Consider the following 72,089-nt stretch of genomic DNA (forward strand, 5'->3'; position numbering starts at 1 on the left):
TACTCCTCTCTGAAGCTGCGTGCGCTCTCCCTCTTTCTTTCTTTTACGGCAGAAAAACACCACTACTCTCGCCTCTATACCGCTGTGAACGTTCAGCCCTCTTTTTCTTTCCTTATTTAACTTTTGTTTTTTTTTAAAGATGTGCTGGGCTTGAGAGGCGGACCTAGCCTATCACCCTGCACACGTTAAATGAGATCCAACGTGTCCTTGACTTCAATTTTCTTTGCAAGTCTCCGCTTGCAGAACAAAAAAAGGGGAAACTCCAACTCAGTTGACTTGACTGACTTATGGTACAAGCAACCTAAATGGCTTGTATAATCAAAGTCTTGCAATGGGGGCTCACCCTCCACTATTCACACATACATTTACTTGAATTGTGGGGGTAGACTTATGATCCATACATAGCCAAAGTTCTAATTTGACACTACCTTATATCAGTGTCTTCCGTATGTCTCTTCTTAGCCATCCAATCATCAAAACATGAATTCTTGCTTCACCATTCACCTCTCTCTCATCTTCTTCTTCTTCCTCAATTTTCTCGGCATTTGCGCTCACACTACTGAAGCTGCACCAATTTATTTATGGCATTACTGCCCAAACACCACCCTCTTCACTCCCAACTTCACCTACCAAACAAATCTCAACATCCTCCTCTCTTCCCCCTCCTCCGCTGCGGCCACTGATGTCGACGGCTTCACCGATACCACCACTAGCAAAAACCCACTTGACTACACATATGGGCTATTCCTCTGCCATGGTGACGTCCACGCCACCACTTGTGGCGACTACATAGCGAATGCGAGCAAGGAAACACTCTGTGCCTGCCCTAATGAGGAAGGCATGATCTCTTGGTAAGACAAGTGCATGTTGCATTACTCGAACTAATCAATTTTCTTCGTTGAACAAGAAAAGCCTCACCTTCGTATCATGAAGGGAAAATTACAAAAAAAAAAGTCTCAAACTATTGCACTTGTGTCAATTTAGTCCTAAACCTTTCAATTTGACCAATTTAGTTATAAACCTTTTGGCAAATTGCCAACTAAGTCCTTCCGGCCAAATTTGACCAGAAATTACTAACGTTGACGCCAGTCGTTCTACATGACATGACCCGCACTAATATGGACAATTTTTTAATTTTTCAAATTTTAATTTTTTTTTGTATTTTTGTATTTTTTTTTCCTTTTCTTTTCTTTTTTTCTTTGTGGTTGGCAACATTGGGTGAGGGCCCTCACCGGCTGCAATGACCTTGCCTTGCTGCTGGCAGGGCCGCAAAGGCCTCGAGCAAGGTCATCAAGGCCCCGCTGGCTACAAGGTGGGCGTGAAGGCCATCGCCAGATTTGGTCGAGGGCCATGAACCTTGCCACCAGTGGCCAATGAGGGTCGCTGGCAACCTTTGTGTGCCAAAATGAAACAAAAAAACAATACAAGAATAAAGAATAAAAAATTTCAATTTTTTTGTCCATATCAACGCTAACTGTGCTACGAAGGATGGCTAACGTCCACATCAACAATTTCCGATCAAAATTAGCCGAAATGACTTAATTGACAAATTGCTTAAATGTTTAAGACTAAATTGTCCAAATTGAAAGATTCAAGATTAAATTAACATAAGTATAATAGGTTTATAACTTTTTTGATAATTTTCCATATTCATGAATGTGGTCAACATCCCAAAACCAAAGGACACGACCAATGAATTGGCCAAGAGAATGGCGACCGATGGGTTCGGCAGACTTGATGGCGGTGGATTACAAGTCAAGGATGTCGATATCATAAGGTCGAAGCGATTATACACGTCCATACAGTGGACGGCCGACTTGATGGTGATGGATTGCAAGCAGCTACTGGTAATCTTCCAAGCGATAAAGCAAAATGGAGAGTCTTGCGCTTTACAAGTTCTATAATGAGACTGTCATCTACAAAGCATTGGCACCAGCGCCACAACTGACGCTGGCAGTTCAGCAAAACGACCATCTATCAAACCCAAATACTAAGTGATAACACTTGGAGATGCATAGTCTAGAAAACTCTTTAGTAATAATTCCATCATCAATTTTAAAGTGAAATCTAGTTGCACGCGAAATTTGAAATATCCTTTGATGAAGTGCTAGAGAACAAAATGCACCGAATTCCTTATGAAATGTCTACAGTATCAAAGCCAACAATAGAACAATCATTTCGTACCACAATGGTAGCAAGAGAATGGACCAAACCATGCACTTTAATTAATAACACTGATTCGGACTCCTCAACCTCCGGATCAAAGATCTATTCCACAACTTTTTGCCATACTCAACACCATCTTCCAATGCTAGTTTCTCCCTTGTCGAACTAATGAGTCCTAAAGCTCCATAACCTAGCTATATTAGAGCCAGCGATTACATATCCTTGGGAAAAAGTGAATGCAGCATAAAAATATTTTATATGGGATGATAAGTGGTCATCGCTAAGCTTAAATAGCAGCATAATGTTCTTTTACGAATCAACTAACTTCCATGTTTCGTTGAATTTTCTTTTACGAATCAACTAACTTCCATGTCTCGTTGTCTCTTACACGTGCTCGATACCATTCTTCGTCCTTTGTGTAAAGTAGATTCCCAAAGTTTACACATGGAGAGGAACTCTTTGAGATTTTTTGACAATGTCATTTCAAATTTCAAGGAGATCAGGACATAGTTGCTTTTCCTTTACGTCAAATGCCCATTTTTTAAGCAAGGCCATAAAATTTTCATGAGAAGAATGTTTTAGATTATGCATCAGATGAAAACTCAATATAAAAGTGACTTTTGAACTGCATATGAATCTAGAACTAACTCATAAGAGGCACTTCTTAATAAAATGATAGAGTTTAGCATTGGAAATCCAATGTTAAATGTGTCTAATGAAAAAAAAAATAAAGATGGGTGGTCTCCTAGAGACAAAACCATGGGGTCGGTACAAGATGGATTAAAGTGAGTAATATCTTGAGTGAATTAGAATAGAGAGTATCACAACGACCTAGAAAAAAAATCAATTTCATTTTCTTTTCCAATTAAAAAGAGTAACTCGAGTGAAATATTTTTGAAGGGTCTGATCCTTCCTTAGGCCGTGTTGCATCAAATCGTATGATTCAAATTGAATCTATCAGAAGTATTCCTCTGTTTGCAATAATTTGATGGAAAATTCAAAGCTATAAGCGTCACCAAAATTACTTCCATCCCCATCTCTCTCTGTGTCTCTCTACAACGACATCCCCGGGTTACATATGTTGACTTTTCTTCTTCCAGCCTCCCCGCGTTCGAGTCAAGGAAGAGTGCAACTGGCGCAATTGACTTTGGTCAATCAACGTCGTACGAGGACAAATGCTATTTTCCATCCTCACCGTCCATCTTACTCGTCTTTACACCCGGATATTGATGGCCCAACTAACCCCAACTCCTGTCGATTCAACGTTATTTAATGAACTTCAGGGTTCCTTGACTTTCAGGAAAATCTCACACCGGTTTGTCTTGACTTGTCTAGATCTCTTCTGACCTATCCGAAGAAACAAAAACTACCTATTGGCTTTGCATGATTTAAACTATCTATTGTATATTAATGTGCAAAATATCGGATTTTGCAATTTCAGTCAATATAAAATCACTTGAGAAATAAACAAGGAATAATAAAAAACATCAAAGATTCACGTGATTCGGTCCGAATATCGGTACTTATAACTACGGAGAGAGCCAACAACAAATAATCTACTATAATCGAATAATCAAAGCTATAATCAGTCACACGCTCGAGTATTTCTCATACTTAAATTAAGCACAAATCCAAAGTATTTACGGATATAAAACTCACGGTACAAATCACCGTGTGTTCAAGCCAAAGCAAAAGCTTTTCCGTACGGCTGAACAATAAGAGTGCATTTAGTAACTATTCTATTATAGAAAATAATTTTTATTTAGAAATAATTTTTTTTTATTTCATTCCCGGAAACAATTTCTAAGCATTTGAAGGCATTTGGGGCGTGCATGACAACCATTATGTTTCTCTGTTTCTCTATTTTTCTGTTCCCAGGAACATGTTTGGAACAGAAATTCGTTTAGTAAAGCAATTTCATTTTTCTATTTTTGGAACAAATTTCTACTCCAGAAATAGGTTTGGAATAGAAATCAGAAGTAAAATTTTTTAACTTTTCTATTTTCTAGAACATAAATGAGAAATAAAAACTCTTCTCATCACTCGCCTTCACTACTAGTCGGCCGTCCACCCACTGGTCCCACGTCGCCTCCCACCTCCGCCGGGCGTCATCCTTTGCCGCCTGCCGGCCGTCGTTCTTCATTTGTTTGTTGCCATCCTCCGCTTGCCATCTACTTTCCTTCGTCGCCCAACTCCCGCCGCTGCCGCCCGCCTCCCGCCGCTGCCTAATACCAGCCACCTCCCAACGCCGCCCACCTCCCGTCACTGCCCAACATCACCCACCTCCTGCTGCCGCCCAACATCACCCATTTCTCGCCTTCACCCACCCACTAGCTGCCTCATGTCGTCGTCCTCTGCCTCCCGTCGCCGTCGACCGCTGCCTTCCTCTACTACCCAATGCCGGCCACCTCCTGTTGCTGCCCGCCTCCCGTCTTCGGCCACCTCCCACCACCGCCTGCCATCCGCCGTCCGTCGCCTCCCACTTGCCGGCCGCTTGGGAGGGAGAAATTTTGTGTTGTTACCAAAAGAATTTCTATTTCAGAAATATAAATTTTGTGTCGTTATCAAACACATATTTTGGCTCAGAAATTCGTCTATAAAATAGAAATAGAAAAATCAATTTCTGACCAGAAATTGATTTCTGGAACAGAATGGTTATTATTCGCACCTTTGGTAACTGCCCAAAATTTCTATTTCTAGAATAGAAAAAGAACATAAATGCATTGGATAACTACGCAAAATTTCTTTTTAATAGTAATATTTGAATTTTTTTTAATATTTCTTTCTTTTTTTCCTTTTTTTTCTTTTCTTTTTTTCATCTTCTCCTTCCTTGGCCCATGGCTAGGTCGCTGGCGCTGGCGACCACAAGGGCTGGACCCTCGTTGCCACCCTCGCCCTTGCCGGCAAGAATCACGACTCCCTCGCCGGCCCTAGCCTGTGGCCGATGGCCGTTGATCGGCCACAAGCTAGGAAAAATGAAGAAGACCGGCCACGAAGAAGAAAAAGAAGAAAAAATTTCTTTTCCATTTATGATTCTTGTTCCCAAAATCATGAATGAACTTGTTATTTTTTATTTTTTATTTTGTTCCAAAATTGATTTTAGGAACAAATTTTGTGTCCGGGAACAAAAAGGGTGCGCATGGTAACGGTTCTGGTTCTGTCAATAACTAGTTTTCTATTCCCAGAAACAATTTTGGAATAGAAACCCGTTTGCTAACGTAATACCATTTTTCTATTTCTGAGACAACTTTTCATTCCAGAACTGATTATGGACAAGAAATCAAAACAAAAAAAGTTGATTTTGTGACATTCCGAATTTCGACCCATTTTTGGGATTTATAAAACGTATATTTCATCAGTATGCTTATAATAAAATCTCGTCCGAAACTGATCACTCTTGGGTTATTTTAAATTTAAGATTTCGCTAAAATCATAGTCGATCGAATTTGGCCGTTTTTTAGAGCCCGAACTTGGATGTCGAATTTCTCGGAGTTTCGTGACGAATTTAATTGGACAGTGTCAATATTAATGTGGCCAGCCTCGAGATTGCCCGGAATTAGTGAAAAGAGAAATTTGGATCGGGTGCGAATTTTGATTAGTAGACCTCCCTCTGGATTTATTTTATTTAGCATCTTTTGGCCTTTTCTTAATTTATAATTTGGGTTTTTCGTGACTGTTAGATCAGTCAACAAGTTTGAACGTGGGCCGTTGGATCGCACTCATTAGTTGACTTTTTCCTCTCTCTCTCTCCACCCTCTGCCCATGCAGACCTCTCTCTCTCCTCCTTTTTCTCCTTTTCTTCTTCTTCTTCTCTTCTTTTCCTTCGTCTTCGCCACGCTGCTGCTCCTGCTTCCTCCTTGTTGCTCACCGTCGACCGCTGCTCGCCATCCACCTTGCGTCGCCGCTCGCTCGACCAGCCACCACCACCACCGTCACCGCCGTTCAACCACCGCACGTCGTCACTGTCGTCACCAGCTCGTCTAACAGCACACCGCCGCGAGTCTCGCCAGCCAACTTACTGTTCGCCTGCTCGCTCGCCTAACGCCATCGCCGTCGCCGCCAGCTCGCCCAACCTGTCGCCGCTGCTCGCCTGCTCGCTTGCCAGCATGTCGTTGCCGTCGCCGCCCAGCAGCCGCTCGTCGCCGTCGCCGTGTTGCCCAGCTCACCCGCGTGCCTGGCCGAGCTCGTCGCCGTCGCCCTATCGACCCAGTCGCCAGCCAATTCGCTCGCCAGCCAGCCTAACCACTCGCCTAGCTCGTTCGCCAGCCATCCCAGCCACACGCTTGCACGCTCACCCGTGGCCCAGCCGCTCGCCTGGCCACTACCCTTGCCTACGCCAAGTGCCTAGCCGCTTGTCGCCGTCGCCCAGCTCGCCCGTCGCCTTAGCCTAGCCGCTCGCCCTCTCACTAGCCACTCGCCCGTCGTCATTGTCCACCCATCATCCGCTCGCCCGCTCGCTTGCCGAGTCGTTGCCTGACCGCTCGCTCGACCACTAGCCCGTTCGCCTGGCCGCTTGCCTTGCCATGGCCAAGCGCCTCACCCGTGGCCAAGGACCGTGCCAAGGGCCGTGCCAAGGGCTGTGCCGAGGCCTTGCTTGTTGGCCAACCGTTGTGCCGACCGCCGCGTCGAGCCCGACGCCGCTTTAAACGTCAATTTTGCTCCCCTTGCTTGGTTTCCCTTGGGCTTAGAACTTAGGTAAGTGACTCCCTAAACCTTACCTAGTACTTTGGATATTATTAGACTTGTTTAGGGATTGATTAGTATTGAATTAGTGGCTAAGTTAGGGGTAAAATTGAGGTTTGAATGTGGCCGGTTGGTAGATTAAATTGTGATGATGTTGGGGCTTAATTAGTGGCTGATTATGGTGGGTTCAATGGATATTTTGTTGTGGTATTTGTGGGTGAAATTGGGTGCTTGACTGTGGCCGGCTTGAACGTCGGATTGGTGAGCTTATGATTGGAATTTGGATGTTATGATGTGCTAAAATTGATAATGGTGTAAGTTTGGTGATTTGTGTTGTGGCATATGTGCTTGAGAAATGTCCTGAGGCGTGGTTACGCGGGACTAAGCTCTGATTGATCGGAGGGTTGCCAACCTGAGGCGTGGTTATGCGGGTGTGGCGAGAAAGGCAAGAAAAGACCTGAGGCGTGTTTACGCGGGTCATTGGAAAGAAAGTTAAGCCTGAGACGTGTTGACGCGGGCTGTGAGAAAGGACCTAAGGCATGTTTACGCAGGTCGAGAGAAATGTCCTGAGGCGTGGTTACGCGGGACTGAGCCCAGATTGATCGGAGGGCTAAGCTTGAGACGTGTTGACGCGGGCTGTGAGAATGGACTTGAGGCGTGTTGACACGGGTCGTGGTTAGTTGGTTGGATACGCGTGCGAAATATGTTTGGTTGGATTGGCTGAATGCAAGTATGTATAGTGTTCAAGTGATTGTGATATGTTCTCGAGCTATTATTGCATTATCGTGATTTGACTATTGTGCAGAGTTGGCATATGATTTGATGGCGAGGTAAGTACATTTATGTGGATTTCTATATGTTGTTTGTTAGACTGCATGTTGAGACTTGTCTGGATATGCATTGGCTTATGTGGGGTTTAGGTTGTCTGCTTATTGAGATTTATTCTCATTGTATTATAACAAACCATTTTAGATCCCCAACCCCGACCTTGACCATGCCGCCTCGGCATTTTGGGGTCCCCGTGTATACTGCGCACGATGAGACCGAGTACCATGTATGTCCACAACAGACTTATATTAGGCACTTTACTATAGTATAGGCAAATGTGGGCTTAGAGGACTTGCAGCATCACACTTACTTGGTGTGGTTCTATCGTGACGGGTTGGAGACGATCGGCCCAATCCGTGATTTTAAGGGACAACAGCATGGAGGCGAGGATGCTGTGGATTGGGAGCCCGTAGACAAGTATGCTCCTGATGGCTAAGTCCTGGACCCCGAAGATCCTCTGGAGAACCCTAGTCCTGAGCCTGAACCTATAGTACCTGAGCCCGTGCCAGAACCTGTGGATCCCGAGCTAGAAGAGCAATTTGAGGAGTCCGAACCAGAAGAAGAACCTGAAGAGGAACCCATGGAGTTTGATCCTGAAGAGGAACCCATGGAGTTGGAGCCCGAGGAGGAGACGATGGTGTCGAAGCCCAAAGAGGAGTCAATAGAGATTAACTCAGATACGGATTCCGAGTCTGCAGGGTCTGATTCAGATTGGGCGTCGTAGGGGTGTTTGGTGCTAGGCTTAAAATCTTTTGTTGTAAAGCGCTTTTTGTGTAGTTAGTTTAACCTACCCGATCACTTGTTCCTTTTTTATGATGATGGTGGATTTTAACCCTAGGAGCTTAATGTCTGATTGTTTGGCCAAATGTTGTAAGTGACTGCTTTCTATTGTTATGCAATTATTGTTTCGTGTTATTACTATCCCTTTGTCATTGTTAATTGTCTAGGTGCTTAAATTTCGCTTCCGCTTATGTAAGTCTTTGGATGTTTCGTTTGGGTCGGCAACACGTCCTGGAACGTCGAAGGGGTGTCGCGAGCCCGTTGGGGTTCGGGGCGTGACAGATTTTATGTTTCTAAACCAAAAATCAGAACCATTTCTAAAAGAACCTATTTCTCACTTCAAAACACATCTCTTCCTAAATTTGGCCCCGGTTTGACCTGGTCAGACCGATCCAAACCGGTTTAGTCCGCTTCATTCTCGGCAGGAAAATAAATAAATTTAGAAAATTTAGAAAAATAAAAAATTTCGTAAAAAAAATTAGAAAATTCGGAAAAGTATTAAAAATCTCAATATTTTTTTTCATAAATTCCATAATAATTCCAGAAAAATTCATAAAAATTTCTAGAAAATAAAAAAAGTCAGATTTCGAGGAAATAGGAAATTTTTTTGAGGTTCACAAAATAGCTTAAAATACTTGTGGCCACCCACTTTGAGTGAAATTTAAACTGTTTGAGGTGCCCAAAAAAATCAAAAAATAAAAAACTTCAAAACTTCATAGAATGGCTTAAAATACCTGTAGCCACCAACTTTGAGTGAAATTTAAATTTTTTGAGATGCCCAAAAAAATCACAAAATAAAAATTTTCAAAACTTCACAGAATGGCTTAGAATACCTGTAGCCATCCACTTTGAGTGAAATTTAAATTTTTTGAGGTGTCAAAAAAATCAAAAATCAAAAATTTCAAAACTTCACAGAATGGCTTAAAATACCTGTGGCCACTCATTTTTAGTGAAATTTAAATTTTTGGGTAAATTTCATTCAAAGTGGGTGGCCACATGTATTCTAAACCATTCTGTGAAGTTTTGAAATTTTTTATTTCTTGATTTTTTTGGGCATCTCAAAAAATTTAAATTTCACTCAAAGTGGGTGGCCAAAGGTATTCTAAGCCATTCTTTGAAGTTTTAAAATTTTTTATTTTTTGATTTTTTTGGGCACATCAAAAAAATTTAATTTCACTCAAAGTGGGTGGCCAAAGGTATTCTAAATCATTCTGTGAAGTTTTGAAATTTTTTATTTTTTGATTTTTTTGGACACCTCAAAAAATTTAAATTTCACTCAAAATGAGTGGCCACATGTATTCTAAAGCCATTCTATGAAGTTTTGAAATTTTTTTATATTTTTATTTTTTCATTTTTTAAAAAAATTCAACATATTTCCTATTTTCGCTAAATCCGACTATTTTTTATTTTCTGGAAATTTTCAATTTTTATGGATTTTCTTTTTTTTTAGATTTTTAGGAATTTTCCTGATTTTCTTATTTTTTTATTCCATTTCTAAAAAAATGGATTTTTGTTCCGGGAAATAGAAATTTGTGTTGTTATCAAACGGGTTTTTGTTTCAAGAAATAGAAATTTTATGTTGTTATCAAATGGGTTTTTTTTTCCAGAAATAGAAAATTTTAGTCGTTATCAAACGGGTTTCTTTTCTTAGAAACTCGTCCTAGAAACAGAAATAGAAAAAAACTATTTCTGTTTCAGGAATTCCTTCTGAAACATAAATAGAATTTTTCTATTTATGTTTCAAGAATTCATTCTGAAACAGAATAGTTATCATTCGCACCCAAAATTTACCAAACGAATTTATGTTCTTTTTTGTTCCCAAGAACAAAAAAATAGAAACGGGTACTGTTTGGTCGGTTAGGGGCTGTTTGGTCGCTCAGTAGCATAAACAATTATACGATATCTGCTAAACTTTCGGTTATAGGCATACCTATTGCCTGATCAAAATCCCACCTTGATCCTCCATGGTTCCCCTCGTCGCCAGGAAGTCCATCTACAGAGTTCAAAATAGCTCTCAATTAGTTGGGTTCTCGGCTTACCAAAGTGACCTTTGATTCTCATTCAAGAACTAACTAAATTAAAATTGACTGGACCGTGACACTTGAGTGATTGACCAGCCATCGCAAAAGGCGTTTTCTACTAGAAACCTGACGAGTTCCAGTCAGGAGGGGGTGGGACCGATCCTCCGCATCAGAAATCATCTTAGACCGTTGCTTTCTATTTATTTAATGAATTTATTAAATACGAGGGGTCTACAAACTACACATCCATCATAAAGTTATAGAAGACTTTTCGATGGGAGTTATATAATTTTCAAGGAATTTATTAAATTCCTGCACTGAAATAATTTTACAGGCGTGGAAGCATTGGAGAGCCGGCATGCCACTTGAAGTGTTAGATTCGTTCATTGGCGACTCATTTTCAATAGATGAAGTGCTTAGATGCCTCCACATTGGTTTACTAGGTGTTCAGGAAAATCGAGCTGATAGACCCACCATGGCAAGCATAGTCCTTATGTTCAGCAGCCACTCTGTTAAGCTTCCACGGCCTCGACAACCGGCCTTCTTCCTCCAAAGAAGCATGGAAAGACAGTTGAAAAAACTCAAGTCAGATGAATCCACCGGTAGGTCTATGCCGTGGTCCATCAATGAAATGTCAGTTACTGAAGTGCACCCTCAGTGAATCGGTATGTGAGTGAAAGTCCTTCATGACAGTCTCACAGAGAGTTTGAGATCTTTGGCCTTCCACAGGGATCATTAATGAACAATCAACAAGCACCTAAAGGCTGCTAGTTGCCATGGGATCGTGCGCATGAAGTACATAGTGGCTTCTCCTATTAAGGAACAAACACGACTACACTGAATTATCAGGTTCATCGCTTGTATAAAGGATATTTGTACTCACCGCTAGATGATTAACACGATTACAAATGTTGGCTTTGAAACTGAATTCTGTTGCATGTCGCACTTATTGGCGAACAGTCTAGTAATGTGCTGCTATCTAGCCATAGTAACGTCAAGTGCATTCGTTATTTCCGTTTAGTCATAACAAGAAAATAAGACGGCGAGTACATGAGGACAGGATTATTCATATAAAAACATGATTATTCATAGACGCAGAGCCGTGATATCTACTTCGCACAAGCATAATTCCCTAGATCAACATGACTTTGGGATACACTAGCATTGATTTGGGTAAATTGTAATGTTGTGCAAAATCCAAAATCTATAATGATAGGATAACAGCTGAAAAAATATTCATGTCCTAGAATAATTTTAGCGGAGTAATGTATTATCTCTAAGCCTATTCTAACATTTGTTTCTGTCCTTGAGAGTGTGGAGCAATTAATATTATATTAGTTAGTTCACAGGCTTCACATCTCATTGGTTTAAACTTTGAGTGGAGGTGAATCCAAGTGGACGTGTCATTGATAGGCTTGGATGTCGCCTCTCTCTAGATGATTGCTCCGTATATTTAGAGAAAGAGCCTAGTGGGAACAAGGAAAAACTTATCAGCTTTCTCTCTCTCTCTCTCTTTTCTTGCTGGAAATTTTCCACAAATTCAAATTGATTGTTCTCTCAATAAAAGTTCACATCAAACTCCTCATTTTGTCAATATCATTTATCTTTTATCTTTCGCTTGTCTAACATTTTATAAACTCGAAAAGGAATTAAAACGCGTCAATTAGAAAAGAGCACCCAATATCTAGAATCACCAAAAGTTGTGTATTTACAAATTCGCCACCTTGATCCTCCATGGTTTGCTCATCGCCAGAGAGTCCATCTACAACTTCCAAAATCGCTCTCAATCAAGTTGGGTTCTCTGCGTACAAGTGGTCTTAGATTTTTTGCTTCTATTTATCTAATTAATTAATTAAAATACGTGGGGTCTAGAAACTACACACCCGTCATAAAGTTGTAGAAGACTTTTCGATGGAGTCATGGCGTGCAAGTTCATGGAACCTGTAGGATGGAGAAACTTTTGGGACGACAATTCGAACGTTGTTGTTCCTATAATTCTGTGCCGATCCTGCTAAGCCAATACAATCATCAATCCAACCATGAAATCTTGCTTCGCCGTCTCCCTCTCTCTTTCCTTCTTCGTCATCAGAATTTTCAGTACTGAACTTAAAGCTATTTACGTTGGTCATAATTGCTCAAACACCGCCCTCTTCACTCCCAACTCCACTTACGAGTCAAACCTCGAGACCCTCCTTTCTTCCCTCTCCACCGCCGCCATCAACAGCTCCAATGGCTTCGACAGCGCCGCCGCCGGCCGAAGCCCTCCGGACCGGGCCTACGGGCTGTTCCTCTGCCGCGGCGACCTTAGCCCCAGAATGTGCGGTGACTGCGTGGCCACTGGAAAAGTGGAGATCCTCCAAAAATGCCCCAACCAGCGAGTCTCCGTAATCTGGTACGCTGAGTGCATGTTGCGGTACTCGAACCAGCCCATCTTCTCGGTCATGGAGCGAGAGCCGTATGCGAATGCGTCTAACACCGAGAATGCCATCGACTCAACTCGGTTCGCGCAGCTCCTGGGAGAAAAGCTGAATGACGTCGCCACGAGGGCTTCGGCTGGCGGATCAGCGAAGACGGTTGCGGTGGCACAGGCGGACTTCACGAACTCGAAGAAGTTGTACACACTCGCGCAATGCACTCCGGACTTGACAGCTTCAGACTGTGACACGTGCCTCCAGTTCGGGATCAGCAATCTGGTTCAGGAGAAGCAAGGTGGGAAGGTGGTCACTCCGAGCTGCAACGTGAGGTACGAGTTATACGCCTTTTACTACGCCAGCCTCCTGCCGGAGCCAGTGCCTCCGCCTCCCGCTCCGATAACCGGACGTAAAGGTACATTTGTGTTTTTATTGCTTGTCTTCCTCCGTGCAACTCTCCTTTTTATTAGATCGAAGACTGTGGATTTAGTCCAGGGGGCCAAAATAATAACTCAAACTCTATATAAAAAATATTTTGCACAAGTGGCTATATACATCATTGATTTGAGAGAGCAAGTAGTTATAATCCGTAAATTAAGAGTGGATTAAACCACTTGTATAAATTTTCTTTTACACCTATGCTTTAGTTTTACTTAAATTTCTCCAACAATAATAACCTATGAACTTTTGTCGATCCATGGATAATGATGCTCCCACAAACGTCGCATAGTGACTTGAATAAGCGCGTTATAGCTCAAATTGTGATAAATTTGGTGAATTTTGATTGGATCATTTAGTTTGTAGTATTTATATTGTGAATTTAAATTCGAGGGCTTTCAATAGAGTCTAAACGAATTTTCCATGTTGCACCGAAGAATAGTCTTACTTCTGTTCGTGTTTGTCTTCTCTTCTCTTTATTTCTAGCATAATTACTTTTCAAGTTAACGTATGTTTTTTTGTCTCTAACTCTTTTCGACGTAACAATGTTACCTATCCACCAAGTTAGTGTTTAATGATATGGGAATATCTAAAAATACACTAAGAAAAGCAACCTAAAAAATGTTTGCACGTTGGCGCATGTTGCTATTTTTTTCGTAAACACTTAGAATGATATTAATTTTTATCAATCTAAAACAAACAAAATTTATCTGACATTTTAATTTTTTTACTTAGTTTAATCAACAGTTTGATTTAATTAAATTTCATCTTTTAAATTTTCGCAATGAGAAATGTAATTGTGATTTCATTTTGGCAAATCTTCGATGAGGGCTTTTTTTTATCGAGTAATCTCATTATTTATATGTAAAAGACAAATGATAAGAAATAGTTTAACGGTGATATGCACAACAAAAATAAAAATTTGTAAAATTTTGACTGTGTTAATGAAAGTTGGTCATGATCAAATTTTTCTGGATTCTATCATGGTAATATTCACTTATTAAAATCTATATGGTCACACATGGTAATACCACTTGTTTTTATCGATAAAGACATGTTCTATATTGTGGAATAATGCACTTTTTTTTCCTTAGTTATTTTGAACTTGTTTCTTGTTGGATTTAAGTTTATTTATATATTTATTTAGGGTAAGAGAAGGGGACAAAGCCGAGTTTTACACCATCACTTTTCTAATAAAATCTGATCCAGTCTGATAGCAACCTATCCATTCTTTGATACTCGAAGTGGACTGTGTAAAATCTCGGGTGTCCTTATAACTTGTTGATTTCTCTAATAATTCATGTTAGAGCTAACAATATAATCTAGAGGGGGTGAATAAATTGCTTGAAAACTCAAGAAACTTGTCCATGACTTAAAAGCTGTTGGGAGTTCATAGGAGCCGTTGCCAAGGTTCAAGCTGCCCGACAGTCTGTTTTCATTGGCAAAAGCATGGTTTCCCCAAAATAGAATCCGCTGGTATTTTTATGTCAGCTGTTCATTCTAACTTACGACCAAAACAATCAACTCTACTCTGACTAATCTGTAGTCCTCTTGCTACAGATTCCTAGCTTGTCAACGGCTATAATCGATCATCCTTAAGATGAATGGATTATTAGCACATTCTAGGAGTTGATATTTGCATGATATGTTGCCCCTCAGCACTTGACAATGGCACGTGCTCTCGTCATTAGTCCATTGGTGTTCAACATATTTCTTTCAAAATGACTTGCGATCTCTTATCCAATGGTCTTCCTAAGCATATCAGTATCCAGAGGCTTTACTTGGATGACCACCTAATCTTGATAGCTCCAAGTCGTTACGAAATACTTGCTATATCAGACTTATTTTGCTCTTGTTAAGGTTATCATCCTTGTAAATGTCCTTAATTGAACTAAACGGAGATCAACGATATTATCACAGCCTTCCTGAAATTATCACCACTTAATCAGAATAAACATCTGCATTTATCTAGTAAGTATTAAACTGCAAGATCCATTAAAATACCATATAGAGTTTTCCCGACAATATTGTTACCTTGTGTTTGATATTAAACTGCAAGATCCATTAACTACTGCACTATTTCACAATATTTGGTATCAAAGTTAAAGTTAGGATTTCTAAAATTGATTTAAGAGTTTTGTATGATCATTGTCTGGAATACTATATATATGATTATGTACGGAGCAAGAGGCGAGATTGAGGAGCTCATCAGAAGTTACAATTTTGGGTTGTGGAGCATTAAGATATGTGCCATGTTAACAATCCAAAGTTTGGTGAAGCCGTTGGACGGTAAGGATAAGTTACCAGAAACGATGAAAGGGATCGATAACATAGAGTTGATGGGGAAGTGGAAGAGCATAATCTTGTTTGATGTGTCAAATGAGGTGTTGATGAGGTGGTCAAAGAGAAGGATTGATGTTTCAATTCCAGGTGGCTGAAGGTACATCAATCAGAGCCCATTTGGATGAGTTTAACAAATTCATGATGGACTTGAAGAACAACAATAAAGCCTTTCTCGATGAGAAATAAGGCATGATGTTATTAGCATCTCCACCAAAACTTCACTAATACCCTTCTAAGGGGGCTCACTACGATTTACATGAAGATACAAAGTCCACCTTGTTTCTATGAAGTGGCAAAAGAAGTGGCGAAAAAGATGATTTCACGCAAGATACGATGTGACATCCTGAAATTTGTCAATTTGGGATTTATGAAATGAGTGGTTTTATGAACGTACTTGTAGATAGGTCTCGCTCGGAACTGATCATTCCTGGGATACTAACCGTTAGGGAAGGGCTAATTAGGGATTTACATTCGTGCGACTAAAGAAATTCGATCGTGAACTGACTTTCGACCATAGAATCGTCGAGGTGACATTTTGAGCCAATGTAGGCCGATCTTAGGATAGTTATGGGCCGGTTTGTCATTGTCATACGAGTGGATCACGGGTGATTCCGTTTGACCACGATGTGAGTTGACGAACGATCCAGAACCTATACCAAACGATCGCGCCCGTCGGAACTAGCGATCGATCCTCACGATTACATTGACAACCGAGGTCGTCACGATCCGAATGAACTTGCAGGTGACTTGATTTAGTATCAGTCATTGGTCGAATATGCGAATTTTCCCAAAAGCCGCCCGTTAGTATGAGACACGCTCAAGTTACGTTATATAAAATTCAGTTCTTAATTAGAGACCAAATTAGACATCAAAAATTTAGGAAGCCACTACAGGACATTTGGACGACGTTGTTATTGGAATGTTCAGTCTTGGAATTGTCCGAATCCTTCAGAAAAACTGAATTTCGGCGAAGGATGGAAAATAACCATTTTACTCCTGGAGCTTTGTTAAGGCCAAGTGTTATTGGGGAAGGGCATTTGGTCATTTCGCCCTAACTTTAGAAATGACAATTTTTGGACAATTTTGCCCTTCGAATTTTATGAAATTTCCAAATTACCCTTGGATATTTTTGGAAAAGATTTGATCTCGGCCGTCGATCTCAGGATAAGAACGAATCTCGGCCGTCGATTGAAAAGTAGAGAGAGGGGCAAGATGGTCATTTTGGCCATAAAGGGAATTCAATTATTGGGTGCATTATTTAAACCCATTTTCTCTCTCTCACCTCTCATTTGTCTCCCCTCTCTCACGGCAAACTCTCTCTCTCACCTCTCATTTGTCTCCCCTCTCTCACGGCAAACTCTCTCTCTCCCCTCTCCCCCTCACCGATCGCCCTCTCTACCTCTTGGCCACGCCGCCGCCGCGCCACCGTCCGCCCGATCGCCGTCTGCCGTCGCCGAAATGCTCGCCGTCACCGATTGCCGCCGGGAGGCCGCGGACCGCCACCCCATTTCACTCTAGCCAAGCTAGCCTAGAGTCCAAGTAAGTCGCAATCTAACCCTTGCCTAGGACATCGGGTATTATCGGATTCGTTTAGACGCGGTTTAGGATAGTTTAGTGGTTGATTAGGGTGTTGATCGTGGTTGTTGGTGGCTGATCATGGCTGTTAGTGGCTGTTGTGTGTTGGATTAGACATCTGGTAATGAGTTTTGTGGGTTGGAGATCCATGGGTGTGAGCTAGAACTTGAATATTGATTGTTTGGTTCAAAACTCGGATTCGTGACTACTGTACCCGTCCGGTTTACTATTTTTGTGGAGAATTTTTTGGGCCGAATTTGAGGAAGTTTTCTTCATGAAAATTTCTCCCAACATCTTGAAGTATAACATATTTTAAATTTGGAATATTTGGAGGTCATTTCGGTTGCACGAAAACCCATTTTCAGACCGTATTAAAACTGCCCGGAACACTGTTCATCCCGACCTTCTTGTCTTGCCGAATTTTTATAAAATTTTCCAGATCTATTTTCAATAAACTTCCTACACAAAATTTGTTGGTGACTTTCGTTTCTATGACATATAAAAATTTAAATGCTTTTCAAGGTGATTTGGGTGTTGAAAGAAAAGTATTTTGAGGACAAAATAGTCTGTTAGAGCGAACTGATTCTGGTATGATTTCGAGGGACAAAAAGGCATGGTTGCATATTGAACCGGATTTCGTGTTCTTCATAATAAATGATTATCAAGATGTTTTTTATGATATATCCAAAATTTAGAATTTTTGGAGTTCGTTTACTATTTATTTTGATGAGATTTCGGTCACTGTGTAAACTGCCCAGATTTACCCTAATTCTATGGATGTTTATTTTTTGTGAGCGGAATGGTGGGGGTGTCGAGGTTGAATAGTTGTTACCCTCGTGACTGGAATTATGCTTGAATGTGTGTTATATGAGTTGATTTGAGGATGAAATGAGAATATTTCGAGGCTAGAGTGAGACTGAATAGAGTGTCGGACGTTGTGGGATGGAATTGACGAGCTTAGGGCTCGATTTAAGGACAAATGGTGTCGGTTTGGTGTGTGGTAGTGTGGCTGGATTGTGGTGTTTAATATGCTTGGAAATGTCGAATTTATGCCTATGAACGTGGCTGTGTTTGTAGGCCCGTGAGTGGCCTTGTGTGCTTATTGTACCATGATTTGATGGATTGAAATGTGCTTTGTTATGTGCACGCTCGGGCCGAATTGAATTGATTGTCAATTGGCCGTGTTGGATGCTTATTGAGCATGAGAAATGCGTGGTTTGATGCGTGCACGGGCCAAGTGTGAATGGCCAATATGTTGGCATGTGAGTGTTGAGCATGTGAATGAGTGAGAAAGCGTGTGTGGTGCGGTACGTGTGATAATGGAAATCCCTGAGGCGGTATCATTACGCGAGGAATTGATCCGTCCTGAGGCGGTACGACTACGCGGGATGATGCCCAGTATTACCGGAGGACGGCCAACATGAGGCGGTACCATTACGCAGGTGGTGTCGTAAGTGGTAGGTGTTGAGCCTGAGGCGGTATCACTACGCGGGCAAGATACACGGCTTGAGGCGGTACCATTACGCGGGCCGAGAAGTGTTGTGAATATAGCCAACCTGAGGCGGTACCATTTCACAGGTTGTGCACTAGGTGACGGATGTTGAGCCTGAGGCGGTACCACTACGCGGGCAAGATACATGGCCTGAGGCGGTACCATTACGCGGGCCCTGGAGTGTTGTGATGAGTTGGTCGCAGTGAACCTGAAGCGGTACCATTACGCGGGTCACTGGCGAGTTGGGTGGAAAAGATGTGATGAAACGGGAACAAATGCATGAAATGTCATTAGAACATGCATGTGAGTGGAATAGTGATATTGTAAGACTACCGTGCAGGTTGCGTGTATTGAGAATCAGGTAAGTACGATTGTGTGGACGTTGTTTGTGTGTGGCTTGATTCGGTGTCTAGACTTGTCTGGAATACGTGGTAGCCTAGATAAGATTTAGGTTGTGTACTTATTGAGAAGTGTCTCATGGTTGTACCAACCAAACTATTTCAGAGCACCCGCCCGAGCCATGAACCTTCTGTCGCCGTCGCCGCCGCCGCAGCGTTTTGGGATTGTTATGCACACTGATCATGATGTTGTTGAATACCCGATCGAGATTGAGGCCGATTCGGAGTCATCGGATGAGCATGTGCCTGATGAAGATTCGGATGAGGATTCCGAAGAGAGTGAGTCAGAGTGGACGCCATCTAGAGGGCGTAGGGATTAGTTTTGGAGGTGAGGAAGAGTTTGGAAGTGTCCCATTTTGGTGTAGTGCTTACCCAGGCTACTGATCTTTCTGTGATATCAGTGGTTTACAGTTTGGTAGTTCAGTGTGCATATTTTGCTTTGTGGTTTGTACATTGCGGTTGTGGCATAAGTTTATATTGTAAATGGATATCGTACTTAAATCGAGGTATAGCATGAGATTTGGTGATTTGGCAATTTACTCTCCCTAGTACCCCTGGTAAATCATTGTCTGGGTGTTTGTTGTTTCCGCCGCGATAAAACTCCGATGGGTTCGTTTTGGGTCGGCGACGTTTCCTAGGACGTCGCACTAATTCGACCGAAGAGAGATGTCGTGTACTCGATGGGGTTCGGGGCGTGACATCACGTGTTGAATTGGTATCTGAGCGAGGACAGCTCGATCTAAGTCGGTAGAAGCCTGGAGTGATAAGGAGTGGGAACCCTGGGGTAGCCATCTAGGGTAGCGGTAGTTGGCTAGGGAGACCTTAGTGAACCATAAGTTTGTCTAGCGCTACGCGTATTTCCAGACTGTTGTGGTGATTGCTGATTGATTTGAGTGTTGTAATGATTGAAGTGCAGGTGCGTCTGGACCTGAGGTATGTACACGAAACTTATTGACTGTGATTTGTATTGTGATGGTGAATTGCCTGCTAAGTGGATTATTGTCGTAATTCACTGCCTAGGACTAGACTGGTATAGTTGGCATAGGTCTCTAATTCCTGTATGGAATTATAGCAGGTGGGAGAGTGGTAGAATTATGACGATGAGCAGCGAAGGAAGAGGTGTAGGAAGAGGAACAGGAAGGGGTACAAGAAGGGGTGCAGGAAGAGGAGTACGGGGTCGAGGTGGTGCTCGAGCTAGAGCTATAGAGGATCCCAGAGTTGATGTTAGAGCTACAGAGGATCTCGGACTTAATGCTAGAGTTGCAGTAAACCCCTGAGTGGATGGAATTTTAAGGGCCTTCGAGGAAGTTGGGACTTTGATGGGCAGGCAGACTTAGGAGCGAGATGTCACTATTGCCCAAGCGGTTGAGGCCGCTGCAGCTGTTGCCATTAATGGCAACAATGGAAATCAAGGACAGGGACAGGTAAATGCGAATCGACTAATGCATCAGCTAGTCGAGCAGTTTTTGAAGTTAAAGCCTCCTAAGTTTGATGGTAGAGGCGACCTTGAGGCTGCATCACTTTGGATAGAAGAATTAGAAAAAGCTTTCGAGGTATTGGGGTGTACGGATGAGGAGAAAGTAACGTTAGCAGTGTATCAGTTGCAAGGAAATGCAAACGATTGGTGGAAAGCCACCAGAGGAAGAGTGTTCCCGGTTAGTACCGCCCAGACTTGGGCGATGTTTGTGGAAACCTTTAATGGTAAGTATTTCTCTAAGAGTGCCCGGGAACAGAAGTTGGCGGAGTTCATGAGGCTTCGTCAGGGGTATAGAACAGTGGACCAGTATGAGGCTGAGTTCACTCGGTTATCTAAGTTTGCCCCGAGGATGGTGGAGGATCCATTGGACAGAGCTCGGAGGTTCTGGGATGGTTTGAAGCCGGACCTTCGCAGCCAGATGATTTCTCTGAATTTAAAGGATAATAATGAGATCTACTAGCGGATTCAAGCAATTGATCGTGATTTAGCGGATAGAGCCGCTGCTTTTGGGTCGAGGTATGTTTCGGCTAGGGACAATCAGAATCTTGGGAAGAGACCGATGTCGGGAAATCAGCATTTTATTCCTTCCGCTAAGAGGAAGATTGGAAAATCGAACTGCTATCAGGGCACAGTGTGCCAGTTGTGTGGTGGAAGGCATGGGACTGGACCTTGTTCGAGTAGGAGTATTATATGCTATAGGTGTGGCGGAGTGGGCCACCAAGTAAGGAACTGTCCCAATAATAGACAAGTTAGGCCGTCTGTGCTGCCGCCACCGCCCCGAGTTGGAAATCAAGTTGGGCCGCCCTTACCCACGAACCAGAATAGGCCACCGGCTCAAGGACGAGTATATGCGATGGCTAGAAGGGAAGCTAAGAATGCGCCAGGCGTGGTCACAGGTACAATTTTTCTCTGTGATCATGCTGCATATGCTTTATTCGATCCGGGGGCGTCACATTCGTTCGTGTCTGAGCAGTTTGTTAGATTGACTGGTATGGAGTTGCGATTGTTTGATGTTGTATTATGTGTTACTACTCCCTTGAATGACAAGATTTTAGTCTCTCTGGGGTGCCCAAACTGTAAGATTGTAATTGGTGATAGGGAAGAGAGAATTGATTTAGCGGTTCTAGCGATGTATGATTTTGATGTGATAGTGGGTATGGATTGGTTGACTAAGCAGAAGGCTGTAATAGATTGTTGTATCAGGGTGATCCAATTTAATTCTGTTGGACATCGGGAATTCAAATTTGTGGGAAATCAAGGGGTAACCTTGATCTCATGGATTTCGTTGCTAGAAATGACTAAGTTGTTGGACGAAGGATGTTAAGGATTTCTAGCAACTGTAGTTGATTCGACGGCTGAGGAGCCGAGGCTAGAGGACATAGCCGTGGTGTGTGATAATCCCGATGTCTTTCCTTAGGAATTGCCGGGATTGCCACCAGAAATAAAAGTTGAGTTTGTAATCGAATTGGCACCTGGGACTGAGCCAATCTCGAAGGCACCTTATAGAATGTCATTGTCGGAGTTGAAAGAATTAAAGGTGCAAATGCAGGAGTTACTGGACAAAGGTTTTATATGTCCAAGTGCGTCTCCATAGGGAGCGCCAGTCTTGTTTGTGAGGAAGAAGGATGGGTCACTAAGGTTGTGTATTGATTATCGGCAGTTAAACCAAGTGACGATTAAGAATAAATATCCTCTGCCAAGGATTGATGATTTATTTGATCAATTGCAAGGGGCTTCAATTTTTCTAAGATTGATTTGAGAACGGGATATCATCAGTTGAGGATTAGAAGGGAGGATATACCGAAAACGGTATTCAGGACGAGATATGGACACTATGAGTTTACAATAATGCCGTTTGGGTTAACGAATGCCCCTGCTGTATTTATGCAATTAATAAATCGGTGTTCAAAGAGTTTTTGGACCAATTTGTCATAGTCTTCATAGACGACATACTAGTATACTCGAAGAGCCTGGAGGAGCATGGGTTTCATTTGAGTAAGGTTTTGCAGACTTTGAGAGAAAACGTACTGTATGCTAAGTTTAGCAAGTGCGAGTTCTGGCTCAATCGAGTAGCATGTGATCTCTGGAGAAGGAATCTCAGTAGATCCAGCAAAGATTAAGGCTTTGCAGTCTACGGACCTAGAAACTCGGAAGATTTTGGAGATAGATGCTACTAAGAGGAAACCGGACTACCAAGTATCCGAAGATGGGATACTGAAGTTTCGTGAACAATTATGTGTGCTTGACGATGCGGAACTTAAGGAAGAGATTTTATCGGAAACGCATCGTAGTAGTTATAACATCCACCCCAGTAGTACAAAAATGTATTCGAATCTGAGGCAGTATTACTGGTGGAATGGTATGAAGGTAGACATCGCTAAGCACATGGCTAAGTGCCTGACGTGCCAATAAGTGAAAGCGCAATATTGTAAACCCGGAGGGTTGTTGCGACCTTTGGAAATCCCAGAGTGGAAATAGGAGCATATCACTATGGATTTTGTGATGGGATTGCCAAGGAGCCAAAGAGGCCATGATTCTATATGGGTAATTGTCGATGGATTGACCAAGTCGGCACATTTCTTAGCAATGCGAAGGGACTTCGCATAGGATCGATATGCTGAATTGTATGTGCATCAGATCGTTCGATTGCACGAGGTACCAGTGACGATTACGTCGAACCGTGATCCTAGGTTCACCGCCAATTTTTGGAAAAGTCTGCGGACGGCGTTGAGATCAAAGCTGTAGTTTAGCACAGCTTATCATCCGCAAACAGATGGACAGTCTGAGAAGACGATTCAGACTTCAGAGGATATGCTTCGGGCATGTGTGCTTGATTTTCAAGGTAAGTGGGAAGAACAATTGCCCTTAGTAGGATTTGCTTATAATAACAGTTTCAGCAGAGTATTAGGATGGTGCCATTTGAAGCGCTGTATGGCAGAGCATGTAGAACGCCCGTATGTTGGGATGAAGTTGGAGAGAGAAGTATGAACCGGACCTAACTCATGTGTTAAACTATGAAGAAATAGAAGTTGACGACAGGGTGTCATATGTTGATAGACCAATAAGGATCGAGGATCGGAAAGAGCGAGTCCTGAGGAACAAGACGATTCCGATGGTCAAGGTTGTATGGGAACATAACGGGACAGAAGGTGCGACTTGGGAAAGTGAGGAGCTAATACAACGTCAATACCCCCATTTGTTCGAGTAGTAGGTTGAATTGTAAATTTCGAGGACGAAATTTTTATAAGGAGGAAGAGTTGTGACATCCTGAAATTTGCCAATTTGGGATTTATGAAGTGAGTGGTTTTATGAACGTACTTGTAGATAGGTCTCGCTCGGAACTGATCATTCCTGGGATACCAACCGTTAGGGAAGGGCTAATTAGGGATTTAAATTCGCGCGACTAAAGAAATTCGATCGTGAACTGACTTTCAACCATAGAATCGCCGAGGTGACATTTTGAGCCAATGTAGGCCGATCTTAGGATAGTTATGGGCCGGTTCGTCATTGTCATACGAGTGGATCACGGGTGATTCCGTTTGACCACGAGGTGAGTTGACGAACGATCAAGAACCTATACCGAACGATCGCGCCCGTCGGAACTAGCGATCGATCCTCGCGATTACATTGACAACTGAGGTCGTCACGATCCGAATGAACTTGCACGTGACTTGATTTAGTATCGGTCACGGGTTGAATATGCGAATTTCCCCAAAAGCCATCCGTTAGTATGAGACACGCTCAAGTTACGTTATATAAAATTCAGTTCTTAATTAAAGACCAAATTGGGCATCAAAAATTTAGGAAGTCACTACAGGACATTTGGATGACATTGTTATTGGAATGTTCAGTCTTGGAATTGTCCGAATCCTTCAAAAAAACTGAATTTCGGCGAAGGATGGAAAATGACCATTTTACTCCTGGAGCTTTGTTAAGGCCAACTGTTATTGGGGAAGGGCATTTTGGTCATTTCGCCCTAACTTTAGAAATTACAATTTTTGGACAATTTTGCCCTTTGAATTTTATGAAATTCCCAAATTACCCTTGGATATTTTTGGAAAAGATTTGATCTCGGCCATCGATTGAAAAGTACAGAGAGGGGCAAGATGGTCATTTTGGCCATAAAGGGGATTCAATTATTGGGTGCATTATTTAAACCCATTTTCTCTCTCTCACCTCTTATTTCTCTCCCTCCCTCACGGCAAACTCTCTCTCTCCCCTCTCCCCCTCACCGATTGCCCTCTCTCCCTCTTGGCCACGCCGCCGCCGCGCCACCGTCCACCCGATCGCCGTCCGCCGTCGCCGAACCGCTCGCCGTCATAGATCGCCGCCGGGAGGCCGCGGGACCGCCACCCCATTTCACTCTAGCCGAGCTAGCCTAAAGTCCAAGTAAGTCGCAATCTAACCCTTGCCTAGGATATCGGGTATTATCAAACTCGTTTAGACGTGGTTTAGGATAGTTTAGGGGTTGATTAGGGTGTTGATCGTGGTTGTTGGTGGCTAATCATGGCTGTTAGTGGCTGTTGCGTGTTGGATTAGACATCTGGGAATGAGTTTTGTGGGTTGGACATCCATGGGTGTGAGCTAGAACTTGAATCTTGGTTATTTGGTTCAAAACTCGGATTTGTGACTACTGTACCCATCCGGTTTGCTATTTTTGTGGAAAATTTTGTAGGCCGAATTTGAGGAAGTTTTCTTCATAAAAGTTGCTCCCAACATCTTGACGTATAACATATTTTAAATTTGGAATTTTGGAGGTCATTTCGGTTGCACGAAAACCCATTTTCAGACCGTATTAAAACTGCCCGGAACACTGTTCATCCCGACCTTCTTGTCTTGCCGAATTTTTATAAAATTTTCCAGATCTATTTTCAATAAAATTCCTTCACAAAATTTTTTGGTGACTTTCATTTCTATGACATATAAAAATTTAAATGCTTTTTAAGGTGATTTTGGTGTTGAAAAAAATGTATTTTGAGGACAAAATAGTCTGTTAGAGCGAACTAATTCTGGTCTGATTTCGAGGGACAAAAAGGCATGATTGCAGATTGAACCGGATTTCGTGTTCTTCATAAGAAATTATTATCAAGATGTTTTTTATGATATATCCAAAATTTAGAATTTTTGGAGTTCGTTTACTATTTATTTTGATGGGATTTCGGTCACTGTGTAAACTGCCCAGATTTACCCTGATTCTATGGATGTTCATTTTTTATGAGCGGCATGGTGGGGGTGTCGAGGTTGAATAGTTGTTACCCTCGTGATTGGAATTTATGCTTGAATGTGTGTTATATGAGTTGATTTGAGGATGAAATGAGGATGTTTCGAGGCTGGAGTGAGACTGAATAGAGTGTCGGACGTTGTGGGATGGAATTGACGAGCTTAGGGCTCGATTTAAGGACAAATGGTGTTGGTTTGGTGTGTGGTAGTGTGGCTGGATTGTGGTGTTTAATATGCTTGGAAATATCGAATTTATGCCTATGAACGTGGCTGTGTTTGTGGGCCCGTGAGTGGCCTTGTGTGTTTATTGTACCGTGATTTGATGGATTGAAATGTGCTTTGTTATGTGCATGCTCGGGCCGAATTGAATTGATTGTCAATTGGCCGTGTTGGATGCTTATTGAGCATGAGAAATACGTGGTTTGATGCGTGCACGGGCCAAGTGTGAATGGCCAATACGTTGGCATGTGAGTGTTGAGCATGTGAATGAGTGAGAAAGCGTGTGTGGTGCGGTACGTGTGATAATGGAAATCCCTGAGGCGGTATCATTACGCGAGGAATTGATCCGTCCTGAGGCGGTATGACTACGCGGGACGATGCCCGGTTTTATCGGAAGACGGCCAACCTGAGGCGGTACCATTACGCGAGTTGTGTCGTAGGTGATAGGTGTTGAGCCTGAGGCGGTATCACTACGCGGGCAAGATACACAGCCTGAGGCGGTACCATTACGCGGGCCGAGAAGTGTTGTGAATATAGCCAACCTGAGGCAGTACCATTTCACGGGTTGTGCACTAGGTGACGGATGTTGAGCCTGAGGCGGTACCACTACGCAGGCAAGATACATAGCCTGTGGCGGTACCATTACGTGGGCCATGGAGTGTTGTGATAAGTTGGTCGCAGTGAACCTGAGGCGGTACCATTACACGGGTCACTAGCGAGTGGGGTGGAAAAGATGTGATGAAACGGGAACAAATGCATGAAATGTCATTAGAACATGCATGTGAGTGGAATAGTGATATTGTAAGACTAACGTGCAGGTTGCGTGTATTGAGAATCAGGTAAGTACGATTGTGTGGACGTTGTTTGTGTGTGGCTTGATTCGGTGTCTAGACTTGTCTGGAATACGTGGTAGCCTAGATAAGGTTTAGGTTGTGTACTTATTGAGAAGTGTCTCATGGTTGTATCAACCAAACTATTTCAGAGCACCCGCCCGAGCCATGAACCTTCCGTCTCCGTCGCCGCCGCCGCAGCGTTTTGGGATTGTTATGCACACTGATCATGATGTTGTTGAATACCCGATCGAGATTGAGGCCGATTCGGAGTCATCGGATGAGCATGTGCCTGATGAAGATTCGGATGAGGATTCCGAAGAGAGTGAGTCAGAGTGGACGCCATCTAGAGGGCGTAGGGATTAGTTTTGGAGGTGAGGAAAAGTTTGGAAGTGTCCCATTTTGGTGTAGTGCTTACCCAGGCTACTGATCTTTCTGTAATATTAGTGGTTTGCAGTTTGGTAGTTCAGTGTGCATATTTTGCTTTGTGGTTTGTTCATGGCGGTTGTGGCATAAGTTTATATTGTAAATGGATATCGTACTTAAATCGAGGTATATCATAAGATTTGGTGGTTTGGCAATTTACTCTCCCTAGTACCCCTGGTAAATCATTATCTGGGTGTTTGTTGTTGCCGCCACGATTAAACTTCGATGGGTTCGTTTTGGGTCGGCGACGTTTCCTGGGACGTCGCACTGATTCAACCGAAGAGAGATGTCATGTACTCGATGGGGTTCGGGGCATGACATACAATGCAAGGTTTGGTTATTAGAAATAGAGAAACATATAAAGTCTGAAAGTAGCACATGGAAGAGTTGCTCTATATAGAGGTCCAATGTCCGGAATGGTTGATGTTATGATGAGGTAAGGCACTACAAGAGAGACTATCTAAAGTACAAGAGTAAATGAGTTTCGGTGGAGTTTGCAGGTGATAGTGATCTTGTTACTATAACAGATGATAGTTCTTGCGATCAAATAGTCTATGGGCCTATTTAATAACGTCTCTTTTTTTTCTATTTTTTGTTCCCCAGAATAAAAAAGTGGCCAGGGAATAGATTTGAAACAGAAACAAGAAGTAAAAAAAATCTACTTCTTGTTCCCATGAACAAAAAGAGAAACAAGATCAACTCTCTCTTTCACAAGATATTATCATGCTAAACTCTAAACCCCAAACCCTAAAACACTAAAATCCTAAACCCCAAGCCCCGAATCCCTAAATCCCAAACCCTAAAACCATAAACCCAAACCCTAAAACGTAAAATCTCAAACCCTAAATCATAAACCCCAAACCCCAAAATCCCAAAACCTAAAACCCTAAACTCTAAATCCTATACCCTAAACCCCAAAATCCGAATCACTAAAACCCTAAACATTAACCCCAAACCCCCCCTTAAACCCTCAACCCTAAACCCGAAACCTAAAACCTTAAACCCAAAACCCTAAATCCATAAACTCCAAACCCTAAAACCCTAAAACCATAATCCTAAAACCCTAAAACCTAAAACCCCAAACCGCCTAACCACAAACCCTAAAACCCAAAACCCGAAACACTAAACCCCAAAACCCTAAAGCCATAAACCCAAACCCTAAAACCCCAAACCGCCAAACCCCATAATCCCAAACCCTAAAACCTTAAACTTTAAACCCTATACCCCAAACCTCAAAACCCAAACTCCAAAACCCAAACCCTAAAACCCCAAACCCAAAACATTAAACCCAAAATGTCAAAACTCAAATCATAAACCCCAAACCCTAAATCTAAAACACTAAACCATATACCCCAAAACCCGTGTTCGAATCGTTACATACGATATTGTGGGGACGGTGATAGTGTGGGGAACACTGGCAAAAATCCAATTCACGGTGCTAAAGGAACATTCTCGGCAAAGATACTTGATATAGGATGATGATATTCTTATAAATCTCATGTGATTAATTTTTTAATGATTGTATTTTTCCGGTGACATAATTTTATTAGCTTAGACATAGTACATTTATTTCATTAAGAGTCCTCCTTTATACTTATTGAAATAATATTTTAGGATTCGTTTGTTTAGCGGATAACAATAATTTAAAAATATTTTTTTTGTTGCATGATGCTATATATTTCGAATCTTCATACTCTCCACAAGTTACTTCACATCGTAACTTGTTTGTACTCTCTTCTTGTTATATGTTTGAAACACACGTTTTGTTGCCGCATTCAAATTGGTGCTTTAGTAATTTCTCTAGTGTTTTACCTAGGATGCGAATAATAACTATTATGTTTCCTTGTTTTTCTTTTTTTTTTTGTTTCTGGGAATAGATTTGAAACGGAAATCCGTTTAGTAAAATAATTTCATTATTTTATTTCTGGGACAAATTTTGGATCAAAAATAGATTTGGAACAGAAATAAGAAGTTAAAATATTTTATTTTTCTGTTTCTAAAACAGAAATAGAAATAACAACTCTCTTTCGTTGCTCACCCTTGCCGCCCATCGCCACCCACTCGCCGCTAGCTGCCGACCAGCCGCCGCCGCCGCCCGCCGCCGCCGCTTGCCGTCCAACCATCCACCGCCACCCCCCACCGCCCATCCACCGCCACCCGTCACCACCACCGCTCACTAGCCGTTCATCCGCCAGTGCCCATCGCCACTCCCACTCGTCCGCCGGCCGTCCGCCGCCACCGCTCGCTGGCAGCCTCTTGTTGTCGCCGTCGCCGCCGCTCAACGGCCGGCGGGAATAGAAATTTTGCGTCATTATCAAACAATTTTTATTCCGGGAATAAAAATTTTGTATCATTATCAAACGCTACATTTTGCTTAGAAACTCTTCCGGGAAAAAGAAATAGATTTTTTAATTTCTAGCCAGAAATAGGCCGGGAAAGAGAAATGTTGTCATTCGCGCCCTTAGTAATCAATGAGCAATGATAAAAAAACAAAAAAAAAACATTGGTTCTTGTTTAGGAGTTAGGTACACGGTGTTTGCATATTTTTTTTTTTTTTTGCTTACATGATGTGATATATTTCGAATCTCAATACTCTCCATTAGACGAAACTTGGTAAGATGACAAAATCCAGATATCCGAATAACTCTCCTTTGAGTTATCGAAGAGTGGCGTGATGTATATACTTCACATCATAACTTGTAGTGCGTACTCTCTTCGTGTTATGTGTTTGCAACCTGCCTTTCGTTTCCGCATTCAGATTGGCGCCGTAAGTGTATTACTTAGTAATCAGTGAGCAGTGAAGAAAAAACATAATGTGATAAATTTCGAATCTTAATACTCTCCATAAGTTGTGGTGTGTACTCTCTTCTTGTTATATGTTTGCAACATGCGTTTCGTTGCCGCATTCAGATTGGCGCTTTAGTAATTTCTCCAGTATATTACTTAGAAATCAGTGAGCAATGATCAAAAAACATTATGGGCCTTTGTTCTTGCAGTTGAAAAGAGCAATTCAACGACGACTGTGATCATTGCGGTCTCCGCAAGTGTGTCTGCAGTACTTGTTATCAGCGTCCTCGTACTCCTGATAGCGAAAAGAGATGAAGGTGAGTCTTTGCCTTTTGGCATTGAAACATTAAATAATAAAGAGAGCCCAAATGGCATGTCAAGAACAAGAAAATTTTGATTTTTTTTTTTATCGGATCCTGGAGATCTCATGTTGATTGCTCTGCATTTTCTTCAGCAAAAGATGAGGTCGAAACTGAAAGCTTACGGTTCAAAATAAGCGAGATCAGGGCTGCCACAAATTTCTTTTCAGAAGGCAATAAGCTTGGAGAAGGGGGATTCGGAAAAGTGTATCGGGTAGCTGGAAAAAAAACAATTTGTCAATGTTTATTTGGGAATTACATCACTACAAGGAGATAAACGTTGTTTCTTGCAAATGAAAATTTGACTGCAGGGCAAACTTGAAAATGGACAAGACATTGCTGTGAAGAGGCTTAAGGGGTGTTCTAATCAAGGTCTGCAACAGTTCAAGAATGAGGTCACTCTGTTGGTCAGACTTCAGCACAAAAATCTGATTAAGCTCCTTGGCTATTGCTTGGAAGAAGGGGAAAGACTTCTTATTCTTGAATTCGCACCCAATTCAAGCCTTGAAGGATTCATTTCTGGTACGAATTTGGACGTTCAAATTTGTCGCTTCCATTTCAATGATAGTGAATGTATTGATTGGACAGATTTTTGCATCAAACCATTTGGCAGTACTTTGCAATACACGCAGAACAATTAAGAACCTAAATGATGTCTGTTTTGCAGATTCAATCAAATGTATGTTGTTAACTTGGGAGAGGCGTTTCGGAATAATAAGTGGAATCGCTCGAGGACTTCTCTACCTGCACGAGGATTCGCACCTTAGGATCATACACCGTGATCTAAAGCCTGGCAATGTTCTACTAGATGAGAACATGAATCCCAAGATAACTGATTTTGGCATGGCAAGGCTATTCGTTTTGGACCAAAGTAGAGCAAATACTGCACAAATAGCAGGAACTTTGTAAGTTTCAGATGAACTTTATCTAAAGCTCCTTCGTCTGTTTCAACCTTTCTAGGAAAGTATACAACGATAATAGGCACCAATTTCAGTTTCCCCATTGATCATTCTTGGATCCATTTGTTTTACGTGTAGCAGTGGCTTTATGGCTCCTGAATATGTAAGACATGGAGAGATCTCTGTGAAGACTGATGTGTATAGCTTCGGCATAGTGGTCTTAGAGATCATCAATGGTAAGAAGATTTCAAACTTTAACAGGTCGGGAACTTCGGAGGACCTACTGGACTACGTGAGTATAAAATCGTAGAGTTTTGTCCAACAATTTAGTTCATGAAAATCTATAATACTTCTACTTGCGCATGTGAAATTACAAAACCCACTTACTTGCTTTCGCAACTGTGCACTGCAGGCATGGAAAAATTGGATAAAGGAAACACCTTTTCGCCTTATAGATCCGACATTAAACGGCAGTTCGAGAAGCGAAATGTTAAGATGCATCCACATTGCATTGTTATGTGCTCAAGAGAACGAAGCTAGACGGCCTACGATGGCTTTGGTGGTTTTAATGCTCGGGAGCCAGAACATGACCCTCCCAATGCCGACACGGCCTGCATATTTGATAGATGCCAATGGTAGAGAAATGTCGACTTCATCTGTTCATGGCTCATCACCGACATTAATAAACAAAGCTTCCATGACGGCTCCATACCCTAGATGATATTATTACCGAAGGATCGAAGCTGAATTTGGAAGAAAGATTGATGTGAACTGCTGTTAAGATAAGTTTATGCTTTTGAAAGGTCTAAACTCTTGGTAAGTTCATTAGAAATCTAGCTAGAGAATATGTGGTGGAGAGGTGAAAAATAGAATAAAAACTCGTGTTTATTTTTGTAATATGAGGGTTACCCATTATTTGAAAATCCATGGAACACCCTGCAAGAGTGTAGGGAAATAGCAAGACTAAGAAAACACAGCTGATTTTCTTATTTCAGAGGTTGGCATCCGCCACCCGCCTTTGCTGGACAACCCTCGCTAATGACCCATGGAGAGTCAGCCCCTCTCTCTAGGGATGTGCGTTAATGCTGCTACTCGACCACATTCAATCATTCATGAAGCTTTTAATTAACAATGTGTCAACATAACAAGAAGAGCAAACTTGAACAGCAAACTTGAACAAGAAAAACAAAATATGCTGCTGATGCACCAATTTCTAGCCAAAACGAGGAAACCACAAAACACGTCTCTTCCTCCTCACTAGGGGTGAGGGGTTCCATGTTCCTTCCAGGTTTCACCTGCAACCTACCATTGAGTACAGGTTCGTCATTTATTGGAACTTGGAACCTACCCATAAGAACCTGGAACCTGGAATGCAACAGTACTGAACAAACTTGTCATTCACCAAAGGGAATACAAAAGAATAATTTTCCTGGCATTACGGTTCAAATAAATATAATTAAAATAAGAAGTCATTGCGTAAATCGATACTAGGGGTGAGCGATTACATGTCATATACATATTCCACCTAGAATCTTCCCATGAGAATAGTTTCCTCATTTTTTGGAACCTACCCTATCACACGTTCTAGGATTGGTTCCAAGGTCTATCCATGTTCCATATGTTTTATTAATTGAACAATTATAGTGAATCATCATCTTTAATGACCATCACTTGCTCCTGTCGCGACCTACCTCACGAGGGCCGAACTCGATAAGGCAGGTTTAGAGCTAAATGTTCATGAAACGGTCCATACGGCACATCATAAAAGATGGCTTACCGAAGCGTCGATCTTTTAGTCATCCGTACGGTCTATTAATCATGAACACGGATATTTCCTAATCCATACCTCGCGTGACAGCGAATCGATTTTATCTTTTTTAGGAGTTGTCACAAGCCTATGTCGGGGTTCGGCTAGAACACCCAACCAATACGCGGGAATTTCGTATTGGTTTCTGTGAGAACCATAGATCATAGGTTCGGGAACTAGCTTACGTTAATATTTCTATTAATGCCATTTCGGTACCGTTAAACTTATCAAGGTTGTTATCTAAGTTGTCATGCATTTATTTTTTACCATTTTCATGCCAAAGCCTTAGTCCACTAAGTGATCATGCATCTTGTTTTTGTGTTTTCATTTAAGATTCTAAACTAGTCCTATCTTAGTCTAGAAAAGAAAGAAACAAATAATTGTTCAATTGTATTGAAAGACATTGCGTAAAGTAAACAACCAAGGTATTGAAAAGATGAGCTAATTCTAAGTGCAAGAAATTAAAAACTCGCAACTCTTCGAGTGTTTATTACAACATGAATTGAAAACCCGAGACATAGTTGGGAATGAATGAATTGAATACAATTTGAAACCGAATCAGACATCGGTCTATCGCCACCGTCAAATGAACACAAATTGAGACCGGATTGGACAACTGTCTATCGTTTTGGTCTTTTACGATTTCGGACTATCCCCTCCATGGACCGCCTCTCGGGTGTCGGTGTTTACATTTACAACATACATTCACGACTAACAATGCACTAAGGAACAACCAAAGAAAAACAATGGCGCAAACAATTCACTAATCAAACATGGGCCTCGGGATCGACCTTTGCTTTATATGCATTTCGATTCACCCACCCACTTAATCATCTAACATTATTTGATTAATGGTTAATGATAACGAGCTACCATTTGCATTCACAAAACGGTAACTCATATCGATTAACCCCCAAAGTCTGGTTCTAAATGACTATAATGGGCTACCCGCTGAACATGCACCGGGCCTAACATACATCTAGCAAACACATGCATAGCAATGAAATAGGCATGCATTTAGGCCAATAGGCCTTATTTCTCAACCAATCAAACAATGGGAAGTAGGTTTCATAAGAATACCAGTAATTCAGTTATGGTATAATTCGGATTACTTCTGTTCAGACGTGATTAATTCACCTAATGATGTCCAAATTAAGCGATTCAGCTTATGTCGTGAGGATCAAAAGTCAAGAAGACCATTTTTTCTAATTCCCCACCGATTTTTATGAAAATAACAGTTTTACCCTCGGTGACAGTCTGGATCTGGTTCTGTTAGGGATTTCAAAATAATGGCGGGAAAAATAAGAAACTTTATTAAAACCACGTGAAATGTTTTTGACGATTAGGATTATCCGTGTGTGACAACTTTAATGTTTTAAGTTTTTGCTAAAAAGTCCTCCAAATATTTACAAAATTCTGTTTTTACCAAGGACTCATTTGCAAATCAGGTTTTAACCCGAGAAGACCCTATCCAAGATTTTTAGCAAATCGACCCCCTAAAAATTGCTATTAGGCCCTCAAAATTTCCAGTCAACATAATAAGACCCTAATGAACAACTTTTTAGTTTTGAGTTTTGGCAAAAGAGGACTCTAATTATATCAAATTCGGAGAAACATATTTTGGATTCCAGAGGAAGGAAAATCAGATCTTAACACAGATACTGACTGAATCATTAAAATTCCTTTGAAAATCCAAATGAACTCACATTTTGATGAAATTGATGTCTCTGGAAAGCTCGATCTCAGTGTGAACTTTCATGAAGAACAATTTTTCAGATTTTAAACACACGAATTTATAAAAATCGAAAAACACGTGAAGGTAAGTTAGAAACTCATCTGTCACCAGGACTATGTCTATATGACGTTGCAAATCGTCCTACCCTAACATGCTTGGAATTTTATGATATGTTTACAGTGAACAGATCTAAATGTTGTTGACAACTTTCATGAAGGAAGTTTTCTCAAACAATGAACGTAGAAAATCATAAAAATCACAGAACAGCACAACATCAAGCAGGAAATAATCAGAGCAGGCTTAAACATCACATTCCAGATTCTGATCCTAACTTTCGAAGTGATTTTCACCTAGCAAACAAAGTCCAATTGAGGCATACAATATATCAAATCGAAGCTTAAGACGTATATTACGACTCTATAGTCCATCACTTTGCAAGATTTTGACATTTACTAACTGAAATCAGCATTTCAAGCATGCAGACCTCTCTGTACATGATTTCACAGAATAACATCCAAGTATACCTACCTTGTTCAAGAATGTTGCTGAGCTCAAATGAGCTATTTTTTCCACCAATGAACTCCGGAATGGCACCAAATATAGCTCCTGATATCTACGTCACAAGGTAAGAAAATTGACGTACGGTTGTGATCTAAAGAGGAAGAAGTAAAATCAAGCTCAAAGTTGAACTCCGGTGGCTTTTTCGGTGAAAGCCGGCCACCACAGCTTCGTGATGAGGCTAAGGATGTTGATCGCAAGCCTCGGGCTGCCTAGGAAGGACACCGGAATGCCGGAATCGCCGGAATCACTGGCTGGACAGATCACCCGCCGCAGCGCCGGTGATTGAACCGAGATGAAAATGAAGCCGGCGAAGGAGCTCCGGCCACCAGAGATGGTGGCTGATGTTGCGACCAGCTCCGGGACACCGAGAGGATCGTCGGAGTGGTAGGACAAGCCGGGAAATGGCCGACGAGTGATCGGATCGGCAAGAGGAACTCACAGCCGAGAGAGAGAGAGAGGGAGAGAGAGAAGGCGTGAGATGGAGAGAGAGGGAAGAGAGAGAAATCAGATCTGAAAATGAGAGAGCTTATCAAATTTTGGAGGGAAAAAGCTTATATATTCTCCTCAACTTTGAATCATAGCCCTTGGATTGATCCAATGGCCTAAAATGCATCCTTAATGATTAAGAATTTTCCTTAAGGGCTAAGGATAGGTCACATGGCATTATGGATGGCCATGATCGATTCTAAATGAATGGACATGATTGATTTGCTTACTCCCTAAGTAATTTGCTTAATCCTTAATGAAGGGCATTTTAGTAATTTCACTTAGGGGTATTTTCGTAATTTTCATTTAAGGGCAGTTTTGTCATTTTGAGCTTAAAGGGACGTGGCCGGCCTTGGCTGGTCGGAATGGACCACCGGCCGCCAGATTTTTGACCAGAAAATGGCCGATCCGATCAGGCCAGTTCAATTCGAGTCAAACCGGGTTGAACAGGTTGGACCGGTTTAACCCGAGTTTGACTCGAATTGAACCGATTCAATCCTTCGCTCCATTTATTCCAATTTTGTACAATCTCTATCATGATCGATTGGCCCAATTAATATTGAATTCGATTGAATTGGATTGAACCGATTTGAAATTCATGCACAAATTGATCCAATTTAACTTATTTAGCGCAATTGTTCTTTAATTTGAGTTAATTGCATGGCCAAGCTAGACTAACGAATTTAATTGAAATTCAATTGGCCAAATTGAGCCTCAATTCATCAAATTGGATGTTAGTCTAAAGTGGATCAAGTTGAATTGCACTAATTGGATCAATTATTCTTAGATTTCTTAATCATTAGATCACTAAATTGATCAAATTGGCTCAAATTCATGTGAATCTTCCAAAATTGATTTCTAATTTGAATTTAATATAAGAAATTAGGCTCCTTCGTGTCTCAATTGCACAAATTATGAAGAATCGATCCAAATCACTGATTATGGCCAAAATTGGGGGTTTTTGCGTTTGGCTTGAAATTACAAAATTTGTTCTAAAATTGAATGCAATATGACCTCTAGATCAAATGTCGTGAAGAAAACTAACCTAAAAAATGACCAAAAATGAAGTAATTCATTTTTGGCCGATTGAACCAAATTCCGTAAATTGAGGAAAAATTGATTCTAAATCGATTTTTGTAAAATTTCAAATGCCAAAATCAAATTGAATGTAAAATAAGATGATTTTGAGATTTTTGTATTTTCTAATTTTTTTGGTCAAAGGTTTGACCAAAAGTCAAACCCTAGTTGACTTTTTTACTATGAGTTTGTTTTATGAACAAATCTTTGAATTTTTCTAAAATTTCCACTTCTAAAGTGAAATTGGACTTGAAAGCAATCATTTTATTCGAAAAACCCCAATTTGACCTGAGGTTGACTTTTGATCAAATGGGTTACAAAAAGTCAACCCAAAAGTCAATCATTTGACTTTTCGAATTTTTACATGAAATGAATGGTAAATCGTCTACAGAAGCTAGGCCAATAGACAGAATTAAAAAACAACACTTTTTGCTCAAGAAATGGGTTCCGTCGCGATCGGAAACCCTAATCTCGAGTTTTCTGCTTTTAAGGATGCGTCGGCTAAAAACTAGGTGTCAACAGCTGCCCCTCTTTGAATGGGAGTTCGAAAAGGTTCCGCTCAAAGATCAATTGGTACCTGCAAATTTTTAGTCGACTCTACTTGGGAAATAAAATAAAATAAAGACAAAAACATTTGATCAAAGTCTTACTTGAAGTATTTACCATTAACCGTTTGCATTATCAGCTCATTCATGTGTTCTTCTCTCTCTCATGGGATGGAATGAAGGAAGAAAAAGAAAGAAAGAGTTTTGTAGGAGATCTATGGTTTAAAGATAACCAAGAACCTAAAGGAGCAAGGTTTAAGGATAACCTAGAACTTAAGGACAAGGCTTAAGGTTGACCTATAATCTAAGGACAAGGTTTAAGGTTGACCTGGAACCTAAGACAAGGTTAAAGGTTGACCTGGAACTAAAGACAAAGTTTAAGGTTGACCTGGAACCAAAGACAAGGTTTAAGGTTGACCTGGAACCTAAGGACAAGGTTTAAGGATGACTAGGAACCTAAAGAGCAAAGTTTAAGGATAACCTAGAACATAAGGGGCAAGGTTTAAGAACCAAAGGGACGGTATGAAAATCGAAAAATGGTGCATGGTTTAGGATAACCAAAAACAAAAAATGAGGGATATGGTTTAAGCTGATCAAAAACCGATCCACTGGGGACAGATATTTTGAAAAAGGAGTTCTGAAATTGTTTAACAACAAATCAAGCGTAATTATTCATATTTTGGTAAAAGACACTGATTATCAAAATCTTCAAGAGGAAATTTTAACAAAATGATCATTGAATAACCATATAAAGGTTAGATAAAAAAAACGCTAAATTGGAAATAACCTAATCAAAAGGTCTTTCACACTGACTCTCATAAAAGCTTTGATTCTCATCCATTGATGTGGGAAAGCTATTCAATTCTCACTGGTGATGCCTCACGAACTTATGTCAAAGGTTTTCAAAAACGTTCACAATGAATACAAATTGATTGATCAAAAAGGTATTTCAAAAGGACCGTAATGTAGACTTGGTCATGGGCTTACACAAAGGGTATTTGCTCGAGGCCAAGAAAAGAAATATACCATCGACATCTTCAGTGGGTTTACAAGTCAAGAACCTTGAAGATAAGACAATATATGATTGCTTCTACTCCTTCTCGCGGTAGCTCCCACATGAGATTCTCACTTCGACTCGAACCATCCCAATCATAAGAGACTTTCGGGCGTGGATGGTAATGTCGGTTCGGGTGAGGCTTAAAAGGCTTGACATTTTTTCAGACAAGGAAGGGTTAAAGAGTTGGTGATTATCTTGGCATCATTACCGTCACATAACTTCATAACAGTGCGACTCTTGAAATTTGACTTATCTCGAGAGTCCTTTGATCAATACACATGTGAGCTTTGCTCTTTTTCCTAAAGAAGATCGTACTTGCAATGGATGCTTTTGCGGTTGCAATGAATATTGTGAGATTTGCAAATGCTTTTCTTGTAATGTTTTTCTCACTTTTGATGTAATTTTGGTATGGGCTTTGGCCTTACTTTTACCAGGCATACTGCTTTTGTAAGCCCTTTATTATTTTTTCAATTCTTTTGCTTTTCTTTTGAGTATCTAAGACACTTGAGATGCTTTTATCTTTTTACCAGCACTTTATTCTGGTGGAAAATCACATGCATTGCCCCAGCACGTGGGGAAATAATCACCACTCAGGTTTCAAAAAGAATTGCATTAGGCTCAAATTGGTTAAGCAATGGATAATTGTATTTAGGGTAGCGAAATGAATGCTCTTCCTCACTTTGGGATGTCTTGAGCTTCCACCAGAATTCACCTGGAGCTCTTGAGCTTCCGCCAGAATTCACCTGGAGCTAACACAAGAAGATTAATGCAAGTGAAAGCAATGAAATATTTCTTAACCTTTCTGCTCCAAAAATGATCAACTAAAACCTCCTATTTTGCTCCATTGTGGGGTGGTTCTTGACATGGGTATTTTGAAAGTTCTCCTTATTTGGCTCAAAGTGGCTAGCAAAGGATAAAGTGAGTGTTTAGGATAGAGAAGTGAAATGCATTTTATCACTTCAATCCATGTATTCAGCGTGAACGAACCCTACGTCCTAGGACATGATTTTTTCGCTCAATTCTCTCAAAATGTGTATAGGGACGTGTTTGGTCAAAGGTTTGCCTTTTATCATTCAAGGCATTTCCATTCGGCACGTTTAAGAAGTCCCTTTTTATTTTTTCAAAAGATCATTTGGTTAAATCATTTGGAAATGATTTTAAGAATAATGATTCGCTAACTCCTCTGGGGATTTTTTTTTTTTGACAAAATTTCAAACTTAAAATATCTTTTGGACAGAAAAGACCCTCACAAATAGGATCTACTTCCTAAGCTCTAGGGAGAAGATTGATTTCATGGAACTATTTTTTGAGGTTGACTCCTTGGGAATTAGAATAGCCTCCCTGAGGCATAGTTGAGTACCTGCAAAATGAACAAATATGCAAATATGTCATGTATGCATCAGATGCATGATACAAATGTCCTAAAGTGGCTCGGATTCAATCCAAAAGCAGCTCAAAGGCCTTTCACTTTGGAGGGATCTATCTCGATGCCCCTATTATTGACCATGCATCTAAGAAGCTTTCCAAACTTTGCCCCATATATGCATTTTGCAGGGTTAAGCCTCAATTTAAACGGCAAAAGAACACTACAAGTGCCATAACTTGTGTACGGCGCTCACTTTAGTGCCATAACTTTTTTTTGGATCACTTTAGTGCTAAAATTTTTGAAAAACGATCACTTAAGTGCTAAAATTTTTGAAAAACGATCACTTAAGTGCCAACTCCGGTGCCGTACACAATTTTTCGCCGGAAATCTGACGTGGCATTTTTTTTATTAATTTCTGAAGCTGACGTGGCTCGCCGGAGTCTCGCCGGAGATTGCCACTTAAGTGATCGTTTTTCAAAAATTTTAACACTTAAATGATCGTTTTTAAAAAATTTTAGCACTTAAGTGATTGTTTTTCAAAAATTTTAGCACTGAAGTGATCCAAAAAAAAGTTATGACACTTAAGTAATCGTTTTTCCTCCGACTTGGCACCAAAGTGATCCGAAAAAAAGTTATGGCACCAAAGTGAGCGCCGTACACAAGTTATGGCACTTATAGTGTCCTTTTGCCCAATTTAAACCTTATAAGTCGATCAAACAGTTTTCCTCAAGACTTCGACGTCGTCTTCACTTTGTCTTGATTTAGCGAACATGCCATCGACGTAAACTTCAATCTCTTTATGCATCATGTCATGGAATAGTGTCACCATGGCTTTTTGGTAAGTTGCCCCTGTGTTCTTCAAGCGGAAGGGCAAAACCTTGTAACAGAATGTTCCCCATAGGGTGATGAAAGATGTTTTAGCCTTATCTTCTTCCTTCATCCGGATTTGGTTATAGCCAGAGAAACCATCCATGAAGGAGAATAATTCGAATCATGCCGTACTATCAACCAATACATCAATATGGGGTAATAGGAAATAGTCTTTGGGGCTTGCTTTGTTCAAGTCATGGTAATCGACACATACCCGAACTTGCCCATCCTTTTTCATGACTGGAACAATATTAGCAACCCAGTCAACATAATGAGTAACTTCAATGAAATCGACTTTCAACAGTTTCATGACTTCTTCCTCAATCTTCTTGGATAATTCCGGCTTCGTCCTCCTAAGCTTCTGCTTCTTAGGCGGAATGGCAGGATCGAGAGGCAATGTGTATTTTACAATGTTGGGGTCCAAACCTGGCATATCAGCATAGGACCAAGCAAAAACATCTTGGTACTCTTTAAAAAGTTCAATTAATCGATTGGCATCTAATTGAGAGAGACTTGCTCCAATTTTTGTTTCTTTGGGATTTTCAGAGTCACCAAAATTTACAATGACAGTTTGCTCTTCAATGGGAGGTTTGGATTCTTCATGTCGGAGCTATTCTCTTTTAATAACCTTGGAATCTTTGTTATTTTCAGGATCAAAATAATCGGATTCACAAGAATCTTTTGGATATGAATCTAAGCCATGTATATGACTATCATGATTTTGCAAAGTGTTATGCCTGAGATGCAACCAAAAATGGTTAGTATATTAAGATAATAAACATAATGCATGCTGATGTGATGAAAAAAAACTTTCGAATACCAGGTTTTCGAAAATTTCATGGGAAACTCGTCCTCGTATCATTGGACATTTTCGTTCCAACAAATCGTTTTGAAAACTATAGATCGTGCAAAAGCTCAAGCCTCAAAGCATCATCATAGGGCTGGTTTGGTATACTTTCACACGTCTATTAACAAAACATGAGAATGCTTTTAGTGATATGCATTAAATGTCATACAGCATATAGCGTTTTGGATCCAAAGTTCGTGATCCGAATTATTACAACATATGAAATGAACAAATGGAAATCCCTCGCAGGGGAGAATTAGATGAATTACAACAAAAACAAAGTAGAACACGGGAACATTCCTTACACAGCGGGATTCATAGGTGCATCATCCTCAGAGCTTTCGGAAATGGCACCCACAAAGCTTCCATCAAATAGTTCGGCAATAGCATGCATATCCACTTCTTCATCTTGGAGCAACTTCGGCGGTCCAGGGAAGAAATCTTTCAATGGAGGAGGGAGCACACGTTGGTAACTCTTTCCTTTGATGTCCGAACCTTTCTGATTACCTTGACCTTGTTGATCATCTTGGTAACCTAAGCCTTCTCGTTTCTTTCGCTTGGTCACCTCAATGGGTGCGAGTATTCCTTGGGATAGCTTACCTAAGCCTTTACCAACAGTGAATCCATGCTCGATCAGCACTTTGCTAGACATAAGGGCCGCCTTTGAATAGTGAGGCTTCCTTATGATGGTACCTGCGGGCACATGAGCCACTGACACTAACTCGAATGAGTAGTAGCTTGATCCCCCTTTTAGTTCTGGCTCCACGTAGGAAATTGCAGTATTATCGAAGGTTTCAGTGTCCTTCTTGCAATGAACAGTTATAATCTTGCCACACACAATGAGGCGGATCATTTGATGCAAACTTGAGGGTATAACACCGGCAGCGTGAATCCAAGGTCGTCCCAGCAACAAGCTGAAGTTACTTAGGATGTCGAGCAATTAAAATTTCTAGGTGAACATAACTGGACCAATCATTAGTTGTAAGTCAATCTCTCTTAGAGCTTCCTTCTTCATGCCATCAAAGGCTCTGACTGGGGTTTTAGAATGACGAACATTATACATGCCTACACCCAGACGGCGTAAGGTTGCTAACGGACATATGTTGAGAGTTGAACCATTGTCGATAAGTACTCTCGATCTTCTCGTATCGAAGTGTTGAACAGATATGTATAACGCCTTAGAATGTGCTCGCCCTTCCGGCGGCAAGTCTTTTTCGGAAAAGGAGATTTGATCCTTAAGAAGGATGACACCTATGAACTCCTCCAACTGTACCTCTTCAACTGTCTTGGGTACATGTACTTCATTAAGGATTTTTAAGAGTGCATTCCTATGTTTCTCGGAAGACTTGAATAGTTCAAGTAACGAGATCTGAGCCGACATCTTTCTTAATTGCTTGATCACTTCTGTTTCACTAGTTTTGAGGGTCTTGAGGAGTTGCTCCACCTTTTCTTCGGTTATGGCCTTTTTCTCGACACCTTCACGAGATGGAAAATATTGGCCTAACCAAGTAACAGCATCAATCTCATTGAACTCATAATCCCAAGGAACTGCCTTGGAGTCATATACACCAAAATTATTCTTGCCTTCAAATTCTCATCTTTCTTCAACGGCAACTCGATCACAACAAGCCCAAAAGTCCTCATCAGAGATTTTTATATCCTTGAAGCTATCAGCCATTAAATCTATAACCACAGGTTCCACAACATGCGTTTGGATCCTACAAGTACCATTCAATTCAAGCACAACAGCAGCAATCATGGCTACAATGCCATCGTCTTCAAATTCAAATCCCCGTCCACTTGGGACGATAGTCTTAGGGTCACTAAAAGCGCTTGAAGGAGGAGTGTATTTTACCATAAAATTGTATTTACCACTCGGCTGTCCAAGGGAATTTCGCCCTTTTCGATTGCCTTCCTAACGAACTCTCGATCCTAGTAGGAATTCTGGCATTCAAATTTTGAATCAGCGTCGAAAGGAATTTCTTTGTCATCCTTATCGTTCCATTCAGTCGGAATAAAGTCTTTATCATGAGCCTCCTTCACAAATTCATGATCTCGACAAGCATTCTTGCTCTCACATTCCAAATCGGTATCGAAATACGTGTTACTCCAACATTCATCAACGTTTGGCTCATATCCATCCTCGTTCGGCTTAGAACATGAGACTCCGTCTGTGAACTTGCAAAAGAAATTTTCGGACGACAAATCGATTACAGCGGTATCGATGGACTCTTCGGGCTTCTTTCCTTGAAATGGCTAGATTATGCCTAAAGCAGCCATCTTAGCTAGGCAATACATTTTCTCCTCTCGGGAGATGTCTCCTCCATTTGGTTGACATCCAGCTATGGTCAATAGCTCCTTTAGCTTTGCCACATCGAACAAGAAAAGTTTCTCATTTTCGTCTCCAAATACCACATTAATAGTTTCGGTATGATTAGGGAGTGGATTTTGTTGAACATTTGGTATGGCATCCTTAAATGACAAGATCCCCCTATCCAGCAGGTTCTGAATCTTGACCTTGAGAACATAACAGTTGTCCACATCATGGCCTTTCTCACCCACGTGGTACTCGCAAGATTTTTCTAAGGCAAACCCAGCAAACTTTGGCAGGTTGTCTCTCGAGATTTCTTTTGCTACGAGTCTTTGTTCAATCAACATCGGCAGCAACTGGGACATAGATTTTGGCAACGGAGTGAATTGTCTTTGTGGAGCCTTCCCTTTTCGATCAAAATTTCAGGAGGAGCCTCTTGCTTCCATAGCAGACTTTTGAATTGGTGTGTTAAATGGTTTTTGAATATTGAGATTCTGAATATAAGCGACCTCCATCATTGGCTCCTTATCTTTCTTTGGGGTAAATTTGCGAGTCGTCGTCTCAGATAATCGATCCTCTCGCATGATTCCTTCAATGCATTATCCCAGTTCAACCATTGCAGGGAAATTGATGCAAGTGTTATTAAACATCTTCTCGAAGTATTCTCGAGGCAGAGCTCAAAGAAACAGTTGCATGATCTCTTTCTCGAATAGCAGAGGTTTGACTTGGGACGCCGTAGTTCTCCACCTTTGGGCATACGCTCTAAAAGTTTCGTTTCTCCTTTTATCAACACGGGCCAGCTCTTCACGGGTTAGAATAATTTCAGTATTAAACTTGTATTGTTGGAGGAATTCATCTGCGAGGTCCTCCCAGGTGCAAAATTCCTCCAAATCCAACTCGATGAACCATGTTAAGGCGGAGTCAGTCAAACTATCTTAAAAATTATTGATTAACAGCGGAGTGTTATTGGAGTAACGAGCCATCTTGCTCAAATAATACCTCAAGTGGGTCTTCAGGCACCCAGTTCCATCGTACTTCCTTGAAAATTTGGGCTCTTTGTAAAAATCAAGGACCTTCACTTTTGTAAAAGATGACAGCTTATTGAAACCTCGGAGTTGGTAACCTTGCAACATGCACAAGCGTTCTTCCAATTTTGCAAGGCATCTCACACTCTCTTTATCCATATGAACAGCAGGGGACTCCTTAGGAGGAGCTTCCAAATCAATAATAGTGGGAATAGCATTAATGGGGACCTCTTCAGTAGGTCCTTTGTCAGTAGGATCTGCCATCGGTGCATTAGCAGATGCATTGGGATTGGAAGCTACAGCAGCAGGAGCCACAGATGTGAGGTTCTGCACTTGGTTTGAAAGGTCAGTTAAGAGCGCCATCATTTGCGCCATTTGATTCTCAATGGTGATAACGCGGGTACGAGTGTCCTCGTTTTCCATCCTTGCTTGGTGATGGGTGCATATAATAGAACGTGTCTCAGCCGAGTCTTAGTACCTTGTATATATATAAAAACAAAAATCAAGTTAGTATACGGAAAATAGATTGAGATGAAAATATAAAACCCTTCCATTTTATATTTTCTTTGTATGAAATAGAGATAAGAAATATTCTCATGATCCCAATATCATGTGAATAATCTCTTATCAAAATTTCTTCACAAGAAATTATACAATTGAAGGGGTAACACGCAGTGATTAACCAAGATACCCCATCTATATTCCATCGGAATCTCGAAGAAAGAAAGTGCATACGAAAGAAATTTCACTATTAACAACAAAATTCATGGAACACAATTCCTATACATCAATCTAAAAACATGAAGAGAATCCTATTAATGTCAGTCGGTGCACTTCTTACTAATCACTATGAGCGGTATTGAAGAATGGATTACCACATGCATTCACATGCGGATTCCACTCTTAATACCTCTTAAATGTGCCCTAAAAGTGATCCGGGGTTTTAAACCGCGGGACGTGGGTGTATCGTGTCGTGCTAAAGCAAGTAAATATGTGTTTAAATCTAAAGCAAACAACACTTTCAATATAATCTCATACATTCAACATACATCCGAACGCCACCTACAAAATAAGGGGTTGACACACACGCCTCCCTTTATAACTCCCACCTATAAAAACATTTAACACTGGATTAGCGACTAACCTCATTTTCCACATGACTTTGATGAGCAGTCGATGCTACAAAATGTAGACAAGTGAGATAACAACCAACAAGTTTATTACGGCTTTAATCCACTTAGGTTTGTAACCTAGTCCCCAACGGAGTCGCCAAGCCTGTTACGACCTACCTCACAAGGGCCGAACTCGATAAGGTGGGTTTAGATGTAAGTGTTCATGAAACAATCCATACGGCACATTATAAAAGATGGCTTACCGAAGTGTCGATCTTTTAGTCATCCGTACGGTCCATTAATCATGAATGCGGATCTTCCCTAATCCATACCTCGCGTGACAGCGGATCGATTTTATCCTTTTTAGGAGTCGCCACTAGCCTATGTCAGGGGTCAGCTAGAATACCCAACCAATACACAGGAATTTCGTATTGGTTTCTGCAAGAACTAGAGATCATAGGTTTGGGGACTAGCTTACGTTAATATTTCTATTAACGCACTTTCGGTACCGCTAAACTTATTAAGGTTGTTATCTAAGTTGTCATGCATTTGTTTTTTACCATTTTCATGCCAAAGCCTTAGTTCACTAAGTGATCATGCATCTTATATTTGTGTTTTCATTTAAGATTCTAAACTAGTCTTATCTTAGTCTAGAAAAGAAAGAAACAAATAATTGTTCAATTGTATTGAAAGACATTGCGTAAAGTAAACAACCAAGGTATTGAAAAGACGAGCTAATTCTAAGTGCAAGAGATTAAAAACCTGCAACTCGTCGAGTGTTTATTACAACACGAATTGAAAACCCGAGATATGGTTGGGAATGAATGAATTGAATACAAATTGAGACTGGATCGGACATCGGTCTATCACTACCGTCAAATGAACACAAATTGAGACCAGATTGGACATTGGTCTATCGTTTTGGTCTTTTACGATTTCGGACTATCCCCTCCATGGATCGCCTCTCGAGTGTCGGTGTTTGCATTTACAACATACATTCACGACTAACAATGCACTAAGGAACAACCAAAGAAAAGCAATGGTGCAAATAATTCACTAATCAAACACGGGCCTCGGGATCAACCTTTGCTTTACATGCATTTCGATTCACCCACCCACTAATCATCTAACATTATTTGATTAATGGTTAACGATAACAAGCTACCATTTGTATTTTCAAAACAGTAACTCATATCGATTAACCCCTAAAGTCGGGTTCTAAGTGACTATAATGGGCTACATGTCGAACATATATCGGGCCTAACATACATCTAGCAAACACATGCATAGCAATGAAATAAGCATGCATTTAGGCCTATAGGCCTTATTTCTCAACCAATCAAACAATGGGAAGTGGGTTTCATAAGAAGATCACTTATTCAGTTATTGTATAATTCGGATTACTTCTGTTCAGATGTGATTAATCCACCTAATGATGTCCAATTGAAGTGATTCAGATGTCATTAGAAAGCTTATGTCGTGAGGATCAAAAGTCAAGAAGACCATTTTTATCTAATTCCCCATCGATTTTCACGAAAATAACAATTTTACCGTCGGTGACAGTCTGGATCTGGTTCTGTTAGGGATTTCAAAATAATGGCGGGAAAAATAAGAAAATTTATTAAAACCGCGTTAAATGTTTTAGACAGTTAGGATTCTCCGTGTGTGACAACTTTCATGTTTTGATTTTTTACTAAAAAGTCCTTTAAATTTTTATAAAACTCGTTTTTTACCAAGGACTCATTTGCAAATCAGGTTTTAACCCGAGAAGACCCTATCTGAGATTTTTAGCAAATCGACCCCCAAAAAATTGTTATTAGGCACTCAAAATTTCCATTCTACATAATAAGACCCTAATGAACAACTTTTTAGTTTTGCATTTTGGAAAAAGAGGACTATAACTTTATCAAATTTGGAGAAACATATTTTGGATTCCAGAGGAAGGAAAATCAGATCTGAACACAGATACTGACTGAATCATTAAAATTCCTTTGAAAATGCAAACGAATTCAGATTTTCATGAAATTGATGTCTCTGGAAATCTCTTGATCTGAGTGTGAAATTTCATCAAGAATAATTTTTCATATTTTTAACACACGAATTTATAAAAATTGAAGAACACGTAAAGGTCAGTCAGAAACTCATCTGTCACCAGGACTATGTCTATATGACGTTGCAAATCGTCCTAACCTAATATGCTTGGAATTTTATGAAATTTTTACAGTGAATGGATCTGAATGTTCTTGAAAACTTTCATGAAGGAAGTTTTCTCAAACAACGAACGTAGATTTAAACATCAATCAGGAAATCATCAGAACAGGCTTGAACATCACATTCCAGATTCTGACCCTAACTTTCGAAGTGATTTTCACCTAGCAAACGAAGTCCAATTGAGGCATACAATATATCAAATCTAAGCTTGAGACGTGTATTACGACTCTCTAGTTCATCACTTCGCAAGATTTCGACATTTATTAGCTGAAATTAGCATTTCAAGTATGCAGACCTCTCTGTACACGATTTCACATAATAACATCCAAGTATACCTACCTTGTTCAAGAATGTTGCTGAGCTCAAATGAGCTATTGTGGCTACCAATGAACTCCAGAATGGCGCCAAATATAGCTCCCGATATCTACGTCACAAGGTAAGAAAATCGATGTAAGATTGCGATCTAAAGAGGAAGAAATAAAATCAAACTCAAAGTTGAACTCCGGTGGCTTTTCCGGTGAAAGCCGGCCACCACAGCTTCGTGATGAGGCTAAGGATGTTGATCGCAAGCCTCGGGCCGCCTAGGAAGGACACCGGAATGCTGGAATTGCCGGAATCACTGGCTGGACAGATCACCCGTGGCAGCGCCGGTGATTGAACCGAGATGAAAATGAAGCCGGCGAAGGAGCTCCAGCCACCAGAGATGGTGGCTGATGTTGCAACCAACTCCGGGACACCGAGAGGATCGTCGGAGTGGCAGTGACAAGCCGGGAAACGGCCGACGAGTGATCGGATCGGCAAGAGGAACTCACGGCCGAGAGAGAGAGAGAGGGAGAGAGAGAAGGCGTGAGATGGAGAGAGAGAAGGAAGAGAGAGAAACCAGATCTAAAAATGAGAGAGCTTATCAAATTTTGGAAGGAAAAAGCTTATAGACTCCCCTTAACTTTGAATCCTAACCCTTAGATTGATCCAATGGCCTAAAATGCATCATTAATGATTAAGAATTTTCCTTAAGGGCTAAGGATAGGTCACATGGCATTATGGATGGCCATGATCGATTCTAAATTAATGGCCATGATTGATTTGCTTACTCCCTAAGTAATTTGCTTAATCCTTAATGAAGGGCATTTTAGTAATTTCACTTAGGGGTATTTTCGTAATTTTCATTTAAGGGTATTTTTGTCATTTTGGGCTTAAAGGGATGTGGCCGGCCTTGGCTGGTCGGAATGGACCGCTGACCGCCAGATTTTTGACCAGAAAATGGCCGGTCCGATTAGACCGATTCAATTTGAGTCAAACCGGGTTGAACCGGTTGGACTGATTTAACTCGAGTTTGGCCGGGTTGAACCGGTTCAATCCTCGGCTCAATTTATTCTAATTTTGTACAATTTGATCTCTATCATGATCGATTGGCCCAATTAATATTGAATTCGATTGAATTGGATTGAACCAATTTGAAATTCATGCACAAATTGATCTAATTTAACTTGTTTAGCGCAATTGTTCTTTAATTTGAGTTAATTGCATGGCCAAGCTAGACTAACGAATTTAATTGAAATCTAATTGGCCAAATTGAGTCTCAATTCATCAAATTGGATGTTAGTCTAGAGTGGGTCAAGTTGAATTGCACTAATTGGATCAATTACTCTTAGATTTCTTAATCATTAGATCACTAAATTGATCAAATTGGCTCAAATTCATGTGAATCTTTCAAAATTGATTTCTAATTTGGATTTCATATAGGAAATTAGGCTCATTCGTGTCTCAATTGCATAAATCATGAAGAATCGATCCAAATCACTGATTATGGCCAAAATTGGGGGTTTTTGTGTTTGGCTTGGAATTACAAAATTTGTTCTAAAATTGAATGCAATATGACCTCTAAATCAAATGTCGTGAAGAAAACTAACCTAAAAAATGACCAAAAATGAAGTAATTCATTTTTGGTCGATTTGAACCAAATTCCATAAATTGAGGAAAAATTGATTCTAAATTGATTTTTGTAAAATTTCAAATGCCCAAATCAAATTGAATATAAAATAAGATGATTTTGAGATTTTTTTATCTTCTAATTTTTTTGGTCAAAGATTTGATCAAAAGTCAAACCCTAGCTGACTTTTTTACTAGGAGTTTGATTTTATGATCAAATCTTTGAATTTTTCTAAAATTCCCACTTCTAAAGTGTAATTGGACTTGAAAGGAATCTTTTTATGTAAAAAGCCCCAATTTGATCTAGGATTGACTTTTAGTCAAAGGGTCGATCAAAAAGTCAACTAAAAAGTCAACCATTTGACTTTTCTGATTTTTGCATGAAATGAATGGTAAATTGTTTACATAAGCTAGGCCAACAAACAGAATTAAAAAATGACACTTTTTGCTTAAGAAACAGGTTCCGTCGCGATCGAAAATCATAATATCAAGTTTTCTGCTTTTAAGGACGTGCCGGCTAAAAATTAGGTGTCAACAGCTGCTATGATCCACTGATCACAACTTATATTTAGACACACGAAGAATGTGAAACATTAACAAGTCATAAAATGAAAGTTCGGATTAGTAATTCTAGATTATACACTCATTATCTAACTCTATGAAACATCGTAGGATCACACGAAGACATAAACCAAGAAAACACAAAAAAACTTGTTTAGATTTTAGATTCCAAGTTCCACTTACCTAGAACCTGGAACCTACCCGTCGAAACAGATTCCCCAATTTTTGAAACTTGGAACCTACCCTACATACCTTGAAACTTGGAACCTGCAGGTTTCTATCGGTCAGGTTCTTAAGTTCCAGGTAGAACCTAGAACTATGTTCATCGCTACTCCTCACAACTTTGCCACCCCCCACCACCAAAGTGACATGCATATCGCGGTTTTCGCCGTCAACATCACTGTTAAAGTATCGTAGAGAACTCAATAGTGAAATTTTATCATTATTGATTAATAGCCAACTGAAAATCGAAATTTGGGGTCAAGGTTACACTTAGGAGTTCAACATACGGTTGATCCATTCGATTCGCAAGTTATTTCCTTTTCATGTCAAAACTATTCTATATTGAATTATTGACCCAGAGACTTTGCAATCGTCCTTTTACCATATCGTTATCTCCCATTCCCACTGGCATTACCCACTAGGCTTCTTTGCTCTTGGTCAATCCGTCAAAGTCAGAAAAAGTTTCCACTTTTTACTTTTTTGTTTTCTCCCAGCAATAATTACGTAATAGTCCTACATATTCTTTCAAAAAGAATAGATTTATAAGCTACTAAAAAACATATTGACCTTCCTATTGTCGCGACCTACCTCTCGAGGGCCGAACTTATGGGGTGGGTTTAGAGGTAAGTGTTCATGAAACGGTCTATACGGCACATCATGAAAAATGGTTCATCCGTACAGTCCATTATTCATGAACGTGAATCTTCCTTAATTCATACCTCGCGCGACAGAGGATCAATTTTATCTTTTAAGGAGTCGCCACTAGCCTAGGTCGGAGGTCGGCTAGAATACCTAACCAATACGTGGAAATTTCGTATTGGTTTCTACGAAAACCAGAGATCAAAGATTCGAGGACTAGCTTACGTTAATATTTCTATTAACGCCCTTTCGGTACCGCTAAACTTAATATGGTTGTTATCTAAGTTGTCATGCATTTGTTCTTTACCATTTTCATGCCAAAGTTTTGATCCATAAGGTGATCATGCATCTTGTTTTTGTTATTTTCATTTAAGACTCTAAACTAATCCTATCTTAGTCTAGAAAAGAAAGAAAGAAACGATTGTATTGAAAGGCATTACGTAAAGTAAACACTCAAAGTATTGAAAAGACGAGCTAATTCTAAGTGCGAGAAAAGTACAAACCCGCAACTCGTCGAGTGTTTATTACAACACAAATTGAAAACCCGAGACATGATCGGGAATGAATGAATTGAATACAAATTGAAACCGGATCGGACATCGGTCTATCGCCATCATTAAATGAATACAAATTGAGACCGGATTGGACATCGGTCAATCGTCTTGGTCTTTCACCATTTTGGATTATCCTCCCATGGATAGTCTCTCGGGTGTCGGCATTTACATTCACAACATACATTCACGACAAACAATGTCCAAAAGAATAACCAAAGAAAAACAATGGTGCAAACAATTCACTAATCAAGCACGGGCCTCGGGATTGGCCTTTGTTTTTCATGCATTTCGATTCACCACCCACCTAATCATCTAATATTATTTGATCAATGGTTAATGATAACGGGCTACCATTTGCATTCACAAAACGGCAACTCATATCAATTAACCCCTAAAGTCGGGTTCTAAGTGACCACAATGGACTACCCGCCGAACATGCACCGGGCCTAACATTCATCTAACAAACACATGCATAGCAATGAAATAAGCATGCATTCAGGCCCATGGGCCTTATTTCGAAGCCAATCAAACAATGAGAAGTGGGCTTCATAAGGAGACCACTTATTCAATTATTATCTAACTTGGATTGCTTCTATTCAGATGTGATTAACTACCCTAATGACGTCCAAATGAAATTATTCAGGTGTCATTAGAAAGCTTATGACATGAAGATCGAAAGTCAAGAAGACCATTTTTCTAAATCCTAGCCAATTTTCCCGAAAATATCAAATTTGATCTCAGTGACAGGCTGGACTCGGTTCTGTTAAGGATTTCAAAATAATGGTGGGAAAAATAACAAACCTTATCAAAACCGCGTGAAAATTTTTAGCCAGTTAGGATTCTTCGTGTGCAACAACTTTCATGTTTTGAGTTTTCGCTAAAAAGGACTCTAACTTCATCAAATTCGGAGAAACATCTTTTGAACTCCAAAGGAATGAAAATCAGATCTGGACACAGATACTGATCAGATTGTGAAAATTTCTTTTGAAGATTCAAATGACCTCTGATTTTGATGAAATCAATATCAATAGAAAGATCTCGATCTCAGCGTGAACTCTCGTGAAGAAAACTTTTTCATATTTCGAACACACGAATTTATGAAAATCGAAGAACACACGAAGGTCAGTCTGAAACTAATCTGTCACCAGATTCATGCACACATGACGTTGCACATCGTACAAGGAAAAAATGCTTGGAATTTTATGAAATTTTTATGATGAACAGATCTAGATGTTTTCTACAACTTTCATGCGGAACGTTTTTTCAAAAAATGATCATAGAAAATCATAAAAATCATCAAGCAGCACAACGTCAGTCAGGAGAATATCAGAACAGACTTGAACATTATGATTCTGATTCTGATCCTAACTTCTAACAGTGTTTTGACATAGCAAATCAAGTCCGATCGAGGCATGCAATATGTCAAATCGAAGCTTAAAACGCGTTCTATGATTCTCTAGTTCATCGTTTTGCTATATTTGGACGTTAACGAACTCAAATCAGCATCTCAAACGTGCAGGTTTTCCAGAACACGAATTCGCAGAATCACGTTCAAGTGCACTTACCTTGTTTAACGATGCTTCGACGCACAATCGAGCGATCCGGCCTCCGTATTCAGATCAAGGACAGCACGGAGAAGCCTCGGAAAGCTCGGCCAACCTATGATAATAGATCGCACAAAATATAGTGAGAATCGATCCGTTATAGCACGAATGAACTAGTAATGGAAAATTGAATCAAGGAACGCGATCCGGTGGCTGTTCAACGATCAAATGGACACCACAGCCGCACGGAAATGTCGAGGAATGTCGCTAGAGGATCGGGACCGCCATGAGGGACGCTGATCATCCGGTTCAGCCACTTGAACCGGCTGATCGCATCACCGGCAGTACCGCCGGTGATGTTGCCGAGAGGATGAAGCCGCCGGAAATGGATGCTCCGGCCACCAGCGAAGGAGGCTAGACTTGCGACCAGCCTTGGACCACCGTGGGGGACGACGGTGGGGCAGCAGCTCGCCGGAAATTGGCCGGCGATGAGGCGGAATGCCGGCTGGCCGAGAGAGAGAACACGAGAGAGAGAGAGAGGCGTGAGCTAGAGAGAGAGAGAGAGAACGTGAGTTTAGAGAGAGAGAGGAGAGAGAATCCAGATCTGAAAATGAGTGTCCACCCCCAAATTTTGGAGGGAAAAAACACTATATACCCCTCTCAACTTTGAATCTTAGCCCTTAGATTAATCCAATGGCCCAAAATGCATTTTTAATGATTAAAAATATTTTTTAAAGGCTGAGAATTGGTGACATAGCATCATGGATGGTCATGATCAATTCTAAATGAATGACCACGATTGATTTGCTTATCCCCTAATTAATTTGTTCAATCCTTAATGAAGGGTATTTTGGTAATTTTCACTTAGGGGCATTTTCGTAATTTTCAATTAAGGGCATTTTTGTCATTTTTAGGCTCAAAAGGATGTGGCCGGCCTTGGCTAGTCGGAATGGACCGTCGATCGCCGGATTTTCGATCGGAAAATGGCCAGTCTGATCGGACCAATTCAATTTGAATCAAACCGGGTTGAGCCGGTTAGCCCCGAATTTGGCCTGATTGAACTAGTTCAATCCTTGATTCCATTTGTTCCAATTTGGTACAATTTGATCTCTATCATGATTAATTGACCCCATCAATATCAAATTCAATCAAATTGGATTGAACCGATGTACAAATTGATCCAGTTTAACTTGTTTGTCTCAATTGCTCTTGAATTTGGGTAATTGCATGGCCAAGCTAGACTAACAAATTTAATTGAAGTCCAATTAACCAAATTGAGTCTCAATTCATCAAATTGAATATTAGTCTAGAGTGGGTCAAGTTGAATTGCACTAATTGGACCAATTACTCTTAGACTTCTTAATCGTTGGATCACTAAATTGATCAAATTGACTCAAATTCATGTGAATCTTCCAAAATTGATTTTGGATTTGGACTTCATATAAGAAATTAGGCTCATTCGTGCCTCAATTGTGCAAATCATGAAGAATCGATCCAAATCACTGATTATGGCCAAAATTGGGGATTTTTGTGTTTGCCTTGGAATTACAAAATTGGTTCCAAAATTGAATATAAGATGACCTCTAGATCAAATGTCATGAAGGAAACTAACCTAAAAAATGACTAGAAATGAAGTAATTTCATTTTTGGCCAATTTGAACCAAATTCCGCAAATTGGGAAAAAGTTAATTCTAAATTGATTTTTGTAAAATTTCAAATGCCAAAGGCAAATTGAATGTAAAATAAGATGATTTTTGGATTTTTGTATTTTTCAATTTTTTTTGGTCAAAGGTTTGACCAAAAGTCAAACCCTAGTTGACTTTTCACTAGGAGCTTGATTTTATGATCAAATCTCTGAATTTTTCTGAAATTTCCACTTCTAAAGTGAAATTGAACTTGAAAGGAATCTTTTTATGCGAAAAGCCCCAATTTGACTCAGGGTTGACTTTTGGTCAAAGGGGTGACCAAAAAGTCAACTCGAAAGTCAATTATTTGACTTTTCGGGTTTTTGCATGAAATGAATAGAGAATCGTTTACAGAGGCCAAGCCAACAGACAGAATTAAAAAACGACACTTTTTGTTCAAGAAACGGGCTCCGTCGCGATCGGAAACCATAATCTCGAATTTTCTATTTTTAATGACGCGTCGGCTAAAAATTAGGTGTCAACACCTATAGATCAGCCTCCAATGGTACTTGTAGGTAAAAAGTGTGAGATTACTGAGCATAGACGTATTTAATTGGGGAGACAATTGAGGCTTAGAAAAATTTAAACTCGGGACCTCTAACTTTAAAAATTTAACCCGTTAGATGAAAACGTAATTTAATATTTAATTACCTTAACAAAAGGTACTTTTTGTACTGTCCCGTTGCAATTAAAATGTTATCCAAACATTCAAAAAATATAAAAAGATTATATATAAGTTGACGAGTATTTTCTGTTAATATCAAGTGTTTTTAGAGTTAGAAAAAATTGAACTGCATTCCCGACAAGTCTGAAATTAAGTAAAAAGTGAAATTCAATCCTGACAGTTGTATAGGCTTTGTTCTGAAAAAAAAAAACACAAGCACATGGTTCAGTCTTGTCGCGCAAAAGCACTTTCTCCTCGGCCATAAGAGTCCGTGTTGAAAATGATCAGCTTTGCAGACTAACGCTTCCTTTTTGTTGTAGTCCTTATCTACACTACAATCCCTATTATTAAATTGTCTCTCGAATTTGAACTGTTTTAACAAAAAATAAATTTAAAAAAATGCACATTACCAAATGGCATGTAAGTACAGCACCTACTCTATATTACATATCCACGAATCACTATTCACAAACCTCTCGTAAATCGACATTCATAAGTTTAGAAATTCTTATACTCTTCACATCACCAATCTAACCAAACAACATATGGCCAGTTTGAATGTCTAGTGTACTTAAATTGACAGAGAGGAAGCGGCATCGACCTATGATAATTGTTCAAGATTAAAGAAATCTCGGACTTGGCCGCCCGTCATGTGCTATGCAATATTGTCAACAAACTTTTTACGGATAATCCAAACGTTGGGACGAGACAATTGTGATGGCACAAGGAGTGCAATTGCCATCAAGAGGAGCGTGTGGGTAGCATTGAACCGACCGGCGAAGTGTAGCTATGACCAATCAAATTTTAAATAATATTAGCATGTTAGAACATCATGTTTATATATATTATATATATATATATATTACGTATTGTCTTAATTATCCTAAAATATTATTATATTTCCATTTCTCACACTTACTGTGACATCCTCGTTTCTACCCCAATTTCAGAAGCATAAATCGAAGACGAAATCACTATTCGGGGTTACGCAAATTAAAGATGTTTCGGGGCGAAGTTGTCTTTTTCCCCCTCTCTTTGGTTGGCTGCCCAATTAAAGAAGACAAGGCCAAAATGCTCTCCTTCTCTTCTTTTGTTTCTTGCATATTAATGCAATTTGTGATACTTGGTAAACTTGGCTTGCAAGCTCAATTCCTAGCCAAGCAATCAAGCTTGTTGAACAATGAGGAATGTGGACCAAGTGTTCTAGCTTGCTTGGGAAGCTTGCATAAGAAGCTTACAATGAAAAACTTGAGAAGAAGTTGGCAAGAGGAGCTTGAGGAGGAAGCCACCTCCCATTTTCTCTTCTCCCACTCACGTTCTCTCCATTCTCTCTCTCACGTTCATTCTTTCCCCTTTCCCTCACGTCCAACCCCCCTCTCTTCCTCTCATCTCTCATCCCCCATCTCTCTATCCTCCACTTCGGTAAACCAACCTCACCACCACCATCATCAGCCACCATTTAGTCCTTGGATCAGCCCCCAAGCCACCATCGAATAGCCACCAGCAGCCACCTCTCCGTCACGCCCGTCCATCGCCGTTCGCCGATGTCGACCGCCGTTCTCCCATTCGACCCCCGTAGATGTTTTCTTGGGCTTGCAGGTGAGTGGATTCCCTAACACTTGGATATGGCGGTGTGTTACGTGGTTGGAACACAGCATGTAAGTAGATTCCCTAACATTTGGATAGGGTAGTGTGTTGTTTGAAACGGTTTTGTCCTTGTGTGTTTGAACCTCTAGATGGGCTTTGGTGAGTTTTGATTGCTAGACTAAGTTGGAAAAGGTGTTGGAGGTTGATTTGAACTCCTAGTGAGGTATTCTCATGGCTGAGAAGTGGTGGATCTCAAGATTGAAAACATTTCTTGGAGTTTTTATCTCGGTTCCAGAAATGATTTTACTTTATGTTCGTGGTTTTCTATTTTTATAGCGCCTTTTGTGGTTCGAATCTTGAGAAGTGTTATTCATCAAAGTTGTTCATAAGATCTTGATCTATAACATACTTAAATTTCAGATTTTTCTGATTTCAAATGGGTTACACGAAGGTCCAACTTCTTACCGAATCAGAACTGTTTTATACTGCAGAACCATTGACGTTCGTACCTTCTCAAATTTTTATAAACATTTTTAGTTCGATTTCGATTACACTTCCTCAGTAATATTTGTTAAAGAAATCCATTCCTACAACATATAAAAATTTCAAAGTGTTTTGAAAGGATTTGGTTTGTCAAATGGGTATTTTTTGTGGTTCGGTTTCCCCCGTTCCGAAGGACCAGTTCTGGTTTGTTTTCAAGCCATTAAAAGTGGTCTTTATATAAGGATTTTGGGATTATGTTCTCATGGAAAATATTTGTAAAGGCCTTGTTTATAACATATTCGAATTTTAGAATTTTTGGAATCCATTTGCTATTCCTTTGAAATTGATTTCCCAAATCATGCAAATCTGTCCAGTTTTATTAGATTTCCATGATCTGCTGGTCTTTACTTGAAATCATTAGCTTTTGATTTCTGGCCTACTTGAGATAGTAACCACACTTACCTAGCTTTTCAATGATGTTTATTTGGCCTTGATCCGATGTCAAATGCTTTTGTAAATTCATGTTTCGAAATGATGGTTTTACAAGATCGAGCGATTGTTTGCAAATGTGATCACACGAAATTGTGTTGTGGCATTGTCATGAGCATGATTCATGTTTGCATGGGCTAATTGAAAAGATAAGAATTGGCTTGAATGCTCAAGTGCTCGTGTGGTCACATGATGGAGCCGTCTTGCTGGATACCGCTTGACGATGCCTGACTTATCGGGGACTGCTGTGTATCGCGCCTAATTTGTCGGATGCTTGATTTATCGGGGACTGCTGAAGATTGCGCCCGATTTATTGAATACTTGATTTATCGGGGTCTGCTGTAGATCACACCTAATTCATCGGATGCCTGATTTATTGAGGATTGCTACAAAGCGCGCTCGATTTATCAGATGCCTGGAGATTATCTAGATTGCCGATACTCCGGATGCCTTATCGCGGCTCGAGGTCGGACTCGATGCTCCTTATGGGATATCATCTTACTGTAGATCGTTTGATGTTGTTGTATTGGAATGCCGTCTTACCGTAGATAGTTTGACAATGTTGTGCCCGATGAGGCGGGATGATGCATGGTCATGCCGGAAGACTGCCATCTCGTTGTGTATCGCTTGATGTTGTAGTGGACCTGAGGGGTCATGAGAAATTAAGAAATGGAACATGCATGTTGCATAGTGCTTGATTATGTGGTGAAAACTGCTAGACATGGTATAGGACGTGCCTAAGCGGGTTTTACCTTATCATCGAGACATGCGCGAGTGTTGATGCACGAAGCATGGGAAATCTTGATAAGTGTTCCGAGTATGTGTTATGTTGGTTGCATTGTTGTAACATTTGATGAGTAAGGTCATGCATGATGGGTGCTGGTATGTGTGTTTATTGATAAGCCGAATTTATGTGACTGGATAAAAGGTGAGCTTCTATATGAACATAGCAAGAGCAAGGTCAAAGTCTTTGCTATTGATTTGCCATCGACATAATACGGGGAAGATATTTGTATGCGTTAGTATGACGGCAAGGTATCATCCTGCACGAGTAGTAGTGAATTTACTCACTGAGTCACCCAGACTCATCCCCAGTTGTTTTCCTTTTTAGGTCCGTGAGATGGAGGTTGGCATAGAAAAGTTAGGATTAACCTCGGCCTTCGCTTGTGAGATGGCTCGTATGTGGAACGGCCCATAGAAAAGGGCTTGCAAAATATGTTTAAGTAAAATGGCAATAGTATGTTATGCATGTTAACCATGATTTCCAGCTATTATACAAGGTTTGCTCATGATGCTTATCGTAATCCTGCTGTTTGCTTGTCCCGAGTTTACGTTTCCATGTGTTTATAAATAATAATAATAATAACGAACGGGACGTTACACTAATAATCCCGTGGTGGGGGCGTTACACTTACTATTGAATATCACAATCAATAAATTCAACTCGTTTTTGAAATTTTTATTTACAAAGAAATAATTTTTTAGTTGATTTTGAAAAAAGGGTTTGGGCCAACCTTACCCAACCCCGGCACGTTAGGCTGGCATGGCACAATAATGTGTCAAGTCTATCGCTACTTGGCTCAGTAGCCACCCCCATATACGATGTTTCAACAAATTTTTTGCAAACATATTGATAACCTTCGTCGCATTATGTACGTAATGAACCTATTGAATAATACCTTTATTGAAAAGTTATATTCTTCTAACCTCCATTTTGTTAATCACTGATATTTTGGCAAAGAAAGAGAAAGATTCAATGCCTAGGTGTTCCATTTGTTACTAGAAGACTCACTCACACATACTACAAGAGTCTTATTGATAAGATCTTTAAGAAAATTGAAAGTTGGGGCATAAAGCATATGAGCTATGTAAGGCGTCTACAGTTAACTAAATTGGTCATTGTCTCCATTTACACCTATTGGACAAAAGTTCTTATTTCCAAAGAAAACTATATATGATGTTAAGAAGAGGATTCAACATTTCTTATGAGTTGGTTCTTCAACTAATCATGGATCGCATAAGATTGCATGGCAAGTAGCTTGCTCACCTAAAAAGGAAGGAGGATCTCAATCTGAACATATGGAACAAGGTTTTGTTAAGCCGCACGCTGTGGAATCTCATCAAATATCCAACCTCTTCCCTTTGGAGTATTTGGGCTCACAACACAAAATGCAGAGACATCCCAATTATGCAGCTCCACATTAGGAGAAGTATGGCTTGGAGCTGGCGATGTCTCCTCAAATTGCAACTTGTTCTAACCTCTATCTAGCTCAAAGTATTGTTGTTGAGATATACAGGACGAATTCAGACATGAGTAATCGATTGTGGAGTGGTACAACCTAATTTGGTGCAGTTGCATTAGCAAACATAATTTGATTGGCTTATTAGTTTATAGAGATAGATTACCGACAATAGAGATCATAGCTCGATGGATCACTTTAGTTGATATCTAGTGTAACTTCGGCAGGGCCGGTATGGAAGACAAGGCACATCTATTCTTCCAATGTGAATGGACAGGCATAATCTGACGTAGTATTCTTACACAACGTGGGATTAGGCATTCTTTAGGATGATGGAATGATGAACTTCAATGAATTATTAGAGCAAAAAAGAGCAAAAACTTGGCGGCAATACTCCTTAAGATATCTTTCCTAGCAATCATATATTGCATTTGGATGGAGCACAACCATCGATGGTTTCAAAATAAGTCAACAGACATCCATATTATTTTGGCCAAGGTGCGTAAAAATGTAAGAGGTAGAGCTTTATTTTATCAAAACTTAGACCTTCCTAGAAAAATGTAGTATTGGCTACTATGTGGAGGCTTCCTACCTCTATCTTTTGAATTATTAGCTCTATCAATAATGCTGGGAGATACCCTAAGATGATGTATTTCATCTGCTCTATAATACTTACATTTTCAATAAAAAAAGAGAGAAAGATTCGACGATTTCATTAGTGTGAGAATTTAACCCGCCACAACTCCCATGCAAAAGTAAAAGTTGTGGACGAAAAAGATTTTGACAAAGGAACTTGTATAAGAGGCACACAAACTACATGTCCTTAAATTATCAACCTATCGACATTAAATTATTAGCCCCGGGGTCCGCCGCTATACACATATTGTCTGCTTTGGGCCCCACTGGGCCTTCACGGCTCTGATACCATAATGTGACATCCTTGGATTAACTCACTCGAGGTATTATCTGTTTTGGTCCGTCCCATATCGAGCCTCACAGTTTTATCCATTGACGTAAAGGCAAGCATTTTCCCATAAGGTCACCTATCTTAGTAGTGCTCTGGCCTGATCTCGCTTAACTTTGGAATTCCAAAGCAAAGCTTGTCGTTACGTCAAAAGGCGTCTCTGTGAGTTAATTCCAGTTTTCACATATATATTTCAGAATCACTCTCCCCGTATTCGATACACAGTTCGGTTCATTCCTGCCTCCTTCGCCATCCTAAAAGCTTGCCATGAGCCTCTCCTTGTCCAGACCCTCCAGCCTCGACGACCACTCCTCACCCTCATCGGATCGGGTCATTACAAGGCCACTAGCTTCCGCGTGGGGGACGAACCACACACCTACCAGAGGGGGTCCCACTCTGATACCACCTGTAACACCCCGGGTATATACTGTGTACTATTGTCCACTTTGGGCCCACTGACCCTCACGGCTTTAGAATGTGTTACACAGATATAGAACCCCAAGCCTTATAAGCTAATCCAGGACTCTCTCCCTAGGCGATGTGGGACAAGAGAGGCTCCCCCTCCCTTCCCTGCGCACGTCTGACGACCGAGGAATGAACGCACTGCCATCCCTCCTCCCCGCGCACGGCCTCTTGGGCTGTCACACTCTCCATCCCTTATGGGCACATCACCCTCGTTATGGCCCCACACACGATCGAGAGTCGGCTCCGATACCACCTGTAGCACCCCGGGTCTACACTGTGTAATATTGTTTGCTTTAGGCCCACTGACCCTCATGACTTTAAAACGTGTTTCACATGAGCTTTCGTTGTGCTGAGAACAGAACCTTGAGAGGGATGGTGATGCGTTCGCGCCTCAAAAAGGACAATATTGGGCTGGGATGAGGGATTGCGATGCGTTCATGCCTCTACCCCAGACAACGCGTTTTAAAGTCATGAAGATCAGTGGGCCCAAAGCGGACAATATTACACAGTGTAGACCTAGGGCGTTACAAATGTCACTTATCTAGTTATCGGGGGAAGAACACTAGAAGTGCCAAAAGTTGTGTACGGCGCTCACTTTGGTGCCAAAAGTTTCAATCGGATCACTTAAGTGCCAAAAGTTGTGAAAAACGATCGCTTAAGTGCCACTTCGCCGGAAATCCGACATGGAATTTTTTTATTAATTTCTCAAGCTGATGTGGCTCGCCGGAGTTTGATGTGGCTCGCCGGAGGCTGATGTGGCATTTCTTTTCTTTTTTTTTCTTTTCTGTCTTCTTATTTCCGATGGCCGGCGTCCGGTCACCGGCCATGGCCGGCCTCGCCGAGCGTCGCTTTCCTCCAGGCGAGGCCCAGTGAGGCCGCTGTGGCCTCGGTGAGGGCTGGCCTCGCCGAATCAACCCTTGCCTGGGCAGGGCGAGCCCCAGCGAGGGCTCGCCTCGCCAGATCCGGCGAGGCGAGCTGTCGCCGGGGTTCGCCCTGCCCAGGCGAGGTCTTGCCAAAGGGCGAGGCCCGGCCAGGCCGCCATGGCTGGTGGCTGGCCTCCGGCCACCAGCCATGGTAGAAGAAGAAAGAAATGAAAAAAGAAAAGAAAGAAAAGAAAAAAGAAAAAAGAAAAGAAAGAAAAAAATCAGAAAAAAATATTTAAAAAATTGAATTATACACGTGGAAATGCCACGTGTCATTAAAATTTAAATATAAAAGTCACGTATTAAATTTGATTGGAATTTCTCGCCGTTGGCACTTCAGTGATCGTTTTTTCTCGTATTTGGCACTTAAGTGATCGCCGGCGTAAACTTTTGGTACTTAAGTGATCTAAATGAAACTTTTGGCACCAAAGTGAGCTCCGTGCACAACTTTTGGCACTTCTGCTATTCTTCCCTCCTAGTTATCGAAATACGATGAAGGATAGTCGGTAGCTACTAATGTAAGTGTCGGTGATGAACAATTTGAAACTTCAAATCAGCAAGACCGTTGAGTTCAAGGGTGCATATTTTTTGAAGGAGTAGTTTTCACTTGAAAGCAAAATCGTGAGACAACCATCGAGAAAAAAGGATCGTGGTGTAGTCCACACATGGCAATAACAACCGTTTGAGAATATGGGTGCAAGATTTGCAAAGATATGGAAACATGGAGGCGATCGACAGAAGTTACTACTTTAGGTTCCAAAAGATAGTGGAACATTCAACATGATTTGAAGCTAATCACACATTCGCCTCAACATGGAAAGCGATAGCTTTGGAATATGTTGAAGCCCAACGTACCAAATAAAAAGTAGCTGAAACTTTTGTTCGGCAAAAACTCATAGACAAGCAGTTAATTCTTCACCCTCCAAGCAACACCTGAGCAGCTGCACAAGGTTTCGATGTTGAAGCTTCGCCAGCAAAATGACTATTCTCAAATTCTTTGGCACCTTGTTGTGAGCCTGGAGATAGTCTCTTCGCTGCTATTTGTTGAACACTAGAAAGCATAACCTGAAAGGTTACTATTTTGATGTTTAAGTACCCAGGAACAGCTTCCGATAACAACTTTCCAAACTATCAAATCAAAGATCTTCAAGTTCTTTTGCATTAGAGATCTTTTGAGTATAATAACTAACAGTACCTTGAAAACTTCACCAAATCCACCCTCACCCAACATGTTTTGACAAGAGAAATTTTTTGTGGCCCCTCGTATCATATGGTGGCAAAATCATACTCCAAGGACTTGGCGTTTGTCATTTCAATTAGGCCTACACAGTGAAACAATACGAGATGGTCATTCACCAAAAGCATAGCACAGTACATCCAGCGCACATGGTTTGATCATTCTAAGCATACAGCGCAGGTACATATTTCACACCGGTTTGATCTCCATGGATGACTGCGTGCATCTTGGTCGCTTTCCTCCGACAGAAACAACAAGCAAAGGAGAGAAGCAGCACACCTTCGCTAACGGGAACGGTGACGGCGATCATTATCGCTCTAAATTTATTGCTTTTGCCTACATATGTGCAAACCATATCTGTATAGCATCGCTCTTTGCGTTTATGACTGAATGAGCTTTTAGAAACTGGAATTGCTACGATGGGCTAGAGCAAATGTAAAATATAGAAACAAAACAGGAGTACGCGTTAAGAGCAACTGTCCTGAAGAAATGAAGCTGTGATTTATAAAAATATAGGGGAGTAACCATTAATCAATTAAAATCGACCCTTGAACAATTATTATGTAAATAATCTAATGCCATAACTCAATATTATTCAACCACCCTGGAAATATTTTTCAACTACCACACCTTGACTCTACGGGACGAAAGACATGGATGAAGTGATAATTTCTTAAATTTTAGTATTTATTAATAATATCGTTAACGCAGACACTCGACAATTATCTTAACAATAATTATGAGAAGACACCTAAATCAAATTCAAAAAAGGACAGGACCAACAAACACTCTAAGATCGGGAAAATGTAATCAATATCCTTTTCTTTTGTAAAACAAAATAAATATTTATGATAATTAATGCTCCTAAATCAACATCTTGATTCAAAATAGAAAGGGGAGAGTTAGGAAAAAACCCAGATCCAATTAAGCTGGACTCCATGATCTGTCCATCATGCAAAAATCCAATTCTTTTCCCAATTCATATGTGAGTGCACAGATTTATTTATTGGGGATTAACCATTAATCGATTAAAGAGCTAATCTTATCCATATGTTCTGCAGAACAGAAACCATTAATGTTGCAGCACAAAACTGGAGTCACCTCATATCTTCAATCAACCAATCACGTCTTTTTCTTTGAAGAAAAATGACATAAATACTCATGGTTGATGCTCTATGACTAACCCGGTGGTTAGGTAACCTCGATACGTCCTGAATCAAGATCTCGATCTAAAATAAAGCGACAAGAGTAAAGGAAAAAAAATCATAGGTTTAACTCGCAAAGTAATAATTCTTGAAATAAAGAGCAGAAATGGCTCGCACTGCGCGAGTACATACAACTTCTGCAAGCTCGCGAAGTTCACCTCCGCCACCGCGACCTTCTTCCCCGGTCCACTAGCTAAAGCCCTCGTGGCGATTGTCATCCATGGTTTCTCCTACGAACTGCATGAACCGAGTCAGTTTGGTGACATTCCCGAAGTTGTAGAAGTTCCAATTCGGCGATTGTTTCTCGGCCTAGAAGATGGACTGGTTCTGTTGAATATATGTCTCAAGTTTAAGCCTGAAGCGAAAATCTAAATATTTCGAGTTGGATATTTTACGGATGTCCAAAAGTTAGCAAAGGGAAATATAACGAAATAAAATTCTGAATTAAATTTGGAATGTGCATCGGAGTCTTTGCCCACTGAAATAGGAAAGTCGAACTTGGAGCTTCCACGTTGAAGTCGGTCAACAAAGAAAGAAAGGAAAGGATATTGTGCCCAAGTGGAAAGAAGAAATAAAAAAAAAAAAGAAAAGGAAAACATGGCTGGATTTTGTTTCCTAATCCTAATCCGCGTGGACTTCTTTTGTTGACCAACATGGGACTACTTTTCAGGCGGCGGATAGACATGTATGTATATGGGGGGACTCTCCAGCGCAGAAGACTTGAAGTGAAGCGCCTAAGTAGAGTGCTTGGCAAAGAGATTCGTGGGTCTTTCTTCGGCGAATTACATTCAAGAATTCAAGTGTTAGTAACGATTAATTTTTGTGATAAGATTTGTGTATAATTTTTTTGCGAAATTAAAAGATTATTTCGTGAGAAATTATGGGGCTAAACACTACATGAATTATTGGGTGTAATTGGGGCTTGAGAAACACTGAGAGTGTTTGAGTGACTCGAGTGTGGTTGTAATCTCCGTTGTATCGCTTGATCTATAGTGGTACACGTGTTAGCAGAAGTAGTATGAACTCAAATAGACGTAGTCAATCTAGGACTGGTGCTGTTGTCTGTTTGAGTTGTGGCAAGAGGGGGCATCTTCGAAGGGATTGTCTTACGCTGAAGAACAAGAAAGGGAAGGGAATTAGAGTTGAGTCTGTGGATGATGTTGCAGCTATAGCAAATAGTAATTCGGATAATGCTGATTATGTCTTGTCTGTCATTGATGATTCATCGTTTGATGGATGGATTATGGATTCTAGTTGTTCATTTCACGCTACACCAAACAGGAACTGGTTTACTACTTATCAGTGCATGGATAGTAGTAAAGGGCAATTGGGGAACAACGCTAAATACGATGTTATAGGTGTTGGTGATGTCAGAATCAGAATGCATGATAGTATTGTGTGGACATTGAATGGAGTGAGGCATGTTTCAGAGTTGAAGAAAAATCTAATTTCCTTGAGTGCCCTAGATTCAACTGGGTGTCGATAGTCTTCAGAACGTGGAGTTCTGAAAGCTGTTCGAGGTACCTTGGTGATAATGAAAGGAATCAAACATAGTGGCCTGTATGAACTTCAAGGTGAGATAATGACGGAATTCGCTGCGGAGACGTTGAATGCATCGGTTCGAGAGTCTGAATTGTGGCATATGCGTTTGGGGCACATTAGTGAGAGAAGCCTAAAGGTTCTAAGCGAAAGAAATTTGCTATGTGGTTATGTTGCTGATGAATTGAATGCATCCAGGTACTATGACTTAAATCAACGGCGGAAAGTGCAGTTCAATACGACTGTCAGAGAGACCACGGATATTGCAGAATTAATTCACTTAGATGTTCGCAGGTTGTCGCGGTTTCCTTCAAGGAAGAGTGCCGGATTTATGCTAACAGTTATTGATGACTACTCGATGAAAACTTGGGTATTTGTGCTTAGGCACAAGTTTAATTCTGTTGTCAAGATCAGGCAGTTGAATGTTTTGATTGAAAAGGAGATTGCTAAAACTATCAAGCATGTGCGGACTGACAATAGTATAGAATTTTGCTCGAAGCTGTTAAACGAATTCTGCATGAAGGAAGGCATAGTGAAACACCGCACTAGTGCTAGTGAACCACAACATGTTGCAGAGTTGATGAGCAGAACATTACTAGAGGCGGCCCATAAAAGGCCCTCTAGTGCTGGTATGGCTAGAAATTTCTAGCGGATGCGCTTAGTACGGCGAGCTACCTGAAGAATAGATCCCCATCTACTGTGATTGGATGTCGGACTCCCGAAGAAGTGTGGTCAGGTAACGTTACTGATTATTCTGTTCTTTGAATATTTGGTTGCCTATGTTATGTTCGAGTTAGTGATGGTAAGCTCGACGGAAGGGCAATGAAGTGCATGTTCCTAGATTATGCACAAGGTGAGCGGGGTTATCGGTTGTGGTGCTCGGAATTAAATTCACATGTTGTCAACAGAGAAGTTACATTTGACAAGTCTCTAGTACTTCTAGCTAGGAGTGATTATAGCAGTGTTCATACGGATCTGAACAGTGTTCAGCTTGAGGTGGAGTTGCAACCAGAAACTCTTGAGATAGTAGGTACTAGCGAAATAATCGACACAAATGGTGCTTGTAGCGAGGTGGAGCCTAAAGAGCCAATAGTTGTTGTAACTGCTGATTTTAACAATATGCGTATTCGGTCTTCTCGTAGATATGGATGCAATGATGGTTTTGCTTTATCTGCGGTCGAAGAGGTTGTGTTGCGGAGTAGTTAAAGGTGCATGTGCAGTTGGTATTCTGATGAGACACACGGTTATGGCGAAGTTCAAGCAAGGCTTGGACGTGGAAGACGTTTGTGGCAGTTGAGCCCATTGGGGCTATAGGAGAGCAGTAGCAAAATTCGGATTCTATCAAAGCGATTGTGACTTGGCTCAAACATCGAGCCAAGGTGGAGATTGTTGAATATATGTCTCGTGTTTAAGCTCGAAGCGAAAATCTGAATATTTCAAGTTGGATATTTTACGAATGTCCAAAAGTTAGCAAAGGAAAATATAACGAAATAAAATTCTGAATTAAATTTGGAATGTGCATCAGAGTCTTTGCCCACTGAAATAGGAAAGTCGAACTTGGAGCTTCCACGTTGAAGTCGGTCAACAAAGAAAGAAAGGAAAGGATATTGTGCCCAAGTGGAAAGAAGAAATAAAAAAAAATGAAAATGAAAACATGGCTGGATTTTGTTTCCTAATCCTAATCCGCGTGGACTTCTTTTGTTGACCAACATGGGACTACTTTTCAGGCGGCGGATAGACATGTATATATATGGGGGGACTCTCCAGCGCAGAAGACTTGAAGCGCCTAAGTAGAGCGCTTGGAAGAGAGATTCGTGGGTCTTTCTTCGACGAATTACATTCAAGAATTCAAGTGTTAGTAACGATTAAATCTTGTGATAAAATTTGTGTATAATTTCTTTGTGAAATTGAGAGATTATTTTGTGAGAAATTATGGAGCTAAACACTGCGTGAATTATTGGGTGTAATTGGAGCTTGAGAAACACTGAGAGTATTTGAATGACTCGAGTGTGGTCGTAATCTCCATTGTATCGTTTGATCTATAGTGGAATTCCGTGCTTCTTTTCCCGTGGACGTAGGTCACTACGACCGAATCACGTAAATCTAATGTCTGATTTATTTTCTTGTTCTGTCAAATTTATTGTTCGTTCGCTTGGCTTCCGTAACAAGTTTGAGCACCGCAACATGCACTAGTCATACCATATTGCAGAGACCCGTTGGTCCGGGCATCTTTGGAGGATATCCTGTTGTCCGGTGGCCACACGGTCACTACATGTGGTGGTGCTGACGTCGCCATTGATTCTTAAGTCGTTAGTGCTGTTGGCGGCCGCGGAGGAGTTGGCGCTCCTAGTCTGATAAGGATCTATAGCATATACCATCCACCATTCGCATGTCATTGTATAGACTACATGGTAGAGAAACTATTTTATGTAGAACTAGTCTAGTAAATTAAATCAATCGCGATATTAAGAATCAATGAAAACATTTAGTCCTACATTAAAAACACAAATCACATGCCATTTGTTGTAAAATCAATGCGGAACGCTAACGGATTTTGCAATAAATCAATGCTAGAAGATGAAATCAGCAAAGAATTCAAACGAGGAACCACAACAAACGCTAGAGATTTACGTGATTTAATTCGATGTTGATACCTATCCCACAAGAAGAGTTGACACGTTCGAATAATTCACGTACCTAAAATACGACTAAACCCATATGTTTAGTCAATTGGAGCACAAATTCACCTTATCCGGAGAAGTGGGGCAAAGGAGAGAGAATGCTCCACTTGCTGCAAAACTGACACTATAATGCATCCCACGAGCAACTTTTTCTCTTCTGACCAACATCACCCCCGAATTCTCTTCTTTTATATCTCGGGCAAATCAACCCAAAAGTGTCCTAGTTGTTCTTGTTTAATTTTATTCTCACCATATATATAGGGTTATTATGATCCTCATTTTGCAATGCACAAATTATAACATTCCTCTCTTTTTTATCTGAATTCTCGATTTAGTGTTAGAGCCATCATTGTTACTTTAGTTGCCGTTTGGCACATTTTCGCTGCTCAATTTAGCATTAGAGCCAGTAGACTTATTGAATTTGGGCTTACATTATCTTTAAGGGTGTACAAAGAAATCGAGAACCGCTTGAAACCAGACCGAACTGACCCAGAACCGGTGGTTCCTAAGGGAACGGGTCTGGCTCCCAGTTCCGATTTATTAGAATCAATGGTTACCGATCTGATTTCTAGTTCTAGATATGGAACCGTTCACCCGGACTAAATTAATAATATAAATATTTAAATTTAAAAAAAATCCTAAATCCCTAATCTATTCACTGTTAAAAGTAGTTCATAATAGAACTATGTGTAAGTGTTGTACAGGAGTTTCTAACATTTTAACTGCTCGTTGAAACTTGAAATGATTCAACACATATAGGCCATTGACTAGTTTTTATGTTGGATGATGGATCACTGTCTGCTTGGGCTCATTCAAAACAAGTTTGGTGGGTGCTATCTTGCTTACACACTTCTTGTCATAATAATATTGTCGATTCATTGGCTCTGGCTGGGAGTGTCTTTGATGAGATGTAATTATAATTATTCCGGAATTAGTTATTTCCATTGTGTAATTCTTTGTTGCATATTACAGTGCTGACATGTGAAACTTGGTGAGACTGGTTTCATGGACCCACCAAAGAACTGGATCGAAGTGACAGTTGGGTTCTCGAGTAGATCTATGGAATCAATGAGTGGTTCTAGTTCCAATTTTTTGAAATCGGTCCTTAATGGGCAGTTCCGGGTTATAGGGTGAAAACCACTCACCCGGACCATGCTCACCCCTAATTCTCTTGGCCATTTCCTGCAAACTCCTGTCCTCATTATCACAATATCTATCAATCATCATAAAAACCCCATAGACATCTTTCACAATATCATTACGAGTGACATAAGAAGAAACAGATACTTTTAAAGTCCTATCATAAAACAACTTCAAGAAAGGAAGGAAATCGATGGGCATATTTTCAATCATCACTAGTAGGCAACCCTCTCTCCTTGGAAAGCTCTTCAACAAATTTGCCATCCCAAATAACTAATAAGATAAAAGCCTTTTGAAACTTCAAAGCCGCTTCCAACATCATGTATGCTGAGTTCCAACGAATCTCCACATCCAAACATACAAGACTCTTAGACTTGATATTTTCTAACTCAATGCACTTCTTAAACTGTTGCAACCTTGTAGGAGAAGACCTCACATAACGCATAACCGAGTGTATTCTAACATTGAAATCATCTAAATCTTTCAAATCCTCTCTCACAATCAAACTCAATATATGAGCACAACATCTCAAGTGGAGAAACTCACCTGACAAAATTTGAGTGTTCCAAGAGTCATTTGAGCTAGCATTATCCACAGTGATAAAAGAATGCTTTTAATCCCCCAACTAGTTAAGCATTTCTCAACTGTTTTTCCTATAATATCAGTAGACTGTCCCGAGATTTGACAAAAATTCAAAATTTCTTTCGCAACTTCCGATCAGCGTCTATCAAATGAGCAGTAAGACACATGTAACTCAAATTTTAACAAGAAGTCCATGTATCAGTAGTGAGAAAAACCCTTGGAAATGTATCGAAAAAATTCAATTTGCTTCTTTCCTCCAAGTATAACTTATAACAATCCTCCCTCAATGTGTTTCTTGAAGGGATTGAAAACTTTGGCTGGATTTTACTCACGAATTGCCGAAATGCCTCATTTTCCACAAACTTAAAGAGTAATTTACCAATGATGAACATTG

At 40.5% G+C, this 72,089-nt stretch overlaps 1 protein-coding gene across 1 annotated transcript; it reads left to right on the plus strand.

Annotated features, from left to right (window-relative positions):
• The first annotated feature begins 12,517 nt into the window (after positions 1-12,517).
• LOC115694440 (cysteine-rich receptor-like protein kinase 25) lies at positions 12,518-32,301 on the plus strand. The gene is made up of 7 exons (XM_030621572.2): positions 12,518-13,304; positions 30,304-30,411; positions 30,549-30,667; positions 30,765-30,975; positions 31,121-31,358; positions 31,494-31,644; positions 31,765-32,301. The coding sequence occupies exons 1-7, from the start codon at positions 12,518-12,520 to the stop codon at positions 32,071-32,073; spliced, it is 1,923 nt and encodes a 640-aa protein (XP_030477432.1). The 3' UTR covers positions 32,074-32,301.
• The last annotated feature ends 39,788 nt before the right edge of the window (positions 32,302-72,089 follow it).

This window comes from Syzygium oleosum, unplaced genomic scaffold, assembly GCF_021117445.2.
Source record: "Syzygium oleosum isolate NSW1041296 unplaced genomic scaffold, Sole_v2.1 Sole_v2.11, whole genome shotgun sequence".
In the NCBI taxonomy this organism is placed as follows: Eukaryota; Viridiplantae; Streptophyta; class Magnoliopsida; order Myrtales; family Myrtaceae; genus Syzygium; species Syzygium oleosum.

What these genes read in the sequence shown, in the direction of transcription:
- LOC115694440 (XM_030621572.2), top strand. Translation starts at nt 12,518, where the DNA reads ATGAAATCTTGCTTCGCCGTCTCCCTCTCTCTTTCCTTCTTCGTCATC. An exon ending in TCCGATAACCGGACGTAAAG is followed by an intron (nt 13,305 to 30,303) that starts GTACATTTGTGT and finishes TTGTTCTTGCAG; the next exon opens with TTGAAAAGAGCAATTCAACG. An exon ending in GATTCGGAAAAGTGTATCGG is followed by an intron (nt 30,668 to 30,764) that starts GTAGCTGGAAAA and finishes ATTTGACTGCAG; the next exon opens with GGCAAACTTGAAAATGGACA.